The sequence below is a fragment of the Rutidosis leptorrhynchoides genome, chromosome 1 (assembly GCF_046630445.1).
Source record: "Rutidosis leptorrhynchoides isolate AG116_Rl617_1_P2 chromosome 1, CSIRO_AGI_Rlap_v1, whole genome shotgun sequence".
Lineage (NCBI taxonomy): Eukaryota > Viridiplantae > Streptophyta > Magnoliopsida > Asterales > Asteraceae > Rutidosis > Rutidosis leptorrhynchoides.
In genome coordinates, this window is record NC_092333.1 from 483,765,396 (window position 1) to 483,837,484 (window position 72,089).

Consider the following 72,089-nt stretch of genomic DNA (forward strand, 5'->3'; position numbering starts at 1 on the left):
ACAAATGTGCCAAAATAACGCACGGGCTACCCCGCAATTGGTCAAGCCAAGCCTCCCACAGTACCTAACATCGCGAGATGTCGGTAAGAAAATAATGTGCTTGGGAGGATACACATTACGTCCAGATATCATCGATAATCATGAGGTGATCATCTAATCCGTTAAGTCAACCATAAAGATTGAGGTTCATCAGGCTTAAAAGTTGATATCTCACCTTTTCAGAGGTTATCCACTGGGAATCTGATCAATCACTGACATTTTGTGTATCATGGTGCGCTTCCCATTTGACTATCAAATCTCCCTCATTGAGATAAGCTTCGACTACCAGTTTCCCTATTTGACGTTGAGGCCTGATAGATTTCCAGTCGATTTTAGCAATGACTTTTCAAGACTTTTCGTCACCCTACAACTGGTCTGGACTACATCTTCTGAAACAAATCAGCAAGTGTGTCGTTCGGGAGACTTGACTCCCTTAAGGATGGAATAGATACATCCTGTGTGGTTAAATAAGGTGGTCGGGTGCAACATTGTCCTTGTTAGGAGAAACAATGAGGATCGCCCTGTTTTAGTTTTCAATCTAGCGAATGGTCCGGTTTCGACCTCACGCCACTATCACCGTTCATACGGTTGACACCTGCCTTGGTACAGATGACCTACGTATGAACTTTCATGTTCATGTAGGATTTCACATTCAAAATAATGAACATGTTTTGAAAGTTCAAGACTTTCTCCTCTAACAGTACCTCATCGTGATATGATGGGTAATGAAATGGCACGCTTAAGAGGTATACGTACCAAGTGAAACGGTCGGAAGACTTTACTTCCTTAATGAGTGGATCTGAGTCACTCGAAAGTGCCAATCTATTTCAATTGACACCGGTTTGCCTACTTCCCACATGACAAGCTTTTCTGCTTGTTTTAAGAAAGGTAAGAAGTAGATACTACCCTTCCAATAAATCCCAAAAACCTTTGGGTGCCATAGCTTTTGGCTATGGGTTGTGTTGTCTAAGGAAACACAAGCACGTAGCTATTGCTCCTAAAAAGGACAGCACTGGTGAAACTCGAGGCTCCTCTTCCCACAGTATCACACCATTAAATGATGTAATAATAAAATGATATAGTTTCGGAAGTCTGCTATACCAAGTAACCAAAAGTTTTTTATCTGGCACGTGATTCGGTCACAATCACGCTATGCAATCACCGCTCTCTCACGGTTTACACCCGTTTTGGTACAGGCGACCTACTATTGAGTTCCCCGAACTCGTAGGATTTCATGTCCAATGGTAATGAACATGTGGAACACTTTTGGCTTCTTTGAAATCATGAAATTTAACATAAAACCAAGCCAATTTTCAAAATAAAGGTTTTGGCCAAATTTTCAATTGTTTTTCTATTTTTTTTCTTTTTCTACTAACTTTTCTCATTTTTTTTATTTTTACCCTAAATTTTTCAAAAAAAAATTTTACGACCAAAACCCGTGAAACGTCAAGTCTTTTAATATCAAAACTAGTATGATGATGATTTTATTAACAACCAACCCGAGAGATTTTACATCCCCACCCCACACTTGAGATCAAGTAATGTCCCCATTACTTGAGATAAAAAATAGATGAAAATCGAAAGGGTAAGAAAAATAAAAACTTATCGAGTTAACCACTGATCGTGGAATGACAGTGACAGATGGCGCTGAACTTACTGCCAGCATAAGAACATCGTCCATTCCCAATTCTCACACCAATATCATCACTCAAGTAGTTTTGCTGAACTTAATGCCATACTTGAAAAAGCTATTCACCAACAAACCTAAGAAAATAAAAACATACGAACTACATAAACGGGACAAGGTGGCACCACCCGGTACCGAAACGCCTTGTCCCCGAATAAATCCACAGTACATAAGCAAAATATAAAATTATCCAAGTACAAACCAACAAAATGGAAATAGTTTAAAACAAATTACAACATAATCACGGGCTCGCAGGCCCTCCTCACTGAAACTCATCATACGGCCAGTTGTCGTGCGGATACTGCCACTGAAACCTCTGATGAGCATCCTCAAACCTTTCCTCCTCACTGTAAATCGGGGCCTGAACTCGGGGCCGAACTGGACTGCGATAATAAACCGGTGTCTGAGCTTGTGTACCATAATAATTCTCCGGGTTGTAGTAGAAAAGACGAGCATTATGCCTTTGCCAATCTCCTCCATATGCCATCCATTGCTGGTCATGAAAAGACTCAGTCGACCTCTCATCTACCCTCTGCTGACTTTCCCACATACGGTCATTATGCGACCGTTGTTCTCCCCGAAACTCATCAAAACTGTTTGACACACCAATTTGCACGTTATCAACCCGCGAGACTAAGTTATCCCAAATTTCTTGGGAAATACCCCAAGGCTGACCCCCCGCTGGCACATTCGGAGCAACCGGATCTGCCTCTTCACCTCCTTGAACATTACCACCGGCCTCGTGCTCTTGTGGCTCAACATATGCAACCAAGCCAACTCGATTCGCATCCCACATCACAAATCGCACATTAAGATAAAACCTTAAATTAAAAGGTTTCATTACTTGCAATGGGTCGGTTAATCTTGTACACTTGCTAAAATTGATGTCAAAAAATCGTGCAATTTTTGTAACAAAATGACCACCCAGCAGTGGCCTCGAGGAGCGTGTCTCCCTCGACTGATTAGATAAATATGTAGCAATCAACATACACAAATCAACATGCGCATTAGCCCGAAATCGATGCATTATCCACAACTCAGTAGAATTAACCTTATCGTTTCCATTTCTTCGTCCATAAAAAGTACACGACAACAGTTTACGGAGTAACCGTAGATCTCTGCTTCGAATGTCGGACCCTTTCGACTCATTAGACACAAATGGAGTCAAACCTGAAATTTCAAAACAAAAGTCTCGCTCGTTATAATCATCCTGATTCCCCATGAACTCAGTTTCTTTTCTCAAATAGCGTGTTAAAGACTTTTCATCCAATTCTTCATACAAATTTAGTGCTCGAGACAAATCAATTCGACTCATGGGTCGACTTTCTCCTCCTAAATGAAATGTCAAAAAGGCTTGATCCGTCCCATCCCTTCGAGAACGGAAACTTAAAGAGGAGAAAAACTCAAAAATTAACTCACGGTAAAGATCGTCTCTCAAAGAAAAAGCACGTTCCCAAGTGCCAAGATCAACCCCCTGTCTCGACATCACCAGCATATAAGCAATATTGAAAGGACCCGTTCATATACATTATAAACGATTCACAATAGTTGATTACATCGCGAGGTATTTGACCTCTATATGATACGTTTTACAAACATTGCATTCATTTTTAAAAGACAAACTTTCTTTACATCAAAAATTGATGGCATGCATACCATTTCATATTACATCCAACTATAATTAACTTAATATTAATCTTGATGAACTCAACAATTCGAATGCAACGTCTTTCAAAGTATGTCATGAATGACTCCAGGTAATATCCTTAAAATGAGCTAATGCACAGCGGAAGATTTCTTTAATACCTGAGAATAAACATGCTTTAAAGTGTCAACCAAAAGGTTGGTGAGTTCATTAGTTTATCATAATCAATCATTTCCGTAATAGTAATAGACCACAAGATTTCAGTTTCCATAAATATCCGTACACTCGCAAGTGTTTAAAAGTATTCTATAAGTTGTAGGCACCCGGTAACAAGCCTTAACGTTCATGTTTTACCCTCTGAAGTACACCAGATCAGGTGTGTTTAAAATAATCTCGAAGTACTAAAGCATTCCATAGTCAGGATGGGGTTTGTCAGGCTCAATAGATCTATCTTTAGGATTCGCGCCTACCGTACATAGACAAGTAGTTTAATGTTACCAAGCTAAGGGTATATTTCTGGTTTAAACCCACATAGAATTAGTTTTAGTACTTGTGCCTATTTCGTAAAACATTTATAAAACAGCGCATGTATTCTCAGCCCAAAAATATATATATAAATGGAGTAATGAAACTCACAATACTGTATTTCGTAGCAATTATGTATATGACAGCACTGAACAAGTGCAGGATTTGTCTCGGATTCACGAACGTATCAATATTGTGATTCAATATTGCAGGAAAGTACGTAGACGCAACGAAAATGATAAACGTTAGGTTGACCTCACGAGCAATACCCTCGATCAATACCCATAACCTCCATAGCTATAACCCATAATTTCCTTAGCTCTATCCCGTTTGAAAACTTATTTTGAAATCGTCTGAGTATAACTCCGTCGTAGTATTTTATGTATACTAATAATATCTTGAAATAATACAAAGAAAATATATATATGTAATTCGATTGAGAGAGTTTAGAGAAATATATTTTCAAGTTTCTATAAAATTATGAAACCTATTCAATTCTATTTATAATAGATTTTTGAATTATTAAAATGAATTATAAAAGTATGAATTATTAAAGTGAATTATTAAAGTATGAATTATTAAAGTGAATTATTAAAATATGAATTATTAAAGTGAATTATTAAAGTGAATTATTAAAGTATGAATTATTAAAGTGAATTATTAAAGTATGAATTATTAAAGTGAATTATTAAAGTATGAATTATTAAAGTTAAAGTAAAGTAAAAGTAAAGTAAAGGTAAAGTTAAAGAATAGTAAAAGTATACAACTATATACGTATAATATACGTATAAATATATATAATATTAATTTAAATTGTTATATATATTTAATAAAATAAAATATAAATATCGTTATCTTTATCATACTGGTTAAGTAATGAGTTGTCAAAAGTGGTTTTAGATATTTATAAAAGATATATACGTTTTAATAATAAAGTTCTTTTTAAACTGAAAACATTTTTTTTGTACTTTTGAAACTAAATCAAATAAATATGATAATTTTGTTTTCCAAAACTAAATATATTTAAGAATCATTTTGTTAAAAGGTTAAAATAAGGGAAATCGTTATATCATAAAACATTTTAGAAAAGTAAAATTATATATATTCATAATAGGTTTCAAGTTTTTAAATTACAGTCTATTGATGAAGCATGGGATAAAGTCCAAAGGTTAAATAAACGTATGAAATCATCTTAATGAAAAATGTCGAGTTACTTAACTTGTCGATATTCAACATCTAAGTTATTTACACTCCACGTTCTTATTTTCATATTAAATAAAATGAAAGTTAACATAGTTATCTTATCAAGGTCACGAGGAAAATATTATAAAACATGCCTTGGAAATTAAACAGGAATTTCCACTAACCCTTGTCTAGTTCCCGTTAATTGACACATTTGTTCTTATTTATAAATCACTTTACCATTTTCCGAATGTTGTCAAAAAGAATAGATTTCTTAAATCACAGTGGACCTCATAACATAGGCCCGTAATCATATCATAATGTATCTGATAATTCAATCATTTGATATTATCTCTTAATTCTGTCGATAAATATATCGAAACAAATACGTTCATGTAAAGTATCATATATCTAATACTTTGTTAATGTTTTCAGTTAATATTATATATTATATATACATATCTATATACTCATAATTGTTCGTGAATCGTCGAACACGGTCAAAGGGTAATTGATTACATGAATGTAGTTCCAAACTTTTTGAGATTCAACATTACAAATTCTGCTTATCGTGTCGGAAACATATAAAGGTTAAGTTTAAATTTGGTCGGAAATTTCCGGGTCGTCACAGTACCTACCCGTTAAAGAAATTTCGTCCTGAAATTTGATCGAGGTCGTCATGGCTAACAATAAGAATGTTATTATGACGAATATAAGTTGACTCATAGGGTTTTATCATGATTGAGAAATATTTATAAAATAATTCGATTACTCGAAACGTATGAGTGAAGCTTTCGTAAAAGAGTGAAATGAGAAAATAGGGATTCATCTTATCTTTTGACGTCATCACGGTTGATCTCCGGATTAAAGAAAATCTTTGTAATCTATATAGGATTTGATTCTTCGGTGATTAAGGAAATTATGATCCTCTTCGATTTAATGCGATGATTCATCTCGATTTTTCTATCAGATATTTCACTATAAATCCACCTCCTTCGTTTCCTTTTAATTCACACCTTCTATTCTTTCTCCCTCAATTCTTACTTTAAAATTATTCGTCAATATGCTTCATCCAGTGCTGATTCTCGATATACTCCTCACTTTCATATCTGTCGTTCTTCTTTTTCATCTACCTCCAGAAGAATCTATTTACTTCTACTATACTCTTGGTTTTATAGTGTTTTTAGTTCTCCCGTGTCTTTATATTGCTATATGCATCGATATATACGGTTTATAGTTTCTGGGTTGTTGTTGGGTTTTATATCTTCCCTTATATTTCGATGTCCCTGCTTCTATCTTCTATAATCATTGTCATCCGAAATTAATGCTCTCTTTTATTTGCTGCGATTTATACCCCAATTTCTATTTCGGAGTTTTGTCCTTTCGTTTCTTCTTCTTGCGATTAACCACCGCTTGTAATGGTCCAGAATTCGCATATATGAATTTCGGAATGAACATTGCTAATGTTCTAAGAAGGAAATTGTAATGGCACGATCTTGACTTGTCAAATTACTAGAATACCTCGGAAAAGACCGAATCATCAAGAAATATTTTCTTGATATTTTAGAGGTTAAAGAGAATACAAGAGTCGTGTAACATAGCACATGATGACGTTATGATCTGTGAATCATCACGTTCTATTTAGAAACTCAGCATGAATTACTGTAATATAATCACGTTGATTAAGTGTCATTATATTATAGTAGTTCATGCTTCAGTTCCCAACACTACTTCAAAAATATTCCTATTTTAAATTCGAAAGTTTTAGAATTTAGAAACTAAAATAGTTTCTTTTATGATGTAATACAGACAGCACGAAGAGGTAAATGATTTCAGATAAGAATAATTATGGAAATATCTTCAGAAATATGGAGGATATTTATAATGAAAGATACGATGATATCTTAAAATTTCTAATATCAGAGGATGATGAAGAATATTGTCCGTAAGGGTTTAGAGTCAGGAGCAAGGTATTCGATAATGACTTCAGCAGACACGGAATCATTTGGATTCTTTGAAGGTAGATTTCGTCCTTGTGATTTATCCACAGCCTTCTTCATGATTTGCTCAATCCGTATTTTTCAGTACCAAATCTTCTCTTTTTCTGAGCTTTGCCAACACACTACTCTTTATCATCAAACTTTTTACTGTTAAGGTCGTTTATAGTTTTTGCTGCTTCATCAGTATTTCGAGAACTAGTTCGCAGTTTAGGGTGTTTTTCAGAAACTTCACATTCAAAGTATATAAGTCCAGAAGATAGACATATATAATTGTTGGCGTAGACATGCTGCGAGATTTCAAAATACTGATTGCTAATTTCTGATGATTCGTATGGCAATTCTCGTTACAAGATGCAGATGAGTAAATAATGGGGTTTTGATAAATATAAAGATTTTTCGGAAAGTCAAAGATCAATGAAGTTGTTAATAAGTTTACTGCTAATGTGGCGAGATATGAAAGGTTCTCCGGTAATAATGATGAAGGGGTAATCATTATAATAAGGCTTATTCGAATGAACAATTGAAGTTGGTTTGCTGGAGCTGTGACAAAACCGTCTATTTTTAGAAGAGATTGAAAAGTTATTTTAGCTAGTAAATGCCAAAAGGTCTGACATGGATACATGTTAAATTATGACTTTGGTTTCAAGAGTTTTTCTGGTACGTAACTGTGGATAATATGTGGTTGGATCATCATCTCGATTGTTCATTATTTGAAGTGTCTTCAGGTATTTCGAAGGGCTTGAACACAGATTATAATCGTTAATATACATACGATGTTCTAACACAGTTTTGAAGTTAAATTATAGCTTTGAAAGATGTAAGAATCTAAGAGTGATGATACCGGTTATAACTTGAATTGAATTCGGCGATTTCAAAATCAGAATATGTAATTAGATTTTTAAATGAGTATGGTTGTTTTGATTTCTATAAAAGAATGTATATTGTTGTGAAAGTAGGGAATATAATGGATGATTTGCTGAATCGGATTCGAAGAATGTAACATATTAATTGTGAATTTATATATCTCTCGGGTATTACCTACCCGTTAAAAAAAATGTCACAATTAATATTTTGTACAAAAGAATTTTATTACAGTCTTTATGGAAATATATGTGTATATTTCTTCAGATGTAATATAGATTTAATGAGTTAATATTAAATTAAACTCACTTGATTTATGGTTAAGGCTAGGATAGATAATTTCTAAACTTTAGAAATTACATAATCGTCGTAGAATATTTTCCCAATGAAGTTATGAATCAATACTTCATCGTTGTGGTATTCCTTAGTATCTACAGGGCGTATGACGTCGATGCTCATGGGACAGATTGTGAAGTTGAGGTTTGCGATGCGGTTGTTGTTGGTGGTGGTAATGGTACTGTTGATGTTGTTGGTGGTGGTAATGGTACTGTTGATGTTGTTGATGGTGGTACTGGTTATGTTGCTGGTGCTGCTGCTGGTGTTTGTAACCTTTGCACCATATTCTCCAAAGCTACTACCCGAGCGCGAAGCTCGTTGACTTCTTCTATTACACCGGGGTGATTGTCGGTTCGGACGAGTGGATAAATAAGATCTAGAATTTAGTGTAGTATATAATTATGACGAGATACTCTGGAAATGAGAGAGAAAATGGTGTTTCGGACAGGTTCGCCGGTAAGTGCTTCAGGTTCATTGCCAAGAGGGCAATGTGGTGGATGGAAAGGATCGCCTTCTTCTTGTCTCCAATGATTAAGGAGGCTACGAACCCATCCCCAATTCATCCAGAATAGATGATGGCTGATTGGTTGATCCATTCCAGTCACACTGCTTTCGGAGCTTGAGTGGGATTTCATTTCGGAATCCGAGGAACTTGAACTGATGACGAATTCCATTTCGTACGATTTGATAAAGGATTTTTCGATACGAAATGATTTTCCGGCTATCAGGTGGTATTCTAACTACATAGAATATCTATATATATAGATCAAAAGATTTCATAGATTACGGAGGAATTTACGGAATATGGCAGGCAAAGTTTACGGTAATAGATACGATAAGATATGATTTAGCAGATACGCTAAGATATGAATTTTGTCTATACACTATTCATGCAATCAATGCAGCAAGACGTGTCTAGACTAAGAATGATAAGCAGGTAATTTCCTAAGGATGGTAAGTAGATGATTTCCGACTAAAAATGATAAACAAAACTTTTGACATGCAGACACGGTCGAAGTCCAGACTCACTAATGCATCTTAACAACTATCAGTTAGACACACTAATGCAAGACCTGGTTCGCTAAGACCACCGCTCTGATACCAACTGAAAGGACCCGTTCATATACATTATAAACGATTCACAATAGTTGATTACATAGCGAGGTATTTGACCTCTATATGATACGTTTTACAAACATTGCATTCATTTTTAAAAGACAAACTTTCTTTACATCAAAAATTGACGACATGCATACCATTTCATATTACATCCAACTATAATTGACTTAATATTAATCTTGATGAACTCAACGACTCGAATGCAACGTCTTTCAAAGTATGTCATGAATGACTCCAGGTAATATCCTTAAAATGAGCTAATGCACAGCGGAAGATTTCTTTAATACCTGAGAATAAACATGCTTTAAAGTGTCAACCAAAAGGTTGGTGAGTTCATTAGTTTATCATAATCAATCATTTCCGTAATAGTAATAGACCACAAGATTTCAGTTTCCATAAATATCCGTACACTCGCAAGTGTTTAAAAGTATTCTATAAGTTGTAGGCACCCGGTAACAAGCCTTAACGTTCATGTTTTACCCTCTGAAGTACACCAGATCAAGTGTGTTTAAAATAACCTCGAACTACTAAAGCATCCCATAGTCAGGATGGGGTTTGTCAGGCCCAATAGATCTATCTTTAGGATTCGCGCCTACCGTACATAGACAAGTAGTTTAATGTTACCAAGCTAAGGGTATATTTCTGGTTTAAACCCACATAAAATTAGTTTTAGTACTTGTGCCTATTTCGTAAAACATTTATAAAACAGCACATGTATTCTCAGCCCAAAAATATATATAAAAAGGGAGTAATGAAACTCACAATACTGTATTTCATAGCAATTATGTATATGACAGCACTGAACAAGTGCAGGGTTTGTCTCGGATTCATGAACGTATCAATATTGTGATTCAATATTGCAGGAAAGTACGTAGATGCAACGAAAATGATAAACGTTAGGTTGACCTCACGAGCAATACCCTCGATCAATACCCATAACCTCCATAGCTATAACCCATAATTTCCTTAGCTCTATCCCGTTTGAAAACTTATTTTGAAATCGTCTGAGTATAACTCCATCGTAGTATTTTATGTATACTAATAATATCTTGAAATAATACAAAGAAAATATATATATGTAATTCGATTGAGAGAGTTTAGATAAATATATTTTCAAGTTTCTATGAAATAATGAAACCTATTCAATTCTATTTATAATAGATTTTTGAATTATTAAAGTGAATTATTAAAGTATAAATTATTAAAGTGAATTATTAAAGTATGAATTATTAAAGTATGAATTATTAAAGTGAATTATTAAAGTGAATTATTAAAGTGAATTATTAAAGTATAAATTATTAAAGTGAATTATTAAAGTGAATTATTAAAGTATGAATTATTAAAGTAAATTATTAAAGTATGATTTATTAAAGTTAAAGTAAAGTAAAAGTAAAGTAAAGGTAAAGTTAAAGTATAGTAAAAGTGTACAACTATATACGTATAATACGCGTATAAATATATATAATATTAATTTAAATCGTTATATATATTTAATAAAATAAAATATAAATATTGTTATCTTTATCATACTGGTTAAGTAATGAGTTGTCAAAAGTGGTTTTAGATATTTATAAAAGATATATACGTTTTAATAATAAAGTTCTTTTTAAACTGAAAACGTTTTTTTTGTACTTTTGAAACTAAATCAAATAAATATGATAATTTTATTTTCCAAAACTAAATATATTTAAGAATCATTTTGTTAAAAGGTTAAAATAATGGAAATCGTTATATCATAAAACATTTTAGAAAAGTAGAATTATATATATTCATAATAGGTTTCAAGTTTTTAAATTACAGTCTATTGGTGAAGCATGGGATAAAGTCCAAAGGTTAAATAAACGTATGAAATCATCTTAATGAAAAATGTCGAGTTACTTAACTTGTCGATATTCAACATATAAGTTATTTACACTCCACGTTCTTATTTTCATATTAAATAAAATGAAAGTTAACATAGTTATCTTATCAAGGTCACGAGGAAAATATTATAAAACATGCCTTGGAAATTAAACAGGAATTTCCACTAACCCTTGTCTAGTTCCCGTTAATTGACACATTTGTTCTTATTTATAAATCACTTTACCATTTTCCGAATGTTGTCAAAAAGAATAGATTTCTTAAATCACAGTGGATCTCATAACATAGGCCCGTAATCATATCATAATGTATCTGATAATTCAATCATTTGATATTATCTCTTAATTCTGTCGATAAATATATCGAAACAAATACGTTCATGTAAAGTATCATATATCTAATACTTTGTTAATGTTTTCAGTTAATATTATATATTATATATACATATTTATATACTCATAATTGTTCGTGAATCGTCGAACACGGTCAAAGGGTAATTGATTACATGAATGTAGTTCCAAACTTTTTGAGATTCAACATTACAAATTCTGCTTATCTTGTCGGAAACATATAAAAGTTAAGTTTAAATTTGGTCGGAAATTTCCGGGTCGTCACAAATATCCTCCCTTACCTCACTAGATGCACTATTCAACTCATCCCAACTAAAATACCAAGTCGCTTGAATATTCCGAGCTAAAATGTATCCAAAATACTCCGAGAATTGCTCCTCAACTTTTTGCAACCCAACCTCCGGATTAGTTCTTCGCTCTTCATCCCTTCGGGATTGAGCCGTGGAGGATGATGGAGCATCAAATCTGCTTCTCTACACACATGAAACAAAAACCAAACCAAACACAAAACATTGAAAAGTTAGCGTTAGAAAAATCAACATATTCCACATACTTGCACCAAATTCCATTAATACTCGTCTCAACTTCAATTAGGCATTTAGACAACAAGTATTCACAACATATGTTCGTGTTCCATGGTATCAAATTCAAACCAATTCTCAAAACACTATATCATGTAAATTTCCCCATTAAAACAACCTCCATTTAACTCAATTTCACAAACTCATCTAGTTAGTTATCCTATTCCAAGAAAAATAAACCATTCCAACAACCAAATAATCATCTCACAAATCACATAAATCATCATGTTTTACCAATTTTCAAAATCACATATGACCCGCCCGAATCACCCCACACTATCTTAAAACATGTATGTATTAGTAAACATCTCCCTCACAAACAAAATCCCCAAACATTCAATATTAAATTCGGATTTAACACTACCCTAATCTCAAGAACCAATATTATGCATAATCTACACAAGAATTCATGAAGAAAACACAATTATATCATATTCATCAACAATTCATCACATATTAAAGCATAAAAGTTTCAATCAAACAAAACCCTTAAAATTTCAAATATGAACCCTAGAATTAATACAATTAATCAAGAAACATGAGAGAAAAAAAGCAAGAGATTAGTCAAAATCGGACCTTAACCAGCATGATTGACAAAGGAATTGAAGTAATTAGGTAGCAATTAGTGTTAATTGAAACTAGGGTTTAAGAGCTCTAACTTTGTTTGAGAGGTAAGTGTGAGAATGGTGGGTGCAAACAGATCCAAAAACCCCTAAAAAGGGTGAAATCCCGTCGGGTTATGTAGTGGGTCGGGTTGACCCAATTTACTTAAAACCTTGACCCGTCGGTTTGGAACCTGTGTGACAGGATTGTCGCGCCGCGACATAAGTCGCCACGCCGCGGCGATACGCCGCACCTGATACTAATTTTTAAAAACTCGTGACCCGCAAAACCTTTGAAAACTCGCGCCGCGACCTCAAATGTCGCGCCGCGGAGATGCACGTGTTTAAAACCCATTTTTAAATGGCTTTCTGTTACCAAAACCTTTGTTAGATCGCGCCGCGACCCCAATTGTCGCGCCGCGGCAATGTACTGGACCTAGGGATGGCAATGGATCGGATATGGATGGAGTGAGGCCGTATCCATATCCATATCCATTTATTTTTTTTAGTTTTCATCCATCCATATCCATATCCGTCGGGTGAAGCGGGTTAATGGATAATTATCCATATCCATTTAAATTTATCTTATTTTTAACAATTATAAGCGGTGGTTCATTATATACGTTCAAAAGTAATATTTTTTAATAGTTTATGCGACTGAAAGTCACATTTTTACTAATCTATATAACAAATATTCAATAAATAGCCTATTAAATGTGTAAAGATATCGACATGTAAGTTGCTTACTTTTAGTTACATGGAATCACATTTAAACCACCAAAGTACGATAAATACATTTAAATTAAACAAAACAAAATATAAGAATAAAGTTATACTTTTAGAGAAAATATAACGAAAGATGAATATGAATATAATTAATGAAATATCACTACATAAATGATACTAATTTGAGTGATAAATTTATATATTTAGTTATTTCGGGTGGAAGCGGGTTCATCCATGGATGAAATTTTTTCATCCACATCCATATCCATATCCATTTAAATCGTCCATATCCACGAATAATCGGGTGAATCGGATGGATATCCACTGGATCGGGTATCCATTGCCATCCCTAACTGGACCTGGTACCTCGACTTTTTAAGCTATGCAGCAAACTCCAATACCTTTAAACACCCAACAATCAACAAAATAACAAGTAATCTACCATAATTAATCATTTAGCATTTTTAACGCCGCAAACCCGTGATTACCTACATATTAATACAAACTATACAACAATGTGAACCATGTTTAACGAGTTGTTCACAAAACTCATTTCCAACTTCAAGTAACCCTAGGATCAGGTTCAACGTGAACCCCGTCATCAATCTCCAACGGACCATCAAAATACTTCTTCACACGATGTCTGTTAACCTTAAAGGTAGTACCACTAGCATTTTTCAACTCAATCGCACCGTAAGGGTACACCTTAACAACCTCAAATGGTCCCGTCCACCGGGACTTAAGTTTTCCCGGTAAAAACTTCAATCTAGAGTTAAACAAAAGCACTCGATCGCCTTCATTTAACTCTTTTGGACCCTTTAACTTCCTATCATGCCATTGCTTGGTTTTCTCCTTATAAATCAACGAATTCTCATACACATCAAGGCATAATTCACCAAGCTCATTCAATTGCCCCGTCCTTAGGCGTCCGGCTTCCTTCAAATCTAAATTGCACTTTTTAAGTGCCCACATAGCCTTATGCTCAATCTCCAACGGGAGATGGCATGCTTTCCCATAAACCAACCGATAAGGAGTGGTACCAATTGGCGTTTTGTAGGCGGTTCGAAATGCCCACAAAGCTTCATCGAGCTTATTCGCCCACTCCTTCGGATTCGACCCCACTGTTTTCTCAAGAATCCCTTTAAGAGCTCGATTGGTGTTCTCAACTTGTCTGCTCATTTGGGGATGGTATGAAGTAGAAACTTTATGGAGAACTCCATATCGCTTCAATACCTTCTCCATTTGGGCGTTACAAAAATGAGTACCCCTATCTCTAATTAAAGCTTTAGGAGTTCCAAATCGAGAGAATAAACGCTTAAGAAAGGAAATCACAACTCGTGCATTGTTTGTGGGCAAAGCTTGAGCTTCGACCCATTTAGACACGTAGTCAATAGCAACGAGTATGTAACTATAATTCTGAGATTTCGAAAATGGCCCCATAAAGTCAATCCCCCAAACATCAAATACTTCACAAACTTGGATGCGTTGTTGAGGCATCTCATCCCGTTTGGTGACTTTACCGGCCCTTTGACAAGAATCGCACGACTTGCAAATCCAGTGGGCATCCTTGAAAATTTTCGGCTAAAAGAAGCCGGCATCATAGACTTTACGCCCCGTGATTTGGGGTCCAAAATGCCCACCGGTAGGCCCACTATGGCACTCGGTCAAAATACGCATACACTCCTCACCGGAAACGCACCGGCAGATAACCCCATCGGGATAACAACGAAAAAGATAGGGAGCCTCCCAGAAATAGTACTTAAGGTCACTGAAGAATTTCTTCCTCTTTTGATGCGACCACCCTTTTTCCAAGAATCCCCCAACGAGATAATTAGCAATGTCCACATACCACGGCTCATCCACCTTGTCCATCGCCATGAGATATTCATCGGGAAAATCATCATGGATGCTCGATTCGTGAAGGACTTCGAGATTTGGGTTCTCGAGGCTAGACAAGTGGTCAGCCGCTAGATTTTCAGCACCCTTCTTATCCCAGATCTCGATGTCGAATTCTTGCAAAAGCAAGATCCATCTAAGCAGTCGAGGTTTGGCATCCGGTTTCAAAAATAGGTACTTCAGAGCAGAATGGTCCGTAAAAACAATAGTCTTAGACAAGACCAAGTACGACCTGAACTTATCAAACGAAAAGATCACCGCAAGGAGCTCCTTTTTAGTGGTAGTATAATTCAATTATGCTCCCTACAAGGTCTTGCTTGCATAGTAAATGGGTCGGAAATGTTTCTCGACCCTTTAACCCAAAACAGAGCCAACAGCAAAGTCAGAAGCATCGCACATAAGCTCAAATGGAAAGGACCAATTCGGAGCAATTATGATTGGCGCATTGATCAGTTTCTCCTTAAGAAGATCGAATGCCTTTTGGCACTCGTCGGAGAAATTCCAAGGCGTGTCCTTTTCGAGGAGTTTGTTCATCGGGTTAGCAATTTTAGAAAAATCCTTAATAAACCGCCGGTAAAAACCGGCGTGCCCGAGAAAACTCCGAACACCCTTAACATCGGTGGGAGGTAGAAGGTTCTTAATAGTCGTTACCTTCGCTGGATCCACCTCGATACCATCCCTAGAAATCTTGTGCCCGAGAACTATGCCCCCTTGTACCATAAAATGGCACTTTTCCCAATTGAGCACAAGATTAGACTTCTCACACCGTTCCAACATCCGTTCTAAATTAAGAAGGCATGAATCAAAAGTGTCACCGAAGACCAAAAAGTCATCCATGAACACCTCCATGCAATCCTCTATCATATCGTGGAATATGGCCATCATGCACCTTTGAAAAGTGGCCGGAGCATTGCAAAGGCCAAAGGGCATGCGTCGGTATGAAAATGTGCCATACGGGCACGTGAAAGTAGTTTTCTCCTGGTCCTCGGGCGAGATAGGAATTTGAAAATAGCCCGAAAAACCATCAAGAAAACAATAAAAGCTGTTTCCCGCTAACCTCTCTAGCATTTGATCCATGAAAGGTAACGGAAAGTGGTCTTTACGTGTGGTGTCGTTCAACTTTCGATAGTCAATACAAACACGCCACCCCGTGACAGTCCGAGTGGAAATTAACTCGTTTTTATCATTGGTGGTAATAGTCATACCACCTTTCTTAGGTACACAGTGTACCGGGCTAATCCATGGACTATCAGAGATCGGGTAAATCAGACCTGCATCGAGGAGCTTAATGATCTCTTTCTTCACGACATCTTGCATGTGCGGGTTCAACCTCCTTTTATGTTGCACCACAGGTTTGGAGCTATCCTCCATCAGGATTTTGTAGGTGCAATAGGAGGGACTAATACCCTTAATGTCGTGAATTTTCCATGCAATGGCCGGTTTATGGGCCTACAGCATGGTTACAAGCTCAGTTTTCTGACCTGTAGTAAGAGAAGAAGAAATAATTACCGGAAGCTTAGACTCCTCCTGCAAATAAGCGTATTCCAAATGATCTGGAAGTGGCTTCAATTCTAACTCGGGAGGTTCTTCAATTGAAGACTTGCTCCTGTAATCCGCATCACGCTCGAGTTCTTTGAACTCCTCCTCAGTCGGCTCATAGCCGTTTTCCATCAAGGTGGTTAAAATATCCACCTCCTCAACCTGCAACTCTTCATCAATTTCAACCAATGAACACTCTCCTGAACCCTGTAACTCTGGGAATTCCTGCAACAACTAAGAGTGGACATTCACAGTGTTAAGAAAATAGCATACATCATCGGTGTACGCAGGGTATTTTAAAGTATGGTCGATTGAGAAAGTTGCATGCAAATTATCTATCCGAAGGGTCAACTATTGGCCATATACATCAATGATACACCTAGCAGTATTTAAAAATGGCCGACCCAAAATTAGTGGAATCCTATCATCCACTTCCATATCTAACACCACGAAATCGGCAGGGAAAACCAACGACCCGGTCTTAACTAGCATATTCTCGATAATTCTACGAGGGAATTTAATAGAGCGGTCTGCTAGCTGAATAGCCATACGTGTGGGTTTCAACTCCCCGGGGTCCAGCTTCAAATAAATAGAATAGGGCATTAAATTTATGCTAGCCCCCAAATCTGCCAACGCCCTCATACAATCCAAGTTACCCAGTAAACAAGGGATGGTGAAACTCCCAGGATCCTCAAGCTTCTCGGGAAGCTTGTTTGCAACTACTGCTGAGCATGTGACATTCAACCTGACTGAAGACACGTTCTCCAGCTTCTTCCTGTTAATTAGCAAGTCCTTAAGAAACCTTGCATACTTGGGCATACCTGCAATCACATCAATAAAAGGCAAATTAATGTTAACTTTTTTAATCAAGTCTATGAACTTGGACTTTTCTGCCTCCAACTTCTCCAGTCTCTGCTTCCTCGGGAATGGGAGCGGTGGTTGATACTCTTTAACTACCGGTTTAGCAGCAACAGTTTCCGGTACCCTCACAACCTTCTCAATCACCTGTTCCGGCTCCTTATCCCCCTCCGGTTCACTAACAACAACCGGCTCACTATCCTTAACCAACGGCACTCGTAAATCATACTCATCGGGCTTACTCGGTGAATCATATGCTAAACCACTGCGTGTAGTGATAGCATTAACGTGCCCATTCTTCGGGTTATTATCGGTTTTACTTTGTAACTCCCCCGGTTTCCTCACATTATTCTGGCTAGCAAGCTGACCAATTTGTTTCTCTAGATTCTGAATCGCTGCTTGTTGATTTCAAAACATTTGATCATTCTTCTCATTATTCTGAGTAACAGTAGTAACAAGCTGAGTTTGAGAAATCACAAGCTTCTCGATCATAGCTTCAAGATTGGACTTTTTCTCTTCGGCTTGGGGTTTCTGAAAATACCCGGGAGCTTGCTGTTGATATCCTCCACTAGAACCTGGCTGGAACCTCGAACCTTGATTACCTTGAGGATTATAGGGATTGTTGAAATTCCTATTAAACTGCGCACGTCCCTGAAACTGATTGTTGTTCTGTTGACTAATATAAGCAATCTCTTCCTTCTGATTCAAAGTCAAACCTGCATCACAATCTTTTGCCAGATGTAATCCCCCACAATACTTATAACCAACCTTCATACCATGAATATCCTTATTTATCTTCTCCAAATTCCTACCAAAGGAATCCAACTTAGCACTTATAGACCCAAAATCGTCATATGCACCATGGGTTTCGGTTCTCTTAACTGAAGCTGAATGGAATGACTCGTGATCTTGATGCCATTCGTGAGAATAAGCAGCTTGCTTTTCAATTATCTCTAGCGCCTCTTCTTCGGTCTTATCCATTAACGTACCACCTGGTGCTTGATCAATAGTCTGACGAGTTGGGATATCACAACCCTTGTAGAAAATCTGAACCTTCTGTAAATCATTCAACCCGTGTTGCGGACACGAGCGTAGCATATTAGAATAACGGTCCCCAAGCATCAAATAGTGTCTCGCTGCTCTTTTGTCTGAATTGAGAAATTTCTGCTTGAAGTCTAGCAGCTCGAGAAGCAGGGAAAAACTTCGATAAAAACTTATCCATCAAAATCTCCCAAGAGGTAATCGTACCCTCTAGTTGCTTATCTAACCATCTCTTTGCTTCTCCCTTAAGAGTCCAAGGAAAAAGCCTTGTCTTGATCGACGTATCGGCAACCTCATACAACTTAAACAAATTGCAAACATCATTGAAAACACGAAGATGCTCGTTAGCATCCTCACTATCCTTGCCATGAAATTGGCAGTCAGAAGAAATCAAACTCAGGATCGGCCTTGTAATTTGAAAAGGCTGAGTGATGTTCGGTTGAGTAATCGAATTGCCTTGGCCCCCTCGTGTGGCCTTCAACTTTTCTGCCATAGTCTGAGGACGAGGTGGTTGTTCTTGGTCAGCTATATCTTCAGTCTCAAAAAGATCTAATGAAATGTAAGATTCTTCTTCTTCTCTGATTTCAGGTGGTGTATCGGGCACCACAGTCTCAGAACTACTTCCCAAATTAATTATATTAGCACTTGAAGAAAAGGATGAATCCACTGTAGACTGTTGCTCTTGACTTAACGCTCTGAATAACTCTCTTTCGGGTTCTGCAAATGGTTGAAGAATCGGAGAATTAGAAGAACGCGTATGTGGCATGCACTACCTGTTATCTGCAAAATCACAACTAACAACTGATTAAACGCACCGATTCAACTGAGAATAACGAAAAGAAATAATAAACTATAACTAAACTAAACTAAGAACAATTAGATAACAATCTTAATTTTTGACACAACTGTCCCCGGCAACGGCGCCAAAAACTTGATGTGTAATATCGTGTCTATAATTTATATTGGAGAAATGCCGGTTAAAAGATTACTACACACTAACGGGCAGTGTACCCGATCGTGTAATAGTATAAAATTGGTAATTTTGAAATTGTTCCAAGGACAGTTTTAACGTGAGAATTAAGATTGCAACTAATAAAGTAAACTAAGTTAATCTATGAAAATCGAAAGTACGAGATAGTTTGTTTTGTGGCTATTTAACGATTAGCCAAATCAAAGATAGATCAAAAGTAAAAGACAATATTTTTGGGTTTTTAAGCTTAAGTAAATCAAAAAGCAGACTCAACGGAAAATAAAGATATTAGAATTCAATAGATAAAAGAATGATCGCCTAGATCTCTTATTCGCATTGTTGGATGATTTGTTATTAAGCACTAGTTCTATTTATCAATGCACGCAACTACAGAGCCAGTTTACCCAGAGTTCTCTTTTAGCAAACACGTCAAACTAGGATTTATTGGCTTAGGGTTCCCTTTCACCAAAGACCTCTTTCGTTTGTGACTTAGTAATTAACTAACTACAAGATTAAGATTCAATTGGTTACGCGTTCGCTCCACACAATTCACCCCTGTTTTATTCAATCAATGTTACCCGGTTTACCCCCTTTGTCCAGTAAGCACCCAATCGGTTAAGACAAATCAATTGAAAATTAGATCACTAAATTGAAACAGGGTTCCCTTTGTTCAAACAAGATTCACTAATCAATCTAGTAACAATAATCAACACCTACAAGAATGGTTCTTAATCAAAACTCATAATTATCATGCATTAATCAATAAAACTACAAAGTATCATCCAAACACATGCAAATATTCAATCTAGACAAACATTAAAGACTTAGCCAAAAATCATAGCTAAAACCAAAATAACAATCAAAGTAATAGAAGAATTCATTGTTTTAAACAAAGAGATTAACCTAATTAATGATTGACTCTTGAACGATAAACGAATCGAAACTTGTTTTCAGAATGATTGATGCCTTAGAATGACCTTGGAGTTCTCCAAATATCACCAAAAATAGTCCAAAAGCTGCCACAATTCGTCTGGATGGAAGAATGAATAATTAGGGTATTTTTCGAGCCTTTTATACTTGCCAAAATTACCTGAACCGACAGACGGTTGCGCCGCGACCCAAATCCTCGTGCCGCGACATAACACTGAATCTGAAACCCCTTTTAAACCAACTTCTGATCTGGAAAATAGGCAAACGTCGCGCCGCGGACACATTTGTCGCGCCGCGACAAACAACTGAAACTGAATCCCACGTTTATTTTTCTCTTTTTACTTGCTTTAATTATCTCAACACCTCATTAATCAATAAAACATTAACGTTTTAATCCTCGATGCACTAATAATAACAACCAATCTACAAAATGCCTCAAAAGCTTCAAAAACCGCATCTCTTCTACAAGAAGCTCTTCAAACTCGAACATTCCCAATATTATCAAAATAAACACCAAATCGTATCCGAACGGACTAAATTATGATCGATATCGCTAAGGAAAACGTGTATAAAATATACGATATCAAAGACCTGGTTCGCTAGGACCAACGCTCTGATACCAACTGTGATGATCGCTCCAAATCCACTTTGGACGAATACATCATTCATTGATTTCATAGTGAGGTTTTGACCTCTATATGATACGTTTTATAAACATTGCATTCTTTTAAAAAGGCACACCATAAATGAATATATAAATCCAAGGTTTTCGACTTCTGATGATTTCTACGTATAGACAATTACCGTATATAATAGTTTACAATACTACATCCGTTGACAATGCAGTCAAAATAAGATACACGGTGATGATTTTGTGAATGCAAAGTTTTCTTGAATAAAGCATGTATGACTCCATGCACATAGCTTGTATAACGTATAAGCGAACAGTGGAAGACTTCTAGAAACCTGAGAATAAACATGCTTAAAAGTGTCAACACAAAGGTTGGTGAGTTCATAGTTTTAATGTTGCACATAAATCGTATGTAAAGGTGGATCACAAGATTTCAGTTGTTTCTTCCAGAAACGTTTATCAAATGATTCTACGTAACAGAGCACCCTGGTAACTAAACTTAACGTATATATAATTTGTACCCTTTGTATAATCATCTTAATAATACACGCAAACCAACGTGTACGCTTCTCAAATAGCATACGTCCGTTAAAAGGCTAATGCTCTAGCTCGGACGGGGATATCAAGCCCTATGGATCCATATACTACTACTCGCGCCCACCAGTTCTTATAACCGGCAGTTACTAGTTACCAAAGCTAAGGGATTTTCGGTTCAAACTCAGTATAAAATTAAGTATGTACTTGTATCCATTGCGTTTAAAATAAATTGCATGTATTCTCAGCCCAAAAATATAGATTGCAAAAGCAATTAAAAAGGGAGCAAATGAAACTCACCTTAGCAGCACATAAGGTCATTTACCAAAAAGTGACCGAAACTCGGAATGAAAAATTAATCGTAGATCTTAACCTATAGAACATATGTTGATCAATACATGTCTAATAAGATAGGTTGGGTCATAGTGTATCACAATCCTAATGCTCGAGATTGACATACAAAAGTTATCAAAAGTCATTTCAAAAAGTCAACCTGACCCAATATGATCTTTTAAAATCTATACTATAGTTTGAATGATCATGGTAATCGAAAATAGTTTAACATTTCACATGGTTTCCCAATTCTTGAATAATTAGACTATAGTTTTATAAAGCTTTAAAATATGATAAAACAGTCAATTTTGACAATTGTTCAACAAATCGAGACGTGCCTTATATAGAAATTCATTTACTCGATTAGTAATATTTGAAAATCTAAATTATCAATCTTATAAACAAGTTGTTTAAATATCAATTACAGATTCAAAAGCAATTTGCCAATTTCAATTAATGTTAATCATAATTCAGTTGTCCATATCTTTTAATTCGTTCATCGAAATTACGCGATCTCTAAATGAAAAGTTATTGATTTTTCCCAGCTTTCCAAAAACATGCATATCATATACCTTATATCAGTAATATATGTATTAAATTCGTGATCTATTATAAACTATTTAAAGACAAAATTAATCGTACTAGCATGCATAATCCTATATACTCGAGCACTAGTCAGGGATACACTATTAATATATAATAGATAAGATATAAATGCTTACGTGTCAATGTTGTGATTCAATATTGTAGGAAAGTACGTAGACGCAACAGAGATGATAAATACTAGTTTGACTCACGAGCAAAACCCTTGAACAATGCCCAAAACCTCTTTAGTAATAACCCGTAGTTTCCTTAGCTCTATCCCGCTTGAAAACCCATTTTGAAAGTGACACGCTCATGACCTCGTCGTAGTATTTTAAGTGATATAATTAGTAATAATAATAATACTACTAATAATAATAAAATAAATAATAATAATAATCTTAATAATAATAATAATAATAATAATAATAATAATAATAATGTTAATAATATTAATATAAATAATAAATAATAATAATATTACATAGGGAGTAGTATAAGTGTAAACAAAACTCGAGCAGAAACTGGCCTTTTATAGGCAACTTTTTGGAATCTGATGCCCATGCAATCGCATGAGTTTTTAGTGTATTTTCCATGCGATCGCATGGCCTCCTGATCCAGCTCAAAATGTTTTTGTTTTCTTGTTTGTCGACATATTATTATATAATATATATAATATATATAATTTAAATAATTAATTATATATTATATTAAATTCATGTGCATAGTTGACTTGTAATTTTCGTTCCGATGACTCATACGTTGTCACTCGACTTATGTCCCAGTTTCGGTTTCCCGAACGCATTTTCGTACGCTTAGAAAACTCGCAATTTACGTTTTGTGACTCGTACCTTTGTCAAAATATAGTCTTAAATTATCAATAAACTATATCATTCAAAGTGTATCTTAAACTTTTGAGTGTTTTGGTCATTTACTTCTATAAATCATTGTCTCGCTATTTGTTAATATATATATATATATATATATAATAACAAATCGTTTTATGACCAAGTTAATATATATTTTCAACATTCATAAACATGTTTTAAATATACGTCGCAAGTTATTCACATAATTAATATTCCAACTTATCATATATATTCAAATAAATATTTAAACCAATAAGTTTAATGTACGGTATCAAACAATTAATACATTGTTACGTTTTCAAGTTATAGTATATATATATATATATATATATATATATATATATATATATATATATATATATATATATATATATATATATATATATATATATATATATATATATATATGTATCTATATACATATAATTGTTCGTGAATCGTCAAGAACAACCGAAAGGTATTTGAATATATGAAAGTAGTTCAAAAATTTTGAGATTCAGTTTTACAGACTTTGCTTATCGTGTCAGAAATGTTAATCATACAAAGATTAAGTTTAAATTTGGTCAGAAATTTCCGGATCATCACAGGAATGATGATGAACGATAATGAGTGGGATGAAGACCCCACTTGTTGTTTTCCTGTCGATGCTACTAACCAAATTTCTAATTCCTGAAAACAATTAACTGAACCCGATTTATTACTTGGACTTTCATGGGCCTATTGGACTTCTATCTAATGGCCTACTTAAATTATTAGAATGGGTGATGTATTAATTCGATGGGCTTAGTGGCCCAATTAACAAAGATGATGGTAACGAATAAAGATGATTATGAGTATGATTATGATTATGATGGTGTTATGATTATATTATGATGAGGGTTTCATAATGATGATGATAATGGTCGTGATAATGTTTTGATAACATGATAGTTCCATGATGATGTTAAAATGATAATGATTTGGATGAATGATAATCGATGATGATATTGTTAAATGAAAGGATGATAATGATGAACGCGTAGGACGGGGTTAAAAGAAATTAAAATCCTAGTTCTAACAGAAAATATTAGACAGAGGAATGGTTGGCGTTGTTTGTGTTTAACTGAGAGGTCTCGGTTTCGAGCCCGGCTCATGGCAATTTTTTTTAGAAAAGCTTGTTGAAGGTAGTTTTCATTTCTAATATTAATATTATTATTATTATGATTATGATTATTATTATTATTATTATTATTATTATTATTATTATTATTATTATTATTATTATTATTATTATTATTATTATTATTGTTATTATTATTATTATTATTATTATTATTATTATTATTTATCAAAAGAATCAGTATTATCAAAACTATCATTTTTTTACAGATAAATATTTTGTATATAAAAAAATATATTTATTACATATACTATAATCATATTAATATTTCATGTAAATAAACTAATGATTTTTAAATATAATACTAATCATATATATATATATATAGATATATTAATATAACTAAATGTATAGATACTAATTATTTTAAATATATTTACAAAATAAAAAAATAAAAAAAATATATATATATATATATAATATAAAATAAGATATAATATAAGTATACGTCTTAAATGGAATTTAGTATAAATTCTATATAACTAAAAATATATAAATAATATATATATAAATGAAATTATGTGATTTCCATTATATGTTTTAATAGATATACAAATGATATAGGTTCGTGAATCTGAGGCCAACCCTGCATTGTTCAGTTGTTCAATGCCGTCATATGTATTTTTACTACAAAATACAGTATTGTGAGTTTCATTTGCTCCCTTTTTAAATGCTTTTGCAATATATATTTTTCAGACTGAGAATACATGCGCTGCTTTTATAAATGTTTTACGAAATAGACACAAGTTATCGAAATTATATTCTATGGCTGGATTATTGAAATCGAATACCGCCCTTCAAGTCTGGTAACCTAAGAATTAGGGAAATGGCCCCTAATTGACGCGAATCCTAAAGATAGATCTATTGGGCCTAGCAACCCTCATTCATGTATATGGATGGCTTTAGTACTTCGAGATTATTATTATACAGACGATGATGTCTGTGGGGATATTCTATGCATTAAGGTTAATGTCGGTTACTAGGTGTTCAATCCATATGAATGATTTTTATGCAGATGGCTATATGCATGCATGATGTTTATGAGAAATGGAAATATGAAAATCTTGTGGTCTATTAAAAATGATGAAAATGAATATTGTTGATAAACTAATGAACTCACCAACCTTTTGGTTGACACTTTTAAGCATGTTTATTCTCAGGTATTAAAGGAATCTTCCGCCGTGCATTTGCTCATTTTAGAGATATTACTTGGAGTCATTCATGACATATTTCAAAAGACGTTGCATTCGAGTCGTTGAGTTCAACAAGATTATATTTAAGTTATTGATAGTTTGGATATATTATGAAATGGTATGCATGCCGTCAACTTTCGATGTAATGAAAGTTTGTCTTTTAAAAACGAATGCAATGTTTGTAAAATGTATAATATAGAGGTCAAGTACCTCACGATGTAACCAGATGTAATGTATTCGTCCAGATGGATTAGGACGGGTCATTAAATAACAATCGAGCTAGACATAATAGCTAATAATATTAGATAGACATTTAGTTACTTATTAGCTAAACTTTTTTTTTTAATACGGGTCGGTAAAACCTTCCCTGGGGCAATTCGGCTTTCAGGAAATAAATCCCACGAATATTTTTAAGGGGAGGGACTCGAACTTGAGACCTCCACACCCTCATCTCAATGCACAAGTGCAAAGAGGTGAACCACTGGACGACAAGGGTGGGTTCTAAACATGTTAGAACATGTTAGTTTCTAAACATATAGCAGTCATGTTCACATGGCAACGACCATCGAAATTTAGCTTGAGTGGTATGAGGTGGGATCCAACTTGGGGTACTGCCAACCCAGGTTCGATTCTTACTCCAAGCATGAAGTTTATAACCTTTGATGGTTCTGCCAACATCAATGCGATGTGGGAAGGTCTCTAGGGGTTTTCCCAATTTGCGATGGTACTGTCAACATCATCGAGATTTAGGTTTCTTCCTAACGCGTGTGTGAGTGACAAATGAGATCATTCGATGTCGATATCGCCGTTAAAAATAAGTTCACACAGAAACTAATCATGTTAATGTCTAAGCATGTAGCAACTAATCATATTAATCATTTAAGAACATAGTAGCTACTCATGTCAATGTCTAATAGTATATCATATAAGCATGACAATATCTAAACAGCTAATCATAGTAATATTTAAGCACATTGCACATATAATAGCCGAATACATACATTTATAAGTGTACAATGATATACTACTCATGTTTAGGAAGGAGCTTCACCTAATTGGGACTTAATGACCATTCTTAAGATGTCTAGGTAGATTTTAAGATTATGAAAGTCATCAAACACTTATGTGTATATGTGATGATTAGTCTTCGAGACATGTGACTATTTATGGAGATAATCATGTTCAAATATGAATTAGATTCAACCTTGTAAATTTTTATTTTGGAAAGTCATGTAACGTGAATTAGATGAAGATTCAACCATTAATATTGTCAAATTGTTTTAGATAAATTAGTTTGTAAAGCATAGTTTGACTAGCTAAAGTTACGCCCGATACGTGGCTGAGCCATGATGTTGACCGTACATTCTATTATCTATTTATACTTAGGAATGTGAGTATAGACCATGAAGGGTTATTCATATGGTCTAACTGTGGTATTGATCGTATACATGCTCTTTGATGAAACAACACATTTAGATATATATGTTATGTGTTTTTGTCATTTGCTAAATAAAAAGTAAGTTTATGAACTTTCATTTTTACCTCAACATTACTTTTCATTGCTTATGATTATTGTCATCATCAAAATATAGATTAACGTTTGAATATTAACGTTGGATCTTAAACCAACAGACTATAACTGCCACATCCACTATTTGACTTTGTCTTTTTCTTTTGATCCATAAAGATCACGTCTCCCCTTCCCTCTTCGGAGGAAACGAGCAACACTTGCTACTGATCTTAAAAGCGTACAAGAGGAAGTTGGTAACCAACTTCCTTATTAAACCTTTTTGTTGTTGCCTTTGGTCATTTTGCAAAATAAGTTGTAACTAGATTTGCATTTTTAGTACTCTTGCTTTTTTTTGACAATATATTTCTTGTCGCCTTTTTTCAATTGATATTGTTGTGCACAACGAAAGTTAATAGCATCTCGCGCCTAAAGATAAGGAACCCGAGAATCACTTGACAAACATCAAGTGATATCACATCGCACACGACTTCATCAATAAATTGATCGTTGATGGCAAACCTAAACTTACATTGTTAGTTGACTTTAGAAACAACATCCTTTTGAATCCACCCAAGTGAATAGGGATCAGGGTGTGGCGTAGTTTTCATACCCAACCGTTGAACGAGACTAGATGATATTAAATTCTTTTCACTTCAGGTGTCAATAATTGCAGTAATCACCTCTCACTTCTTTTAAATCTTTAAGTTGAACACTTCCACTTTTTCTTGGATTGTAATCTTCTCTTTTAGTTTCATCATACGTGTTAAACTCTTGTCCATTTCCTCAACTTGTCCAAGCTCAATTGCATCATTTCCGATTGTTGCAGCAACTTTATACTTTTCAAGATAATTTTTAACCCATAGCTCGAGATGAGCCTTCCAACGTTTATGTTCAAGATGATGTGCAAGTTTACAATAATTACAAAAATTATCATCATTAGTACCAACATTCTCGTTACTACTAAACCCATAAAGAGTGAAGTAAGTCTCGAGTTGGTCAATCTACGAGTTAACTTCTCGAGTTGACTAGTTAGGTGGCCAACTTTAGTCGCCAGTTTGTGTTACTTCCTTCTCATTTCATTGTTGTAGTTTCTTTGTGGGTTCTTGACTTCTGATGCTTTTGCAATTCTAACTACGATTCACCGGTTGCTTGATCTGTGGATTTAGTGTGCACCATACACGCGGTAGGAACACGGGTCTGATACCACTTAATTAGTTTACAATTCGAACACGATGTATATTGAATGAATGTTGTTAAAAGTAAACATAAAAATAGAATAAAAGAACAAGTAAAATGGAGGAACTTTGCTTATGTATACAATTTTCTAAAGTTATATGCTCACTGAAGTTTTGTGTTCCAATGAATTTTGAAACTTTAGGCTACATCCTTCTCTTCTATCTTATGCTATTTATAATTTAAATAAACAAAAGATAGAAGGCCAAATTAATTCCACCATGACCTACATAAATTTAAGAATCATGGGGTGAATAATGAGATTATGCTTCACCATTAATTATATCAACTCGTCATGTATTCCATAAAACTAGGAATAGTGGTCGTGATATTTTTGTTTTCCTATTCGTTTTTATCGTGGATAATGATCCTAACTGTCATATCCATTATTTGACTTTGTCTTTTTTTTTTTTGACTCGTATATCGTTACAGACCATGTCCAGGAGGATGGGGATTAGTTTATGCTTTTAAATTTATGATTTAACGTCTTTTATTTTTTGCATTTAAATTATATAATTTTTCTTTTTTAGAAAAATATTTTTTTATTGTAATGTTATTAATTAAATGTCTTTTTATTAAGTTAAAAATTATGTTACATATATTTATACCTCTTTAAATAAATAATATAAAACATATTACACTATATGTTATAGTACGTGTAATTCTTGTGGTTTTGTGGTGTTTTGGAGGTGATTTTTGCTGACATGATATTGTTGTGAGATGGAGGGGACGATGTGGCAAAATTTTTCTTGTGGTGTGAGACGCTGATGTGACACTTTTTTTTTTCATTTTTCTATTTAACAATATAAATATATATATATATATATATATATATATATATATATATATATATATATATATATATATATATATATATATATATATATAAAATTTAGGGGTGTGCATGATACGGGAAGAACCGAAGACCGTACCAGACCGAACCGATTTCGAACCGAACCGAGTTTTTTCGGTCCGGTCCTTGGTCCATAATTTTACGGATTTTCGGTCTTCGGTCCGGACCGAACCGGACCAAAATCGAAAAAACACTAAAAATACCCGAACCATACAGTACCGAACCGAACCGATAATATTTGATCCGGACCTCGGTCCATGTTTTTGGTTCAAATTGGGATTCCGGACGGAACCGAACAAGTTTGGTTCGGAACCGTACCACGCACACAATATATATGTGTGTGCGTAATTAAATACAGTACAAGACATTTGATTTAAATAAAAAATTACATAATACTTTTAACTAGTCCGGACCGTGAAATGCCCCGTTCATATCGATTATAAACGATTCATAATAGTTGATTACATCGCGAGGTACTTGACCTCTATATGATACAATTTTACAAACATTGCATTCGTTTTTAAAAGACAAACTTTCATTTCATCGAAAGTTGACGGCATGCATACCAATTCATAATATATCCAACTATAATTGACTTAATAAAAATCTTGATGAACTCAACGACTCGAATGCAACGTCTTTTGAAATATGTCATGATCGACTCCAAGTAATATCTCCAAAATGAGCAAATGCACAGCGGAAGATTTCTTTCATACCTGAGGATAAACATGCTTTCAAGTGTCAACCAAAAGGTTGGTGAGTTCATTAGTTTATCATAATCAATCATTTTCATCATTTTAATAGACCATAAGATTTTCATTTCCATTTCTCATAAATATACGTCCCATGCATAGATAAAAAAATAATCATTCATATGGTGAACACCTGGTAACCTACATTAACAAGATGCATATAAGAATATCCCCTATCATTCCGGGAAATCCTTCGGACATGATAAAAACGAATTCGAAGTACTAAAGCATCCGGTACTTTGAATGGGGTTCGTTAGGCCCAATAGATCTATCTTTAGGATTCACATCAATTAGTAGATCGGTTTACTAATTCTTAGGCTACCAAGGAAAAGGGGCATATTCGGCTTCGATCATTCACCCATATAATGTAGTTTCAATTACTTGTGTCTATTTCGTAAAACAGTTATAAAAATAGCGCATGTATTCTCAGTCTCAAAAATATATATTGCAAAAGCATTTAAAAAGGGAGCAAATGAAACTCAGAATACTGTATTTTGTAGTAAAAATACATATGATGTCATTTAACAATGCAAGGTTGGCCTTGGATTCACGAACCTATATCAAGTATGTATATTAACACATATAATAATATTCAAATAAATATATATACTTTGATATTAGTAATTTACTTGTGATATTAAATTTAATATTATTGATTACTTAAATATTTTTATTTTATATATATTTTATTAAATTATCATAATAATAATAATATATTATATACCTTATTAATATATTTTGAATATATACTTAATATTTACATTTTTAAATACTCATAATTTTTAATATGATAATATTTTTAATAAATTCAAGTTATATTAAAACGTAAATGAACAAAAAGTATTTTATTAGTAAAAGTAGTATACTTATTATATATACTTTTATATATATAAAGTTTGAATCTATCTTATGATATCTATCTTTTTAGTTTAAGATCATAAAAATATAGTTATATTTTATATACAAAATAAATTTAAAACTAAAGTTATAGTTAGTAATGTTAATAATAATAATAATAATAATAATAATAATAATAATAATAATAATAATAATAATAATAATAATAATAATGATATTAGTAGTAAAAATAATAATGATAATGATAATAATATTGATATTAGTAATAATAATTCTTATTTTAATAATAATAATAATAATAATAATAATAATAATAATAATAATAATAATAATAATAATAATAATAATAATAATAATAAGTATACTACCTTAAGGAAATAGAAAAAAAATAATAATAATGTCGCAGCCCGGACTCGAACCCACGACCTCCCGTTCAACACCCACACACTTAACCAATGCTCTACATCATATTTTTCTAAAATAATCCCTGATTAAAACCATATAAGCCTCCTATACGCCTGTTCTTCTTTTTCCTCTTATTCTAAAAAGGAATGCCACATTCCGGGCTCGAACCCAAGACCTCTCGCTAGTGAGCACACTCCTAACCACTGCTCCATTATTTCTTTTCTGATTTGTTTGATGCCTTAACTCTTTTAAGTAGATTTTGGCCCAGCAATCAATCACAACCTTGTCCCGGCCCAATAGCAGTTTCACTAGCCCAATTCTAATAGTCTAATAAGTCCACCAAGTCCAATACATGTTTTAAATAGATTAAACGATGGGTTTGTGGGTACTGTGGTTTGACAGGGAACACTAACAACAATTGTATCTTTATCTCTATCGCATCATCATCATACTAAACCTTATCATTATCATCTATACTTAATCATAATCCATGATCACCACTTTTCACCATCGTCATCAAATCATTTATACATATTATCTAACCCTAATCATATCCTAATCATAATCATAACCATGTTATCATCATTTACTAATCATGTTATCATAATCCTAAAATCCTTATCTCCTCAATATCATCTATATTTATAATCATATCATTATCATAATCATCCTACTTGTTAATTTACTAGAAACGAATAACGAGTTGCAGCAATCAATCGGTATCATCATCCAATTTATCACCATCTCCCTATCGTCATCTATCTTGTTATCATTATAAAACAAAAATCAGAAACAGGATCGACACCTTGTTTGTTTGCTGATGGGCTTGTGATCTTGTACATGGGCTTGTGTTGGCCCAACTTCATAAATCATACGGCCCAAGTTGTGAAATAAATAAGGAATCCGATCCAAATGAAAATCAAGGGTTTACGGGATTTTAACTTCTTCATCACTTAGTACCTTTATTAAATTAATTCAAGTGGGGTTTATATGTTGATGGTTTGTCGGCCATTAAAGCAAGGGAGGACACGCCTGCTGTTTAAAACTGACAAAAAAAAAAATACAATCATCGTTATTATCAAAACAACATACACAATCATCATTCACTGCTGTATTAGGAAACAGAAACAGGAATCTCCAAGGTGATTGAACATGGTGATAACTGATGGTTTTAAGTGGATAGTGGCGGTTTGAGTGGTGGTCCTCCGGTGATGGTAGCAGCCACACAGACGGTATACAGCAGGAAAATCGCAGTAGTGAACAAGCGAGTTTGATGAGTTTTGATGGGTGTTCATGGTGACGGTTGTACAAAGGTGGTGAGTTGTGGTTATGGGTTCGATGTGTTGGTGATGGATGGTGGTTAGTGGCGGATGGGAGGTAGTTATTGCACAGAAAATGTAGATATTCAAGTAGCAACAAGATCACATATACGTTTAAATGGTGTTTAGTTTGGGTTTGAATTCGACAACAAGGAACAGAAAACGTGTAGGTGTTTGAGTAGAATTGGGAGAGGGAAAGAGAGACGTTAGAGGGAGAATGAGAGGTGTGGTGGGTGCGGTTATGATGGTGGAGATGGCCACGATCAAGTGGTGATTGTGATGATGGTAACCCAACGGTGGTGGCAGCGGTGATGGGTTCAAGATCATAAGTTGAAACGAAATAAGGGTGATGGTTGTTTGTAATCGTTGTGGGTGTGAGAGGTGGTTGTGGAGTTGTTCTTGGTTGTCGGTGGTGATGAAAATAATCAAGGTGAAGATGGTTGTGGTTCACGATGGATTGGTTGTGGTGAACCAAGGTGGTGATCAAAAGAGTTTATACATATATATATATATATATATATATATATATATATATATATATATATATATATATATATATATATATATATATATATATATATATATATATATATATATATATATATACACACATATATTGTGTGCTTGTATAAATTGAAATGTTTAAATGGAAAAAGAGATGGTCGAATGGAAGCATAGAAACAGATGCACAATTGTTTCTATCATGTGGGTGTATGTAAGTGTATGCTTTAATAATTCAATCAAACACAGTAAATCTAAATCATTCAATTATTCATTCAATTATGCACACTATGTCTTTCACGGATCATTTGAAACAGAAATATATAATAATATAAATAATATAATATTAATAATAATAATAATAAACATGTGATTAATTTAGCTGTCACCTTTCTCGGACTGAATTTCGTACTCCGTCGTTAATCAGTGGCGGATAAAAGTCTTCGAAAAAATCCCATATTTTTAAATTAAATAGTTTTATTTATTTTGGTCATTATGGTATAAAATTTGATCATTAATTTATTAAATAAAAATTACATCAACCGTCCCTCTCATTTATGGGTGAAATATAAAAAGTGTTAAAACTTAACAAATAGTTCCTAAATACATTTTTAATAAGCCTAAAATTTATAGAACTCATTTTCGGATCACCGTTTATTTTAAAATCATATAAGTTCGAATTAAACTTGCTTAATATCAATCGGCACATTAAACGAGTATTACAATCATTTAATATTTATTTTTAATATATTTTTGTATATATAGATATGTTTTAAATAATAATTATTATAATATCATATTTTATAACAACAACATTAAATATTTCAAATTATACTTTCAATTATTATTTGTATATACACACATATCTATTTACAAATAGTTGTTCGTGAATCGTCGAGAATAGTCGAAAGTCAAATGAATACATGAACACAGTTCCAAAATTTTTGCGACTCAACATTACAGACTTTGCTTATCGTGTCGGAAACATATAAAGATTAAGTTTAAATTTGGTCGGAAATTTCCGGGTCGTCACAGACCGGCCCGCACGTTGCGGCGGGGGCTTTCGGATATTTAATGTAGCGTTGTGTATTTATAGAGGGGAAAACGGGCCGTCTGTTAAGAGCCGTTGTAGGTGTCGTCGTCTTCAGTGTTTTTTAAAAGTATCCGTTTCGAACGTAGTTAGTTTCGTTTTGTTGATAAAATTATTCCGAGTCTAACGGTGCTGTCGGAAAAATTTAACTCGCGTCGAGGAGGAAGAAACGGGTTGTCGTTGTGTTTAGCGTTTTTTAAAAAGTGTCCGTTTCGAACGTGATTAGTTTCGTTTTGTTCATAAAATTATTTCGAGTCTGACGTTGCCGTCGGAAAAATTTAACTCGTGCCGAGCGGGAAGATACAGGTTGTCGTTGTGTTTAGCGTTTTTTTGAGAAGTGTCCGTTTCGCGTGTAGTTAGTCCCGTTGGGTTCGAACGATTTTTTCGAGTTGAACGGTGGTCTCTGGAAATTTAACTCGCACACAGCGAGAAGATAGGGCCCGTTATAAATTCGGGTGGAATTAGTTTCTTATATTTTAATTAAATTATATATTTACACTTTTGACCCCTTAAAAAGTGTAAACTTGAGGGACTATTGTGGAAATATAGGCGAAGTTGAGGGACCGGTTGTAATGTGAACGCGAAGTCAAAACTAAAAAAAAAAAAAAAAAAACTAAAACTACACCATTTGCCACCACATTTAGAGGGTGTTTGGGAATGCGATTTGAAGGTGATTTTTTGATTATTGCGTTTTGAAGTTGCAAATAATTAAATAATAGTGTTTGGTAAAACAATAAAAATAATCACTTATTAGCGATTAGGGAGGATGAAATCGCAGTTTTGAAGAAGTATCACATTTGTTACTGCAGCAAAAACGTCGTATTGGATTTATGAGTATGCTCACCAAAATTACCAAAGTAACCTTAATTATGAAGCGTACGCTATCTCAAAATATGTATCCTCGCTATGATTAATGTATACATTGTTACAGTATACTGTTACTATTATGATAATTATAATATTATTATATTATTATATTATATTGTAGTATAATATTATAACATAGTATTAATTAATTATAATTATATATTACAAAATATTATTATATTTTACATGTTACAGAGTAAGTGATACTATCGATTAGAAATATAATAATTTAATTTTGAACTAGTGTAACAATCAAATGTTTATATATCAGTTCACTTTTAATTTAAACAATAATAGTATCTAAATCTAAATAAATAAAAATACAAGTGAAAGAAATAAAAGTCTCTACATGTTAACTTAATTTTAACATTATGTCTACTTTAGTCATTTTATCAAATAAGTGTTAAAAATTTTAATTTTTCCAAACACTCAAAATAGTGATTATCTGATTATCGCGATATCAAACTGCATAATCTAATCCAAACACTATTTCTCTACACCACGTTTTGTTACAGCTGATTATCTGATTATAATTATCTTAAACGCATAATCAATTTTCAAAACGCAAACAATCCAAACACTATTTCTCTACACCACGTTTTGTTACAGCTGATTATTTAATTATAATTATCTTAAACGCATAATCAATTTTCAAAACGCAAACCCAAACAACCCCTTAGTATCCCTATCCCTATCCCTATCCCTTCCCTATCCCTATCCCTATTCCCTATTCTTATTAAAGCAAATTCAAAAATAAGAAATAATTTTTTCAAATCTTGAATCTTGACCATTAATTCTAAAAGAAAACTTCAATCCAACCATTGATTTTAATCTCGAAACTCATATTACATAATCTATTTTTTATTTTCAATCACAAAGACATTAATACCCTCCTTTTAACTTGATATTATGAAATTTAATTAATTCAAATTCATCTTTGAATTCAAATCAACAGATTAATCGGGATGTATTTCATTTATTTATGGAATTCCATTCCATTAATTCCATTTAATCCATTTAATTCAGTTTATTCTATTTACTTCAGTTATTTTGGAAATAGGAATAGGAATTCCAGAGTCAAATTCGCCCCAATTCATATCAAATCTCTATCAACAAATCATCTTTTGAATCAGTTCACCAATTAGAAGAAATAACTTCGACGATCGTCACTTTGTTGCAGTGTATTTTCGAACACTAATCTCTATAAAAAGGATGTAATCAATTCTTATGCTAATTTAATCGATTATTGGGTTTTTCTATGGATTCATGTAATAAAAAATATGCGATTATTGGATCTGGTTTGCTTCATTTAGTTTTAATCTCTCCATCTAACATATTGGTTTAACATATTGCCGCTTAAGCGTTTATGATTAAATGTTTTTGGAAATCATTCTTGATCTTGGATTATCTGGATAATTTTGAATTAGCAGTTTCTTAAATTATTATGCAAGGTCATCATTGAGAAGTTGGGCTACTTCTCTATGAACAGATGATTATAATATTCAAAAGCATAATATTTAGTTTGATCACAATGTCTCGCGGTTAGATTGTTGATTCAAACAATATCGTCACATAAGTTTAGTACCTTGAAAGGAATTTGAATACGCCTGTAAATTGTATTGTGTGCGGGTGTTTGGCAATTTCTACTTACGGTTGCCATTCATAATACGTTCACCATGTGGATGAAATTCTACATGATGTGATTTTTTTATACTTATTTTATGTATTGCACAGTATTCGGTTTCTTCATAACTTGTGAAGGCAGTGTGCATTATAAGCGAATATTGGACGATGAATATGCAAAAACCTGGTAAAGAACAAATGCTTTCTTTTTCTGCTGTGTGGAATCAAGTGAACTTGCTCAAAAGTTTACAGCTACTTCTTCTGACTTCATTAAGTTTCAGTACGTTAATTCATTGGCACAAAATGTGTTTTGTGTAGTGACGGTAAGATGAAATTGGAAATCGGCTCGGTAGAGTGTAAAGTATGCAAGGGTGCAGGTAACAACGACGCCTTTTTGTCTAATCTAATTTAGTTTCAATTAGATGACACTCATTTGTTATAATTCATATTGTTTATGTTTATTACTCGCAATTTGTTGATGTAAATATTTTTATATATGGAACCTACGTATCTTTCACTTATGCGTTTTGATATTTACTTCTGCTTTTTGTAGGATTGATACTCTGCAAGAAGTGTGCAGGTTCAGGATACTCAAAACGCTTATGAGTTAGCTTTGGATTTTACATATTAATTATGCATAGACACTATATCAAAACTGTAAGAAGGGCTCATTCTCGGTTACTGACGTTCTACATCTTTTAAGCCAAGATAACAATGTAGCGGTTACGCCATGGTAAAGATATAGTTCTCAAGAAGGAATTTGAAAGAGTACATGATGCAGAATCTTTTAAGTTCTTTTTTTTTTTTTTTTTTTTTTTGCAACACAAAATAAAAGGTACCATGTGCTTAGACCCTTTATCCATTTTTCATATCAAGATATTATATTTGTTTAGTGTGATGAGAAGTAATACACTACTATCAGTTTTGACAGCCCATTTTCATTTTACAATTACTTAGCTTGAAAAAATTCGAAGAACAGCACATTAGAGTAATCAAAGAATGAAGGTTCTTGAATGTCTCATCGCGTAGACAACAGTTATCTTTTACTGAAGTAATTCTTTTTGACGCAACATATCAGGTACTTTCTTTGAGGAAATCAAGCCACAAAATGTAGATTCGATGTCAAATTGTAACAGTTATATTACCACCCCTTATCTTTCATATTGTACTTATTTACACTAAACCGTTATCATACGCTAACGAACTTTAGGTTTGGGTGACAATGAAATTTTACAGAAAGATGTTACAGCCGAAAAGGCATTGCAAAAGAGGAAGAAATAGTTATTTCGAGGGTTCTGTCAACTAACGTTTTTGTGAACGGAAAATGTGATCTGGGTTTGGAGGAGATTATAAAATTCTGCTAAATAGAAGATAGTATTCTGGAAAATTGGAGTTTAAGCTATTACAATTGGAATGTTGACTTCGTTTTTATCAGGTTTAAATTTGTCTTGGACCTCGATTACACCTGCATTGGCTCTCGTGGTTCTTGATTTTAAAGATGCTCAGCCGTGCTTAGAGAAGATATACATTTCATAACCACTAAATCTAGCAAGATTTACATATTGCGTAAAAGGTCAAAACGGATCATTTTTATTACAATTCAATGGGTTGGGTTAACCTGGTATTATTTGTATTTATAATGATAATTACTATCAATAATAATTATAATATATTTTGAAAAGAGTATTTTTATTTTTTGGATACTTGAGCCATTTCCCTCCTAACATTTAGACTCGACCCATTTGAGCCGCTTATTAGGTCGAGATACCTTACAGTGCAGATTGACCCGTTCATAAGTAGATGAGTCAAGATTGTCAACGTTATATATACCCATTTAAATTTAGGATGGTATGAGTTAGTTTAGATACATATGCAAACCATAAATTTAGATTTAAAGGAGGTAATATGATTAAGAACATTAGGTAATGGGTCATAATGAGTTTTGGGTCGAAGATTGTGATTTCTTTGTATAGGTCAACGAGGGGGCTGGGATAGGTTACCTTAGTTACATATGCAAACCACAAATATAAATGTAAGGGTGGCAAGATGGGGTAATGGGTCATAATGAGTTTTGGGTTTAGAATGCTTAGTACGGGTCAAAAAGGGGCTGAGATGGGTTAGCCCACAAACGCCTTCAGGGCCAGTTTTAAGCTTTTATATATAAACGTAAAAGAGAGTTACCACTCAATACTTAGGGCAATGAGACAAGAAAAGTACAATGAAAAGCGAAGATGGATAACTTTTTGGATATTATATCTTCATTAGAATTACTTCCTTTTTTGTATAAGTTTTGGATGTTTGCCATTTGGTCTATCAATTATTACTGTGTATAATATAACCTACACCAATTGCAAAACTTTAAATGCAGATCTTATGAATACTTATATGGATATGGATATTATATGTTAGTTTATCATTTTATAATTTGAGTTATATATTTGTTAGTTAAGTAGGGTTAATGGCAATCAGGAGAACTTGATTAGGAATCAAAACAGAAAAAGTCGAACATCAATATATACTGGGTCGGGGTGTAACTGCCGGACTCTCCCTGTTGGCAGAGGTATTATGAATTCTAACTGAAACTACCAACGAGCTTATAGCTCAGTGGTACCCGATGCCTTTGATCCCTGGGCCCACAGTGGGGGAAGCTTTGATCCGAAGAAAGGCGCAAGTTCGATTCTCAGTCTGGGCGCCCCGCATGGAATTATTTCTCCCTCCGGGGGGAAATTTGTGAAGTGTTTCGGGGGTCTAGCTAGCTGGGGTAAAAATCGCCTTGCCGTCACTGTGGTACCTGGGAGGAGGTACTTTGCCGGCACAGGTCTCTTTCGGGGTGGGATTGGTGGGTGCTACGGCACACAGGGTTAGCGTGTCCCTGCCAACTTACACGTTTTGATCCGAATTCTAACTGAAACTGTTTTTCTCCTATTGTGGGTAGCATGTTACTGTATAGGTCCTTTGCCATTAAGACTAATGCCCCCATCACTTTTTAGTTGTTTTAATATCAATTTACGTTAATAATCATTTTGTTTGTTTATATAACTTGAAAAAAAAAAAAACATGAAATACCTGTCTAAAATTTATTTTTGAATTCACTAAAGCTTAAGCTTAAGCTCATTCACATCTATACTCTTATCATGATTATAATTGCAGATGCACGATGATAAATGATAAAAAAAAAAAAAAAAAAAAACCCCCGGATATGAGGGTGTTAAACCTGTGTGCAAAGCACATGGCCCAAATCCAAATAGGGCCCAAGAAAACCCCAACAATACATATAGTGTATATTGGCCCATATCAATTATCAATTTAATTATGGGCTAATTCATAAAGTGTTTATTATGTCCTTTTGCTCGACTACCGTACATAACAAGCAATATTATATCCAAAGTTCTAACAATTATAGTATTTTTCAGATTACTTAATCACTGATAGAAAATTAGAAAGCTATATCTATATAACGTTTATTATTTTTTAGCGGATATTTTCTTTTTAATTGAATTTCTGTCTTCCAAGAGTGTACTATTTAGATTTCATTATTATTTCATGTTAAATCTATTTTAATATAACAAAATTTCTTAAAAAAACCCACGAATTCGCGGGTCTTTTACTAGTATAAGGTTAATAATAATAATATATTTAGTATATAAGGTTAATAATATTCAGAGCATAGTAAGATAAACAACAACGAATTCGCGGGTCTTTTACTAGGTTAATAATAATAATATATTTAGTATATAAGGTTAATAATATTCAGAGCATAGTAAGATAAACAACATTTAGCCCAGGCCGGCCCAAAGGGTGTACAAGATGATACACAAAAATTAACCAACGCAACCCAAGTCTGCAGGCCCACCTCAACTTATCCTTTGAGTGCCAAACCAGAGCTTTACAATATATAGGGTCATTTCTTTATAAAAACCAACGATGTGGGATGAAATAATAGTACTGAGTAGCGAGTTTTAAGTAGAGATAAAATGGAGAAATCCAGTACTCTGGATGACATTAACCAGATGTTTCCTACAGGTCAGTTTCTATAACTATGTATATTTATGTTTGTGATTATATGATCAGGTCAAACTGAATTTTGGTTGTATTTCATTCTTATGGTTGATTATGTCATTTGCACTTCTAGCGAATTGACAGAAGAATCGATAATTTAGATGGATGGATAATAATTAGCTATATTATAAAATGTTTATAGTGGGTGAAGGTATCTTATAGATCTTAGGTATACATTTAGTTTAAAATGAGGGTGTACTAGGTATGTGCTGGATCTTATAGATCTTGGGTATACATTCAGTTTAAATCGGAGTAATTTTTTTTAACTCTTGTTTTTTTTTAATAAAAATGACAACATTATTTAATTTTTGTGTATGCTAACTTCAATGGTCATGAACTTTGTATTATTCGTTTGAGTCGAAGGGCCTTTTTTTATTTCGTTCAAGGCACTTAAATTCTTAGGACCGGCTCTGATTTAGCCCCCATATGGTAAATGTTATACACATTCGTAACAAAATTGAGCTTAAAATAGACCTTAAATTTAGCCCATTAATAAAAGTTTAGTATTTAGTTAAAATGAGCTTTAGTTGTAGTTATGGTTTTAATTTAGCTCGGAAGTTTTATCGTTTTGTAAATTCTAGGAATTTCATCTTTTTCATGGATACAAGTTTATATGTTTTTCCGGAAAAAATGGGAAAAGTGAGATGATATGTAGGTTGTCTGTGTATAAAAAGACAACAAATGACGAAATGAATAGTTGTTTCAACTTTCAGGTTTAGTATATAAGTATAATATAATATAATATAATGTAATATAATATATAGTTAAAATGAGCTTTAGTTGTAGTTATGGTCTTAATTTAGCTCGGAAGTTTTATCGTTTTGTAAATTCTAGAAATTTCGCCTTTTTCATGGATACAAGTTGATATGTTTTTCCGAAAAAAGGGAAAAGTGAGATGATATGTAGGTTGTCTTTGTATAAAAAGACAACAAATGGCGAAATGAATAGTTGTTTCAACTTTCAGGTTTAGTATATAAGTGTAATATAATATAATATAATAATATAATATAATATAATATAATATAATATAATATAATATAATATAATATAATTACATTATTATATGTCTCCTTTTTATTTATTTTTGTTGCAGCCACCATCAAGTATCTTTCATCATCATCGTCATCTATTTTCATAGTTTCATCAAACAAAAAATACTCCCCAAAATTTGTATGTTTCAGAGGGTGAAAGAGGTGGAACCAATCACATTTCCCAATTGGACCTCGCTATCGTTGTTTTTCGTGGTTTGCCCCTAGAACGGCACCACGATGCCTCCAACAACGACTGCACATGGGCCGTTGTGCTCGCTGAAATTCAACAAAAGTTCATCGTCGGTCCGCGTAAGGAGCGCTCTTAATTATAAAAAGATAAAAATTAAATGACACATCAACATTCCACCTTTAACCCACACCAAAACCTAGATCATTGTAACTACACATTAAAAATTCATACCGACTAGTCAACAAAAATTGAAACGAAAAAACACTCACACTATATAACCACGCACATCGCTATAATAAATGGTCTTATACTCTTATTGTTAATTACACGTGACTAACCATGAGTGTGGTGGTTGAATGGTTATGACCCTGGCCTTCTATAGTGGAGGTCATGAGTTCGATTCCAGGCACCCACAGTTATCCACTCATGGCCTCGGAGGTTCGCTTGCAATGACTCCGGGCTGCTCGCGTAGCGAGTAGTCGCCCTGGGATTAGTCAAGTTGACCGTTTGGATAACCAGGTTAAAAAAAAAAAAAAAATTTACACGTGACTAAATTTAAGAGTACTACTGTATAAATTTAAACCATTATTAAAGAGGTTAAAGAGATGGACGAACTATGTAATTAGTGAAACTAATGTAACAATTTTTTACATAAAAAAGAAATATTAGTTGCTCCCGTACAATGCAATTGATTTGATATATGTTATTCAAACGGAAAAAGTTAAAGCGGAAGAAAAAAGAAAAAAAATAAAATAAAGTAAAAGTGAGCATGTTTAGTCATTGTTCTGTCATGCTATTGCTAATGGTAATGCTAGTCGCAGCAGCAGTAGCAGTTGCCGTTCTGTACTCTACACTACTTTCCTTTCCTTTCACAGCAGACCACATCTATCTTTATCTCTATATCTTTTCCATTTTAATTCTAATAAAAAAAATAAATCACCTAAACCCTAACAAATTTATTTCATTCATCTCTTTAACATTTACTAGCACTATCTCCTCAAATCTATGGTCCAGTTCTTCATTTCCTTCTTATTTTGCTGTTAATCGAAGGTAATAAATTGATTATTGATTTATATTTAAGTACTCCGTTACTTTTTGTGCTTGACTGCTTGTCGTTTACTTTACTTAATTTTAGTTTGCCTTTTTTTTGTTCCTTTGCTTTTTCAGTATTAGATATCAAAATGCTTTAAATATATAATAAATTATAGTATGAAATGTGAATGAAGTTTGTCTTACTTGATTGTAAATGAAGTTAGGGATCCAACAGAATTACTTTTTTCTCGTATTATTTTAATTTTTATTGCTGTATCGTTTGTTTAGTTTTATGCAAATACTCTTCTAGTTTATTTTGATCAAGTGTTTATCAGTTGAAGTTTGTTGTTAATTGTTGTTATTTTTTTGTATTTCAGAGTTGTTTCAGTTAGTTTACTTCAATAGTACTATATCATGATATAATGTACTTTGAACAAAAAATGAAAAGGATACATGAATCAACGAAGTTTCCTGTTCACAACCAAATTTTCGATATGGAGAAGTTATCGAACACACATTTTAGTTTGGTTCCAGATGATATGAATCGAGCCAAAGCGTACGAATTTCGTAATTCGGCTCCACCTGTCTCCGTGAGAAAATGGAAAGGGAAAAACTCGTTAAATGATATCGATGAGATTATGTTAGATGTGATTACATTTAAAGAAAGCGATGATTCTTTAGATGAAATCGGTTCGACGTCGTTTTCAGGAGCCAGTCACCCACCTGAACCTATTGATATCGATCTTATGATGAGCCCGGTGTGTGTGCCCATTGACCAAACAAAAGTCAAACCACCCGACGACAAATTGTTAGTAAAAAGCTCGATCGAAAGTTCTCCCCTGCATCGAGATTCAGAAAAGGAGTGTATTTGGGATATTTCTTTACCTCCTAGTGGTAATGTAAGCCCGCTTAGTATGAGTATTGGTAACAGTTGTTGCACGAGCGTACATCCTAGTGATGGGATCGTAAGTACAAAAGGAAGCATTCGAGGAGATTCATTAGAAAGTGGGAAATCGAGTATTAGTAGAGCAAGTGATAGTAGCGGGCCAAGTGACGATAGTAACTGGAGTAGTTTTACGAGCAGTGGTAATAAGCCTCACAAAGGGAATGATCCTAGGTGGATGGCTATTCTTGCTATACGGGCTCGAGATGGGCTTTTGGGTATGAATCAATTTAGGTTGTTGAGACGACTTGGTTGTGGTGACATTGGTAGCGTGTATTTATCCGAGTTGAGTGGGACCCGTTGTTACTTTGCAATGAAGGTTATGGATAAGGCGTCGCTTGCTAGCAGAAAGAAGTTGGCACGAGCCCAGACCGAGCGAGAGATTTTACAACTGCTTGATCACCCGTTTTTACCTACCTTGTATACCCATTTTGAAACAGATCGGTTTACTTGTTTCGTTATGGAATATTGTCCTGGAGGTGATTTGCATACTTTAAGACAACGTCAACCCGGAAGACATTTCTCAGAACTTGCAGCAAGGTATGATTCTGAACGCTTGTTATAGGTTTTATACTGTTGTAAAAAACCCCGATTACTCCTGATTATAATCCCTAGTTACTCCTTTTTAAGAACAGTCTGTTACGATTTTTCAAAACCCGTTTAATTAACTGGTCAACGTCAGTTAATATGTCAAGATCGGATTTGTGGGTCAAAGTTGGTTAAATTGATAATTGGTCGGCATTTCAACATTAATTTAAACTAAAATTTTAAAGTTTTTGAACTAAATGAATGATTATATTTATGTTTTAGACAATTATGTTAAAGCTTTTCTATGTTATGGTTCTTTTCCTCTATATGTACACACTTAAATTTGAACTTTATTATTTAAATATATATAAAAAGTCCAATCCGATTAATCCTTGAATTGCCAAATACTCTTTCCAAAGTCCCAACCGATTCTCCCGAGTAGCAAGTTTTGCAACCTTGGGTTTTATATGTTTCTTTTTTGATGCAGGTTTTATGCTGCTGAAGTTTTATTAGGGCTCGAGTATCTTCATATGCTGGGAGTGGTGTATCGCGACCTGAAACCTGAAAATGTTTTGGTACGTGATGACGGGCACATAATGCTGTCTGACTTTGACCTTTCCTTAAGATGTGCAGTATCGCCTACTCTTGTGAGATCGTCTTTAGATTCTGATCTCTCCAAACGAAAACCGTCCTGTATCGAGCCCACATCAGCATGCATCCAACCCTCATGTTTCCTCCCACGCATTTTTCCTCAAAAAAGCAAAAAGAAAACCAGTCGGAACTCACGAGCTGACCCGACCCCACTTTTTGGATCACTGCCTGAACTCGTTGCAGAGCCAACTGCAGCCAGGTCCATGTCTTTTGTCGGGACTCACGAATATCTAGCTCCCGAAATCATCAAAGGAGAAGGACATGGAAGCGCTGTTGATTGGTGGACGTTCGGGATATTTTTACACGAATTATTATACGGCAAAACACCTTTCAAGGGTGCAGGAAATCGAGCCACTTTGTTCAATGTGGTTGGTCAGCAGTTAAAGTTTCCAGAAGCACCGGCTACTAGTAATGCAAGCCGGGATCTTATTAAGGGTTTGCTCGCAAAAGAGCCTCAAAACAGGCTTGGAGTCAAAAGAGGAGCCACTGAGATTAAACAGCACCCGTTTTTTGAAGGCGTGAACTGGGCCCTGATTCGTTGCAGCACGCCTCCTGAAGTGCCGAAGCCTGTGGAGGTGGAGCCACAACCTGTGAATTTTCAGGCAGGCGATACAGTTGAGGCAGGTAATAACAGTAGTAAAACAATGGTTGGAATGAATGATGTGAAGTCTGGGGGTACTTATTTGGATTTCGAGTTTTTTTAGCCCCCTTTATATTGTCTAATATAGTCTATATATCTAATATGTTGGTTGTTATTATTTATATATAATACTAATATATATCTAATATCTACTAGACTACTATATCTATGTTGTTACTTAGTGACTCTTATATTTGGTTTTTTTTTGTGTGCTAGAATTAGTGGTGTTTTTATGGACTTGAATTGAATGTATTATACACGTTTAGCTTAGCTAATTCATTTCTTTTTAGGAAGTGAACTTGCAAATGAAGTTTTACTGATTTAGAGTTCGAATCTTGCTATCAGTTGTGAGAAAGTATTTTTGTTAAACAAACTCTACTCTTTACCCTTTACCATGGTGATTTTAATCAAGGTTGAAGAACTCGATTGTGTAGATGGACTTATGTGATAGATTTATCCATGGGAAATTGATGAAAATACACTTTTTTTCTAAGGCTTCAAACAAAATACACTTTTTTTAAAAAATTGACTTTTTACATCATTCGGTAGACGGGATTTCTGTCTACCACCTTTATCTGTCGTCTACTACCATTTTTACAAAGCAGTAGACAGTAACAACAAGGTAGTAGACAGTGAGAACAAAGCAGTAGACAGCCAATTACAAGGTAGCTGACCGTCTACTGCCTTGTTGTTACTGTCTACCACTTTGTTGTAGGTGTCGACTGATATGTATTATTGGTGTCCACACCTACAACAAGGTAGTAGACAATAATAACAAGGCAGTAGACGGTCAGCTACCTTGTAATTGGTTGTTTACTGCTTTGTTCTCACTGTCTACTACCTTGTTGTTACTGTCTACTACTTTGTAAAAATGGTAGTAGACGACAGATAAAGGTGGTAGACAGAAATTCCGTCTACCGAATGGTGTAAAAAGACAATTTTTAAAAAAGTGTATTTTGTTTGAAGCCTAAAAAAAGTGTATTTTGAACAATTTCCCTTTATCCATGTATGCTTATTCATGAAAGCCCAACTTATAAGGGCCCATCTATGTTAGCCACTTACATTTAGGCTATGTTGATGGCTATATATGTGCTTGACTGATCTCATTATAATCGTCAATCAATACAAATCAACTATCATTATTATTTGCATATCATGTGTATATTTAATTAATGGTAACTAGTGAAATGACATGTGAAAACACGGGTTTGTTTAAACGAAACAGTTTAATGATATGTTTTAAGTATAAAGCGAATGTAAGTGTTAAAGTCATTTGGTTTATTGCCCCGTTGAACCACGGATTCCGACTAAGAAACTTGTCGTTGATTTTACAAACATAAAGTTCGCTCAAAGTTGAATATTTATATTTATATTTTTAATAATAATAATAATTATTAACAATAATAAATGACTTTTGAATTTTTTTTAGAAAAAATAAAATTACAATTTATGAGAGATTAATGTTTCCTTTTATAACAGATTTTATATTATTTTTTTAATTAAATTAATATATAATTATGACATCATCATTATGAAAAGTAAATGGTAATTTAGTTTAATGACGATGTCATCATTTTAGAGGTTTATTAGACTATATAGATAGATAGATCAGAGCCTTTCCTTTTTCCCTACAACCCTATTTTTTTTTCTTACGCCCAAACAAAGCCATCATCTGCTCTTATTTTTTTTTTCTTCTTCACACAAACATCAAACAATGGCCACATACGATAAAGTCTACACAGTCACTTCGATCTCACACCTCATCCCTATCAAACTCGATATTACAAAGTTAAACTACCCTCACTGGAGTAAGCTGTTCACGATTCATTGTGAGGGTTTTGAAGTTAGAAAATTCATTAAAGCAGCCCCAACCATCGAAGAACAAGCCTCGGAAACATGGCGAAAAGCTGATGCGGTTGTTCAAGCATGGATATTCTCCACTATATCCGAATCGCTCCTAGAACGAGTTCTCAATGCTAAACCAACAAATGCATTCGAGGCGTGGTCTTTTCTTCAAAAGATCTTCCAAGATAACAAACGATCTCGAACTGTTGAATTGACTGCTGAGTTACGGGCCATCTCCATAGGTGATCAAACCATTGAAGAGTATTTTCGGAAGATCGAAAAGATTGCTACACAACTAAAAAATCTCGTGTCCAATGTTTCTGATTCCCGATCTTGTCACCTACACGATCAACAGACTTAATGGTAAATATCCGCACGCTGCTCATATTATTCTACATCGCGAAACGTTTCCAACTTTTGAAACCGTTAGGTCCATGTTATCAATGGAGGAACTCCAATTTAATCGGATGAACAACCCCAATAATAATCTTCAGTCGTCGGGAACTTCGTCTTCACCGGCGGTACTTCTTGCACAATCCAGTACACCCTCGAACAATGAAATGTCCCGTTCATATTGATTATAAACGTTCCATATTAATTGATTTCTTCGCGAGGTTTTGACCTCTATATGAGATGTTTTTCAAAGACTGCATTCATTTTTAAAACAACCATAACCTTTATTTTATCGATAAAGGTTTAAAAAGCATTACGTAGATTATCAAGTAATGATAATCTAAAATATACCGTTTACACACGACCATTACATAATGGTTTACAATAAGAATATATTACATCAAAAATAAGTTTCTTGAATGCAGTTTTTACACAATATCATACAAGCATGGACTCCAAATCTTGTCCTTATTTTAGTATGCAACAGCGGAATCTCTTAATAATCACCTGAGAATAAACATGCTTAAAACGTCAACAAAAATGTTGGTGAGTTATAGGTTTAACCTATATATTATCAAATCATAATAATAGACCACAAGATTTCATATTTCAATATACATCCCATACATAGAGATAAAATTCATTGATATGATGAACACCTGGTAACCGACATTAACAAGATGCATATAAGAATATCCCCTATCATTCCGGGAAATCCTTCGGATATGATAAAAACGAATTCGAAGTACTAAAGCATCCGGTACTTTGGATGGGGTTCGTTAGGCCCAATAGATCTATCTTTAGGATTCGCGTCAATTAGTAGATCGGTTTACTAATTCTTAGGTTACCAAGCAAAAGGGGCATATTCGGCTTCGATCATTCACCCATATAATGTAGTTTCATTTACTTGTGTCTATTTCGTAAAACATTTATAAAACTGCATGTATTCTCATCCCAAAATATTAGATTTTAAAAGTGGGACTATAACTCACTTTCACAGATTTTTTTACTTCGTCGGGAAGTAAGACTTGGCCACTGGTCGATTCACGAACCTATAACAAATATACATTTTGATGTTTTAAGTTTATTAAGTTAGCTGTCCTCGTTAGTAACCTACAACTAGTTGTCCACAGTTAGATGTACATAAATAAATCGATATATATATTATCTTGAATCAATCCACGACCCAGTGTATACACGTCTCAGGCTAGATCACAACTCAAAGCATATATATTTTTGAAATTAACCTCAACCCTGTATAGCTAACTCCAACATTACTGCATATAGAGTGTCTATGGTTGTTCCAAATGATATATATACATGGGTCGATATGATATGTCAAAACATTTGCATACGTGTCTATGGTATCCCAAGATTACATAATATATTAGAATACATGTATAATACATTATAAGTTAGCTAGGATATGATTAATATAGATTTGTTACCAATTTTCACGTAGCTACAACAAGCAAAAATATCCAATCTTGTTTTACCCATAACTTATTCGTTTTAAATCCGTTTTGAGTGAATCAAATTGCTATGGTTTCATATTGAACTCTACTTTATGAATCTAGACAGAAAAAGTATAGGTTTATAGTCGGAAATATAAGTTACAAGTCGTTTTTGTAAAGGTAGTCATTTCAGTCGAAAGAACGACGTCTAGATGACCATTTTGGAAAACATACTTCCACTTTGAGTTTAACCATAATTTTTGGATATAGTTTCATGTTCATAAGAAAAATCATTTTCCCAGAAGAATAACTTTTAAATCAAAGTTTATCATAGTTTTTAATTAACTAACCCAAAACAGCCCGCAGTGTTACTACGACGGCGTATATCCGGTTTTACGGTGTTTTTCGTGTTTTCAGGTTTTAAATCATTAAGTTAGCATATCATATAGATATATAACATGTGTTAAGTTGATTTTAAAAGTCAAGTTAGAAGGATTAACTTTTGTTTACGAACAAGTTTAGAATTAACTAAACTATGTTCTAGTGATTACATGTTCAAATCTCCGAATAAGATAGTTTTATATGTATGAATCGAATGATGTTATGAACATCATTACTACCTCAAGTTTAGTAGGTAAACCTACTGGAAGTGACAATAAATGATCTAGCTTCATAGGATCTTGGATGGCTTGAAAGTTCTTGAAGTAGAATCATGACACGAAAACAAGTTCAAGTAAGATTTCCACTCGAAATAAGATTGTTATTGTTATAGAAATTGAATCAAAGTTTGAATATGAGTATTACCTTGTATTAGAAAGATATCTTACTGTAAATAAGAAAGATTTATTGAGGTTGGATGATCACTCTACAAGATTGGAAGTAAGCTAGCAAACTTGGAAGTATTCTTGATTTTATGAAACTAGAATTTGTAGAATTTATGAAGAACACTTAGAACTTGAAGATAGAACTTGAGAGAGATCAATTAGATGAAGAAAATTGAAGAATGAAAGTGTTTGTAGGTGTTTTTGGTTGTTGGTATATGGATTAGATATAAAGGATGTGTAATTTTGTTTACATGTAAATAAGTCATAATGATTACTCATATTTTTGTAATTTTATGAGATATTTCATGCTAGTTGCCAAATTATGGTTCCCACATGTGTTAGGTGACTCACATGGGCTGCTAAGAGCTGATCATTGGAGTGTATATACCAATAGTATATACATCTAAAAGTTGTGTATTGTACGAGTACGAATACGGGTGCATACGAGTAGAATTGTTGATGAAACTGAACGAGGATGTAATGGTAAGCATTTTTGTTAAGTAGAAGTATTTTGATAAGTGTCTTGAAGTCTTTCAAAAGTGTATGAATACATATTAAAACACTACATGTATATACATTTTAACTGAGTCGTTAAGTCATCGTTAGTCGTTACATGTAAATGTTGATTTGAAACCTTTAAGTTAATGATCTTGTTAAATGTTGTTAACCCAATGTTTATTATATCTAATGAGATGTTAAATTATTATATTATCATGATATTATGATATATTAATATATCTTAATATGATATATATATACATTTAAATGTCGTTACAACGATAATCGTTACATATATGTCTCGTTTCGAAATCATTAAGTTAGTAGTCTTGTTTTCACATATGTAGTTCATTGTTAATACACTTAATGACATGTTTACTTATCATTTATCATGATTAAACATAGTGTATCAATATCTTAATATGATTCATATGTATTTAGTAAGACATTGTTATAACGATAATCGTTATATATATCGTTTCGAGTTTCTTAATTCAATAAACTCCATTTTATGTATATAACTCATTGTTAAAATACCTAATGAGATACTTACTTATCATAATATCATGTTAACTATATATATAATCATATATATGTCATCATATAGTTTTTTACAAGTTTTAACGTTCGTGAATCACCGGTCAACTTGGGTGGTCAAATGTCTATATGAAACCTATTTCAATTAATCAAGTCTTAACAAGTTTGATTGCTTAACATGTTGGAAACACTTAATCATGTAAATATCAATTTCATTTAATATATATAAACATGGAAAAGTTCGGGTCACTACAGTACCTACTTGTTAAATAAATTTTGTCTCGAAATTTTAAGCAGTTGGAGGTGTTGACGTATCTTCTGGAAATAAGTGCGGGTATTTCTTCTTCATCTGATCTTCTCGTTCCCAGGTGAACTCGGGTACTCTATGAGCATTCCATCGAACCTTAACAATTGGTATCTTGTTTTGTTTAAGTATTTTAACCTCACGATCCATTATTTCGACGGGTTCTTCGATGAATTGAAGTTTTTCGTTGATTTGGATTTCGTCTAACGAAATAGTGAGATCTTCTTTAGCTAAACATTTCTTCAAATTCGAGACGTGGAAAGTGTTATGTACAGCCGCGAGTTGTTGAGGTAACTTAAGTCGGTAAGATACTGGTCCGACACGATCAATAATCTTGAATGGTCCAATATACCTTGGATTTAATTTCCCTCGTTTACCAAATCGAACAATGCCTTTCCAAGGTGCAACCTTAAGCATGACCATCTCTCCAATTTCAAATTCTATATCTTTTCTTTTAATGTCGGCGTAGCTCTTTTGTCGACTTTGGTCGGTTTTCAACCGTTGTTGAATTTGGATGATCTTCTCGGTAGTTTCTTGTATTATTTCCGGACCCGTAATCTGTCTATCCCCCACTTCACTCTAACAAATCGGAGACCTGCACTTTCTACCATAAAGTGCTTCAAACGGCGCCATCTCAATGCTTGAATGGTAGCTGTTGTTGTAGGAAAATTCTGCTAACAGAAGGTGTCGATCCCAACTGTTTCCGAAATCAATAACACATGCTCGTAGCATGTCTTCAAGCGTTTGTATCATCCTTTCGCTCTGCCCATCAGTTTGTGGATGATAGGCAGTACTCATGTCTAGACGAGTTCCTAATGCTTGCTGTAATGTCTGCCAGAATCGTGAAATAAATCTTCCATCCCTATCAGAGATAATAGAGATTGGTATTCCATGTCTGGAGACGACTTCCTTCAAATACAGTCGTGCTAACTTCTCCATTTTGTCATCTTCTCTTATTGGCAGGAAGTGTGATGATTTGGAAAGAACAACTATTACCCAAATAGTATCAAAACCACTTGCAGTCCTTGGAAATTTAGTGATGAAATCCATGGTAATGTTTTCCCATTTCCATTCCGGGATTTCGGGTTGTTGAAGTAGACCTGATGGTTTCTGATGCTCAGCTTTGACCTTAGAACACGTCAAACATTCTCCTACGTATTTAGCAACATCGGCTTTCATACCCGGCCACCAAAAATGTTTCTTGAGATCCTTGTACATCTTTCCCGTTCCAAGATGTATTGAGTATCTGGTTTTATGAGCTTCTCTAAGTACCATTTCTCTCATATCTCCAAATTTTGGTACCCAAATCCTTTCAGCCCTATACCGGGTTCCGTCTTCCCGAATATTAAGATGCTTCTCCGATCCTTTGGGTATTTCATCCTTTAAATTTCCCTATTTTAAAACTCCTTGTTGCGCCTCCTTTATTTGAGTAGTAAGGTTATTGTGAATCATTATATTCATAGATTTTACTCGAATGTGTTCTCTGTCCTTCCTGCTCAAGGCGTCGGCTGCCAAATTTGCCTTCCCCGGGTGGTAACGAATCTCAAAGTCATAATCATTCAACAATTCAATCCACCTACGCTGCCTCATGTTCAGTTGTTTCTGATTAAATATGTGTTGAAGACTTTTGTGGTCGGTATATATAATACTTTTGACCCCATATAAGTAGTGCCTCCAAGTCTTTAATGCAAAAACAACTGCGCCTAATTTCAAGTCATGCGTCGTATAATTCTGCTCGTGAATCTTCAATTGTCTAGACGCATAAGCAATTACCTTCGTTCGTTGCATTAATACACAACCGAGACCTTGCTTTGAGGCGTCACAATATATCACAAAATCATCATTCCCTTCAGGTAATGACAATATAGGTGTCGTAGTTAACTTTTTCTTCAACAATTGAAACGCTTTTTCTTGTTCATCCTTCCATTCAAATTTCCTCCCTTTATGCGTTAATGCAGTTAAGGGTTTTGCTATTTTGGAAAAATCTTGGATGAATCTCCTGTAATAACCAGCTAGCCCTAAAAATTGGCGTATGTGTTTCGGAGTTTTTGGGGTTTCCCACTTTTCAACGGTTTCAATCTTTGCTGGATCCACCTGAATACCTTCTTTGTTCACTATGTGACCGAGGAATTGAACTTCTTCCAACCAAAATGCACACTTTGAAAACTTAGCGTACAGTTTTTATTTCCTTAACAACTCTAGTACTTTTCTCAAGTGTTCTTCGTGCTCTTGATCATTCTTCGAGTAAATAAGTATGTCATCGATGAAAACAATGACAAACTTGTCATGATATGGCCCACACACTCGGTTCATGAGGTCCATGAACACAGCTGGTGCGTTAGTCAATCCAAATGGCATAACCATACACTCGTAATGACCGTAACACGTCCTAAAAGCAGTCTTTGGAATATCATCCACCTTCACCTGCATTTGATGATATCCAGAACGTAAATCGATCTTCGAATAAACAGACGAGCCTTGTAGTTGATCAAATAAGTCGTCGATTCTCGGTAGTGAGTAGCAGTTCTTGATGGTAAGTTTGTTCAACTCTCGGTAGTCGATACACAACCTGAATGTACCATCTTTCTTCTTGACAAACAAAACAGGAGCTCCCCACGGTGATGTGCTTGGTCGAATGAAACTGTAACGACCCGGAAATTTCCGACCAAATTTAAACCTTAAACTCTATATGTTTCCGACACGATAAGCAAAATCTGTAATATTGAGTTTAGAAAGTTTGAAATCTATATTCTGATAATCAGTTACCCCTTTGACCAAGCCTGACGATTCACGAACTATTGTTTGAAATTAAACAAATAATTAAATAAAAATATATATATATATATATATATATATATAAATGTAGGTGTATATAATAAATAATAACTAATTAAACTAAAATATACAAAATTAGTAAGGTTGTTAAAATAAGTATACATATGAATATGATTTATATATAAATGATGATTATGTGTACATTGTAATATATATTAAAATGTATAAATATTAAATATATGTTATTATGAGTATATATCATATAATTGTTAAATATTACATAATTAACAAATTGAAATATTAATATATGTAATTACAATTTAAAATATAATTATATTATTATTATTATTATTATTATTATTATTATTATTATTATTACTTATATCATTGTTATCATTATTAAAATCATTATTATTATAAAATAATACAATTAATTTTATTATTGTTAATAATATTAATAAAATTTCTATCATCAATATATTTATTACTTTTATAATTATTATTTTTTTCTGTTATTATTAATTATTTATCATTAATATTATTATCATTTATGTTATTATTATTAGTATTTTATTATTAGTATTATTATTATATAATTACCAATATTTATTAATTAAATATATAACGATATTGTTATATAACAAGAATCCGATTATTTTTACATCAACTGTTATATTTTTTGATTCTATCTGATAATTGGTACGACTTTTGTACAGCTTTCACTATCTATCTTTATTTGTACATGGATTTTTCTGGTTGCCCGTGATGTTTTGTTCACCTTCCCACAATTCGTTTATATAAACATCGATATTTCACAAATCTCTCTCCTAATCTCCATAACCGCTGCCATGATTCTGTTTTCTTGACTTATTCCATCGAACACCAACACCCCCATCATCAAAAACTACCACTGTTACACTTTTGTTGATATTCGAATCTACCCCAAACCAATAAACTGTCACCCTAGTTACAACCTCCACCTCCATCGAAATCTAAACTATCAAACCCATCTAAACTGATCAGTCCTCTATCTATTTCCATTGTTTTCGAACAGACCCAAACAACCCACTGTTTATATCTTGCTGTTTAAATCGAAACCCACTACAAATCCACTTTAAAACCGCCACCTTCCAAACCTTTAAAACCACAACAACTCGCAAAGCGTTACCTGCTGTCCATCTGTTTTTGCAGCTACTACTACAGCTGCTACGTCTATATCTGTTTCAAATCGAAACCCACTATTTAACTTCATGTTCTTGATCTATGTCAATCAACCAACACCACTCGTATACTACTGATTACGCTACTGCAGTTGCAGTTCCGATTTTGTTTCTGAAACAGTGAACGCAAGATGATGATGATGATTAAAAGAATAATGATGATCGAGTAGGAACGATGATAGTATTTTTTCGGTTTTAAATAGCCTGCGTGTTCTCCCTTTTCTTTTTCTATGGCCGACATTCACAAACCCTACCACTTCACTTGTGGTTTAAAATAAATGATGATGACACGTTGATAAGCAGCTGTAAAGGGGGATTGATAGTGTTTATAAAATTCCAAACCTAGTAAACTTGGGCCGTGAGTTTTATTTAAATACCATATGGATCGAGACTAGATTAGAAAAAGAAAAGAACCGTAAATATTTTTGTTATTTGACACAACTTGGGCCGAAATGATTATTGGGTCGAAACTAATGATTGGGCCAGATTATTGATAATTATACGGGTTAAAACATATTAGATCAGTAGTTTAATCAGAAGTGTAAGCAGCAGCGTAGTGGCTAAGTGTTGATTTGGGTTTATGAGTGGTTGCGGGTTCAATTCTTGCTTGGGACAATTTATTTTTATAAGCCTAATTTGAGGTAGTTACTTATTATTATTATTACTATTATTATTATCATCATTATTCATATAAATATTAGTATTAATATTCATTAATGTTTAAGATTTACATTTTTATTTAAAAGTATCCATTTTATTAAAGTTATTTTTTTTATCAAAAGTATCTTATTTTTAAATTTACCATTTTTATTACTATTATTATTTTTTTAAAGAATTTCTATATAAAAATATACTTATGATATAAAACATAACTATTTTTTTTATTTATAACAAAAATTAATTATTTATTTAAAGTATAAAAATGAATATACCTACTTTAGTTATTAATGAGATATATAATTTATTAAAATAACAATCATGTAACTAATAATACGTAAATTCGTTCGATTATAATTATATGTGTTAATATATATATAATTGATATAGGTTCGTGAATCCGAGGCCAACCTTATACTTGATCAATGATGTTATATGTATTTTTACTACAAAATACATTAGGTGAGTATATAGTCCCACTTTTAAACTCTAAATATTTCGGGATGAGAATACATGTATTTTATGTTTTACGTTATGGACACAAGTAACTGAAAAATATATTCTACGTTGAGTTGTACCACTGGCATACTTCCCTGTAGCTTGGTAACTGTTATTTACAGCGGTATTGTAAACGCGAATCCTGTTGATAGATCTATCGGGCCTGACAACCCCAACCGGACTGGACGACCAGTATTCAACGGTTGCACAGTACTTCGTTTTGCGACTACACCTTGGTACGGTGTAGTAAGATTTCATATTAAAGGGAATATGCGACGTGATTAAATGTTAAGTATGGTTACCAAGTGCTCAACCACTTAGAATATTTTTATTGAAATGATTATATACGAAATCTTGTGGTCCATTGTTATAACGCTGCTAGCATCAAACCTATATATCTCACCAACTTTATGTTGACGTTTTAAAGCATGTTATTCTCAGGTACGAATTAAGTCTTCCGCTGTGCATTAGCTCATGTTAAGGATACTACTTGGGACCATTTAAGCTATGATACAAGGACGTTGCATTCGAGTCATTGAAGTTCATTAAAGACTATTGTTATGAAAATGGCAGATTAGATCATTTGGTTGTTATAAAATGTTAGGCTAATATGTCAACTCTCGATGTAATAATAGATTGCCTTTAAGAAATAAATGCAACGTTTGTAAAATGTATCATATAGAGGTCAAGTACCTCGCGATGTTATCAACTATTGTAATTCGTTTTTAATCTATATGGACGATGTCCGGATGATTAGTTTCGGATCCTTTCAGTTGGTATCAGAGCGTTGGTCTTAGCGAACCAGGCCTTGCATTAGTGTGTCTAACTAGTAGTTGTTAGGATACATTAAGTGAGTCTGGACTTTGACCGTGTCTGCCTGTCAAAAGTTTTGCTTATCAATCCTAGTCGGAAATCATCTGCTTATCATCCTTAGGGAACTGCCTGCTTATCATTCTTAAGTCTAGACACGTCTTACTGCATTTAGTGCATCGATAGTGTATAGACAAAATTCATATCTTAGCGTATCTGTTACTATAGACATTGCCTGACGTATTTCAAAGATTCTCCGTAATTCATGGGATTTTGATATTATATATACATATGTAAATTATGTATTGAAGAGTACCAAACCCAACTCCTATAATCTATTCCAAACCAAAAATTCACTTCTCCGACTATACAAGATGGATTCTTCATCCAGTTCGAATTCCTCCGACTTCGATAGCTACGCCGATATGGATTTCCATTCGAGCTCCGAGAACAGCGTCACCGGAATGGATCAACCAATTTCCCATCATCTATTTTGGATGAATTGGGGATGGGTTCGTAATATACTAAATCTCTGGAGGCAAGAAGAAGGTGATCCATTCCATCCACCAAATTGTCCTCTTAACGATGAACCTGAAGCACTTACCGGTGAACCTATTCGAAACACCATTTTCTCGCTCATTTCTAGAGTATCTCGTCATGATTACATACTATCCCATATTTCGAATCTTGTTCATTCGCTCGTTCCAACCGTCAATCATCCCGGTATAATAGAAGAAGTCAACGAGCTTCGCGCTCGGGTAGTGGCTTTAGAAAATACGGTGCGAAGGTTACAAACACCAGCAGCAGCACCAGCAGCATAATCTATACCACCATCATCAACGCCGACAGTACTCTTGTCACCCCCAAAATCTCAACATCACAATCTGTATCTCGAATATCAACATCACACGACTCAATATCTGTACTTCGAGTATGATCTTCGTTCTATATATCGTTCTACATCGATTATCTTCGCTTTACGTATCGTATGACGATTATGTAATTTCTAAAGTCTTAGAGATTATGTAATCTAGAATTAACGATAAATCAAATGAGTCTAATATTCGATTGACTCATTAAATTCATAATTACATCCGAAGAAAATATATATGCAAGTATATTTTCATAAAGATTGTAATTAAAAATTCTTTCGTACAAACTGTTGATGATGAAAATATTTTAACGGGTGGGTAGTACCCGAGGTATATTTAGAATTCACATTAATAAGTTACACTGTACATTTTTCGAATCTGATTCAACGATCATTTACTATCCTACTTACAACTATCGATATACGTATCCGTTCACCACGAAATAACTATTTCTATTCAAATTTCATATTTGGATTTTGACCTATCAAAATTCAACAAGTGGCATAACGAAGAAAACATTGGACAAAATAAAATTTGTTAGAAACAAACGGATTAACTAATTGAAATTTGGTTAGGATTTCCACGCTAACTGTTCCGGCTAACTGTTCCCAGCTAACTGATTAACATTTAATTTATCGCAATTTACATTCACGCAATTTTATTTATTGTTATTTAATCTCTGCACTTTACATACCGTCGGGACACGTATACAAGGTTTCGACCTATCATATCGACCCATCTATATATATATTTCGGAACGACCATAGACACTCTATAGTTGACTATACAGGGTTGAGGTGGATTCCAAAATATATATATACTTTGAGTTGTGATCGACACTGAGACCGGTACACGGGGCACGATACATATTAATTATGTATATTAAATTATATATTGAACTGTTGAATTATTGGATCATTGGACAATCGGACTAATAGACTGCTAACTATGTACAAGTAAAAAGAATTAAAATATTGATTATAACATATGAAACTAAATTAATCTTCAAGTTTGCCACTTGATTTTATCATAAACCTCATTTGTACCTCGACAATTACAATTCATAATCAAACCGATCATGATGCTTGAAAACACCTCGATCAAGAAGTTGAACCCGCCGCACCTTGTCTACGGAAGAAAGATTTATGCATACAGTTATGCACCTGAAAAACTCTCGAACCCAAATTTATAGTACCCGTGTTGAATCCTTTGCCATTCATTAACAAAAACAACCTTAAGACTCCTTTTCAAAGTCGCCAATTTTGTCACAGCTCCAGCAAGTTAACCTCGATTTCTCAGCAAAAATAGTCTTATTATAACCTCGATATATATACGTTGTCCTTTCGCTGTCGTTACCAGAAAACCTTTTATATTCCATGACATCATTAGCTGATGTACCAGCAGCTCGTTATCTCTTCGGCGGAATCCGCAATCATTATTTTGAAAATTTCGTAGAACTTCTCCAGTTATACCTATAACGTCTATCCCTAAGAATTTCATAATTCGAATGTGAAGTTTTTGAAAAACATCCTGAACTGCGAAGTAGTTCTTGAAATGCTGATGAAGCAGCAAAAACTTTAAACGACTTTAACAGTCAAAAGTTTGATGATAAAGTACAGTGTGTTGAAAAAACTCAGAAAATAGAAGGGGTTGGAATTAAGAAACGGATTGAGCAAAGTATGAAGGAAGGTGTGGATAAATCACAAGAACTGAATTTATTTTCAAAGAATCCAAACGATTCAGTGCCCACTGAAACCGTTAGTAAGAACCCTACACTTTATTCTAAACCTTTCCCGGATGATATTCTTCATCATCATCTTATCTTAGATATTCTAATATATCTTCATACATATTCTCCATATTTCTGGAGATATTTTCACAACAATCTTTATCTGAAAACATTTACCACTCCGTAACATCTGCGATACAACATAAAAGAAACTGTGTTAGTTACTAAGTTCTAAAATCTTCGAGTTTAAATATGAATGTTTTGAAGTAGTGTTGGGAACTGATGCATGAATTAGTATAATATAATGAAACTTGATCAACTTCATTATATTACAGTAAGTCATGTTAAGTTTCTAATGAAATGTGATGATTCACAGTACCGTCATCATGTGCCATGTTACACGGCTCTTACATTCTATCCAATCTCCAAAAGTATTAGGAACATATCGTCTTGATAGTTCTATCTTTTCTAGAGTATTCTAGTAATTTAACAAATCAAAATCGTGCCAATACCCTTTCTTTCTTAGAACATTAGCTATGTTCCTTCCAAATCTTATACCTACGAATTTCGGACCATTTCTCGCTTGACTTAAGGACGGGAAGAAGAAACAAAGGGACAAAGCCCCGCAATAGAAATTGGGGTAAAAATCACAGCAAATAGGAAGGGAAGGAGGTGGGTTTATAGTAAAATATCCGACAAAGAAATTGAAACAGATTACCGCATTAAATCAAAGGAGATTCTGTTTCCTAAATCGTCGAAGAACCAAATCTTATTACATAAGATTTTCTTTAAATCCCTTAAAATCCGGAAATCAATCATGACTATGACATTGGTCAAACGATTCCATATTATTACTCATTTCATCTTTTTGTGATAGTTTCACTCGTGCGCACCACATGATCGAATCGTTTTATCCATATCCTCCAATAATGATAAAACTATATTATTACCTCATATTTGTCATGAAAACATTCCTAATGTTATTTATGACAACCTCTACCAAATTTCGGGGACGAAATTTCTTTAACAGGTGGGTACTGTAACGACCCGGAAATTTCCGACCAAATTTAAACCTTAAACTCTATATGTTTCCGACACGATAAGCAAAATCTGTAATATTGAGTTTAGAAAGTTTGAAATCTATATTCTGATAATCAGTTACCCCTTTGACCAAGCCTGACGATTCACGAACTATTGTTTGAAATTAAACAAATAATTAAATAAAAATATATATATATATATATATATATATATATATATAAATGTAGGTGTATATAATAAATAATAACTAATTAAACTAAAATATACAAAATTAGTAAGGTTGTTAAAATAAGTATACATATGAATATGATTTATATATAAATGATGATTATGTGTACATTGTAATATATATTAAAATGTATAAATATTAAATATATGTTATTATGAGTATATATCATATAATTGTTAAATATTACATAATTAACAAATTGAAATATTAATATATGTAATTACAATTTAAAATATAATTATATTATTATTATTATTATTATTATTATTATTATTATTATTATTATTATTACTTATATCATTGTTATCATTATTAAAATCATTATTATTATAAAATAATACAATTAATTTTATTATTGTTAATAATATTAATAAAATTTCTATCATCAATATATTTATTACTTTTATAATTATTATTTTTTTCTGTTATTATTAATTATTTATCATTAATATTATTATCATTTATGTTATTATTATTAGTATTTTATTATTAGTATTATTATTATATAATTACCAATATTTATTAATTAAATATATAACGATATTGTTATATAACAAGAATCCGATTATTTTTACATCAACTGTTATATTTTTTGATTCTATCTGATAATTGGTACGACTTTTGTACAGCTTTCACTATCTATCTTTATTTGTACATGGATTTTTCTGGTTGCCCGTGATGTTTTGTTCACCTTCCCACAATTCGTTTATATAAACATCGATATTTCACAAATCTCTCTCCTAATCTCCATAACCGCTGCCATGATTCTGTTTTCTTGACTTATTCCATCGAACACCAACACCCCCATCATCAAAAACTACCACTGTTACACTTTTGTTGATATTCGAATCTACCCCAAACCAATAAACTGTCACCCTAGTTACAACCTCCACCTCCATCGAAATCTAAACTATCAAACCCATCTAAACTGATCAGTCCTCTATCTATTTCCATTGTTTTCGAACAGACCCAAACAACCCACTGTTTATATCTTGCTGTTTAAATCGAAACCCACTACAAATCCACTTTAAAACCGCCACCTTCCAAACCTTTAAAACCACAACAACTCGCAAAGCGTTACCTGCTGTCCATCTGTTTTTGCAGCTACTACTACAGCTGCTACGTCTATATCTGTTTCAAATCGAAACCCACTATTTAACTTCATGTTCTTGATCTATGTCAATCAACCAACACCACTCGTATACTACTGATTACGCTACTGCAGTTGCAGTTCCGATTTTGTTTCTGAAACAGTGAACGCAAGATGATGATGATGATTAAAAGAATAATGATGATCGAGTAGGAACGATGATAGTATTTTTTCGGTTTTAAATAGCCTGCGTGTTCTCCCTTTTCTTTTTCTATGGCCGACATTCACAAACCCTACCACTTCACTTGTGGTTTAAAATAAATGATGATGACACGTTGATAAGCAGCTGTAAAGGGGGATTGATAGTGTTTATAAAATTCCAAACCTAGTAAACTTGGGCCGTGAGTTTTATTTAAATACCATATGGATCGAGACTAGATTAGAAAAAGAAAAGAACCGTAAATATTTTTGTTATTTGACACAACTTGGGCCGAAATGATTATTGGGTCGAAACTAATGATTGGGCCAGATTATTGATAATTATACGGGTTAAAACATATTAGATCAGTAGTTTAATCAGAAGTGTAAGCAGCAGCGTAGTGGCTAAGTGTTGATTTGGGTTTATGAGTGGTTGCGGGTTCAATTCTTGCTTGGGACAATTTATTTTTATAAGCCTAATTTGAGGTAGTTACTTATTATTATTATTACTATTATTATTATCATCATTATTCATATAAATATTAGTATTAATATTCATTAATGTTTAAGATTTACATTTTTATTTAAAAGTATCCATTTTATTAAAGTTATTTTTTTTATCAAAAGTATCTTATTTTTAAATTTACCATTTTTATTACTATTATTATTTTTTTAAAGAATTTCTATATAAAAATATACTTATGATATAAAACATAACTATTTTTTTTATTTATAACAAAAATTAATTATTTATTTAAAGTATAAAAATGAATATACCTACTTTAGTTATTAATGAGATATATAATTTATTAAAATAACAATCATGTAACTAATAATACGTAAATTCGTTCGATTATAATTATATGTGTTAATATATATATAATTGATATAGGTTCGTGAATCCGAGGCCAACCTTATACTTGATCAATGATGTTATATGTATTTTTACTACAAAATACATTAGGTGAGTATATAGTCCCACTTTTAAACTCTAAATATTTCGGGATGAGAATACATGTATTTTATGTTTTACGTTATGGACACAAGTAACTGAAAAATATATTCTACGTTGAGTTGTACCACTGGCATACTTCCCTGTAGCTTGGTAACTGTTATTTACAGCGGTATTGTAAACGCGAATCCTGTTGATAGATCTATCGGGCCTGACAACCCCAACCGGACTGGACGACCAGTATTCAACGGTTGCACAGTACTTCGTTTTGCGACTACACCTTGGTACGGTGTAGTAAGATTTCATATTAAAGGGAATATGCGACGTGATTAAATGTTAAGTATGGTTACCAAGTGCTCAACCACTTAGAATATTTTTATTGAAATGATTATATACGAAATCTTGTGGTCCATTGTTATAACGCTGCTAGCATCAAACCTATATATCTCACCAACTTTATGTTGACGTTTTAAAGCATGTTATTCTCAGGTACGAATTAAGTCTTCCGCTGTGCATTAGCTCATGTTAAGGATACTACTTGGGACCATTTAAGCTATGATACAAGGACGTTGCATTCGAGTCATTGAAGTTCATTAAAGACTATTGTTATGAAAATGGCAGATTAGATCATTTGGTTGTTATAAAATGTTAGGCTAATATGTCAACTCTCGATGTAATAATAGATTGCCTTTAAGAAATAAATGCAACGTTTGTAAAATGTATCATATAGAGGTCAAGTACCTCGCGATGTTATCAACTATTGTAATTCGTTTTTAATCTATATGGACGATGTCCGGATGATTAGTTTCGGATCCTTTCAGAAACCACGCTCTAAAAGTTCTTGTAATTGACTTTGAAGTTCCTTCATTTCGCTAGGTGCGAGTCTGTATAGAGCACGAGCTATTGGTTCAGCTCCCGGTACAAGGTCTATTTGAAATTCAACGGATCGGTGTGGAGGTAGTCCCGGTAATTCTTTCGGAAATACATCGGGAAATTCTTTTGCGACGGGAATATCATTGATGTTCTTTTCTTCGGAATTGACTTTATCGACGTGTGCTAGCACAGCATAGCAACCTTTTCTTATTAGTTTTTGTGCCTTCAGGTTACTAATAAGATTTAACTTCGCGTTGCTCTTTTCTCCGTACACCATTAAGGGTTTTCCTTTTTCTCGTATAATGCGAATTGCATTTTTGTAACAAACGATCTCTGCTTTCACTTCTTTCAACCAGTCCATACCGATTATCACATCAAAACTCCCTAACTCTACTGGTATCAAATCAATCTTAAATGTTTCGCTAACCAGTTTAATTTCTCGATTCTGACATATATTATCTGCTGAAATTAATTTACCATTTGCTAATTCGAGTAAAAATTTACTATCCAAAGGCATCAATGGGCAACTTAATTTAGCACAAAATTCTCTACTCATATAGCTTCTATCCGCACCCGAATCAAATAAAACATAAGCAGATTTATCGTCAATAAGAAACGTACCCGTAACAAGCTCCGGGTCTTCCTGCACTTCTGCCGCATTAATATTGAAAACTCTTCCACGGCCCTGCCCATTAGTATTCCCCTGATTCGGGCAATTTCTAATAATGTGGCCCGGTTTTCCACATTTATAACAAACAACGTTGGTATTACTTGCTCCGACACTATTCGTTTCGGCATTACTTGTTCCGGCATTATTTGCTCCCTTAGTTCTGTTAAACTTTGGTCCGTAGACCTCACACTTTTTCGAGCTATGACCATTTCTTTTACACCTGTTGCAAAATGTCGTGCAAAACCCCTGGTGATTTTCTTCACACCTATGACATGGCTGTTTTTGGTTTTTGTTGCCGTTGTTGTTATTGAGGTTGTTGTTAGGATTGTTATTATTGTTGAAACGGTTGTTGTAGTTGTTGTTGTTGTTGGGATGTTTGTTTTAGTTATTGTTAGGATTGCGGTTATTGTTGCGATTGTTGTTGCGGTTGTTGGGATAGTTGTTGCTATTGTGGTTGTAATTGTTATTGTTGTTGTACTGGTGACTCTTGTCGCCATTTTCCTCCCACTTCCTCTTGAGTTGTTTCGTGTTGGCTTCTTCGGCCGCCTGCTCTTTAATTCTTCCCTCAATCTGATTTATGAGTTTATGAGCCATTCGACTTGCCTTCTGTATAGAAGCGGGCTCGTGTGAACTTACATCTTCTTGAATCCTTACTGGTAACCCTTTTACAAACGCGTCGATCTTCTCTTCTTCATCTTCGAATGCTCCCATACACAATAGGCACAACTCTGTGAATCGTCGTTCATATGTGGTAATGTCGAACCCTTGTGTTCGTAACTCTCTAAGTTCTTCCTTGAGTTTATTGACTTCGTTTCTAGGACGGTACTGCTCGTTCATCAATTGCTTGAATGCCGACCACGGTAGTGCGTAAGCAGCATTTTGTCCTACCTGTTCAAGATAGGTGTTCCACCACGTTAACGCAGTACCTGTGAAGGTATGCGTAGCATACTTAACTTTGTCCTCTTCAGTACACTTACTTATGGCAAACACCGATTCGACTTTCTCAGTCCACCGTTTCAATCCAATTGGTCCTTCGGTTCCATCAAATTCCAAAGGTTTACAGGCAGTGAATTCTTTGTAGGTGCATCCTACACGATTTCTTGCGCCGTTAGCTGCATTGCTAGATTCAGCGTTATTGTTGGTATGTAGCGCAGCCTGTACTGCGGCTATGTTTGCAGCAATAAAGGTACGAAATTCCTCTTCGTTCATATTCATGGTGTGTCGAGTAGTCGGTGCCATTTCCTTCAAAATAGACAACTGAATTGAGTTAATCATACAGAATATTAAGAGTAGTCAATAGTATTTCGTAGCATAATATGAACTCATTTATAAAAGCTTTTTCTTCATATTAGCGTTTTATAAGTTTAAATTCGGGTACTACCTACCCGTTAAGTTCATACTTAGTAGCTAATATACAATTCAACTACTACAATTCCATATGAAAAACTGATTATAATAATATATCACATACAAATATTCTTCAAACTTACAACTTCGCTATATTACATATAACATGAAATATAGTACACTTTGATACATGACAGTTTTGAAGATAAACCTAGCTAATACGAAAGTTGTTCAGCAAAGGAAATAAAGACACGTAACTCATAAGTCCATAAACAAGTCATGCATTCTGGTTTTACTAAAACGACTTCCCATCCTTGGTCTTGTGGAAAATAACCGTTATGACCATTGGCTAGGCAGCATGTTGTAACGTCGTCAAAAGGACGAGGGTTTCGTAATGTCCAACAGCCCCGTAATAATCTAAAAACCTTGTTTCTCACCCCAACTACTGAATCCGTCACTTGTGGGAAGGTTTTATTTAAAAGTTGCAATCCGATGTTCTTTTCTCACTTTGGTAAGAAGCGAACATCACTAATCCATAAGCATAACATGCTTCTTTATGTTGCATGTTAGAAGCTCTTTCTAATTCATGAAATCCTATGTTGGGATATGTTGAGTCAAAATAGGTTCTTAACCCGTAGCGTAAAATTGCATTTGGGTTCCCCACATTTAATGCTTTAAAGAAAACACGGCGTAACTTACGGTCTCCCCAATGTGATATACCCCACCTATCAAAGGAAAGCCTTTTATAAACTAAGGTATTTCCGGAAATTCTTTCAAATGTTTGACAAGTTAATTTCGCCATAACTAAATGTGCTGATGAATTCTGACCGACTCTAGACAAGATTTCCTCAATCATATCCTCTGGTAGGTCTTCTAAAATATTCGGTTGTCTACCCTTAACGTCCATTTTGTTTTTATACTGTAAAATAGACAAGGATTAGATTCGTAAAAGATAATTAACAAACAATACAAGCAATTTTTACATAGAACATAAAAGTACAAGCACAATACAATACATATAATACATAACATGATTACAACCCTCTAATCTGAATCACTGGTTTCTTCTTCTTCGGACTTGGTTCGTTTTCCTAATTTTCTAGGAATATAAGATGTTCCTCTAATACGAGCCGTCGTTTTCCATAATGGTTTAGAAAAACCTGGTGGTTTAGAGGTTCCCGGGTCATTGTTACATTTTAGGAAATACGGATGTTGCCGATACATATAAAGTTCATCGGGGTTGGAATCAGGTTTCTCTATTTTTATACCTTTTCCCTTATTATTTTCTTTCGCTTTATTAAATTGGGTCGAGGTAATTTCTATAACATCATCGGAATCCTCATCGGGATCCGATTCATCGAAAAATTGGTAATCTTCCCAATATTTTGCTTCCTTGGCGGAAACACCATTGACCATTATTAAATTTGGTCCGTTGGTTGAGGATTTTCTTTTATTTAATCGATTTACTATAGGTATCAATATTTCTTCCTCCGGAACCTCTTCTTCTTCTGGTTCCTCCTCTTCCGATTCCTCCTCTTCTGGTTCCTCTTCTTCCGGTTCTTCCTCTTCCGGTTCCTCCTCTTTCGGTTTCTCTTCGGGAATTTGTGAATCTTCCCAAAATATATTTGACTCTTCATTATTATTAGGTGAATCAATGGGATTTGTACTAGAGGTAGACATCTATCACACAATATCAAACACGTTAAGAGATTAATATATCACATAATCTTTACATGTTAATAATATATAGTTTCCAACAAAAAAAATCTTAAGCAATCGTTTTTGAAGAAAAACACAGTCGAAGTCCAGACTCACTAATGCATCCTAACAAACTCGGTAAGACCAACGCCCGGATACCAACTGAAATGTCCCGTTCATATCGATTATAAACGTTCCATATTAATTGATTTCGTCGCGAGGTTTTGACCTCTATATGAGACGTTTTTCAAAGACTGCATTCATTTTTAAAACAACCATAACCTTTATTTTATCGATAAAGATTTAAAAAGCATTACGTAGATTATCAAGTAATTATAATCTAAAATATACCGTTTACACACGACCATTACATAATAGTTTACAATAAGAATATATTACATCAAAATTAAGTTTCTTGAATGCAGTTTTTACACAATATCATACAAGCATGGACTCCAAATCGTGTCCTTATTTTAGTATGCAACAGCGGAAGCTCTTAATAATCACCTGAGAAAAAACATGCTTAAAACGTCAACAAAAATGTTGGTGAGTTATAGGTTTAACCTATATATTATCAAATCATAATAATAGACCACAAGATTTCATATTTCAATATACATCCCATACATAGAGATAAAATTCATTCATATGGTGAACACCTGGTAACCGACATTAACAAGATGCATATAAGAATATCCCCTATCATTATGGGAAATCCTTCGGATATGATAAAAATGAATTCGAAGTACTAAAGCATCCGGTACTTTGGATGGGGTTCGTTAGGCCCAATAGATCTATCTTTAGGATTCGCGTCAATTAGTAGATCGGTTTACTAATTCTTAGGTTACCAAACAAAAGGGGCATATTCTGTGACGACCCGGAAATTTCCGACTAAATTTAAACTTTATCTTTATATTATTCTGACACGATAAGCAATGTTTGTTAAGTTAAATCTCAAGGATTTTAAACTATGTTTATACATTCATTTAAACCTCGACCAAATTCCAATGATTCACGAACCATTAAATGAACATATATGAATATGTATGTATATGTGTATATGTTATAAATTGAAAATGTCAACAAAGTATTTAAACGTATAATGCTTTATATGAACGTATTTGTTTCAATATGATTATCGACGAAATTAAAAAAAAAATATATTAAATGATTGAATTATCAGAAAAATTGAATTATGATTACAAGTCTCTGTTGAGAGGTCCACTATGATTTGAGAAAATCTATTCCTCTTAACGATATTCGGAATAATTTGTAAATCTATTTATAAATAAAAATAAAAAGTGTCATTTACGAAAGTTAGACAAAAGCTAGTGGAGAATTGGTTTTCATAATATTCTATTAATCTATTTTTAAACGTACAAAAACGTTTTCAGTTTAAAAAAAACTTTATTATTAAAACGTATATAACTTTTATAAATATCTAGAATCACTTTTTACAACTCATTACTTAACCAGTATAATAAATATAATGATATTTATATTTTATTTCATTAAATATATATAACGATTTAAATTAATATTATATATATTTATACGCGTATTATACATACATAGTTTTTATACTTTTACTATACTTTAACTTTACCTTACTTTACTTTTATTTTACTTTAACTTTAATAATTTACTTTACTAATTCATACTTTAATAATTCACTTTAATAATTCATACTTTAATAATTCATACTTTAATAATTTACTTTAATAATTCATACTTTAATAATTCACTTTAATAATTCATACTTTAATAATTCACTTTAATAATTCAAAAATCTATTATAAATAGAATTCAATGATTTTCATTATTTCATAGAAACTTGAAAATATATTTCTCTAAACTCTCTCAATCGATTTATATATATATATATACATATATATATATATATATATATATATATATATATATATATATATATATATATATATATATATATATATATTTGCTCTGTATTATTTCAAGATATTATTAGTATACATAAAATATTATGACGGAGTGATGTCCGAGTGATTTCAAAATAGTTTTTTGAATGAGTCGAAGCTAAGGAAATTATGGATTATAGCTATGGAGGTGATGGGTATGGTTCATGGGTATGCTCGTGAGGTCAATCTAGTGTTTATCATCTCCGTTGCGTCTACGTACTTTCCTGCAATATTGAATCTCAATATTGATACGTGAGCACTCATAACTTAACTTTTATATATCAATAGTGTATCCCTGACTAGTGCTCGAATATATAGGATTATGCATGCTTGTATATTCGATATTGTCCTTAGATAGGTTTGTTGAATCCTGAATTAGATACATATGCTACTGAGATAGGGTATATGATATGCATGTCATTGGAAAGCTAGCGAAAAATTAAGAACTTTTCATTTAGATATCGAATGGTTTCGATGAACGGATTAGAAGTTATAGTCAACTGAATTTTAGTATTATTGTTAAAATGATTATTATTACTATCGACGTTATTATTTTAATAGAAATATCATTGTTATTATAAAATATCATTATTACTATTATGTTAGTATTATCATTTTATCATAATAACATTTTTAGTAAATATAAATATTGTTTTTTTATAGAATAATAATAATTATTATTACAAAATAATACAACTTTTACTTATTATTATTATGATCAATATTATTTTATCAAATAAATAGGGGATACAAAGATATTTTTCACCACGCGTAATATTATTACATTAATAATACTTACCACTATAGTTTTACGATATTAAGTGAACTTTATAAATTTTACTACTTAAGATATATAAAAGTATATTTTATCATATATAAACGTTAATATAAATGTTTATTAATAAATGACTTTTATTATTATAAAATCTAATAAATATATTTAAATATATAAAACGACTATAGTTAAGTTATATAATAAACACGTATAAATTTTAGAAGTCATTTTGGGTCAAGTTGACTTTTATTGACTTTTGCATATTAGTCTCGAGCATTAGGATTGTGGTACACTATGACTTGACCAAAAATTGTTAGACAAATATTGACCAACATATAAATATATATAATTAATATAGGTTCGTGAATCCGAGGCCAACCTTGCACTTGTTAAATGACGTTATATGTATTTTTACTACGAAATACAGTATGGTGAGTTTCATTTGCTCCCTTTTATATATATTTTTGGGACTGAGAATACATGCGCTGTTTTTATAAATGTTTTATGAAATAGGCACAAGTACTAAAACTAATTCTATGTGGGTTTAAACCAGAAATATACCCTTAGCTTGGTAACATTAAACTACTTGTCTATGTACGGTAGGCGCGAATCCTAAAGATAGATCTATTGGGCCTGACAAACCCCATCTTGACTATGGGATGCTTTAGTACTTCGAGGTTATTTTAAACACACCTGATCTGGTGTACTTCAGAGGGTAAAACATGAACGT

At 33.4% G+C, this 72,089-nt stretch overlaps 2 protein-coding genes across 2 annotated transcripts; both read left to right on the top strand.

Annotated features, from left to right (window-relative positions):
* Nucleotides 1-26,592: 26,592 nt before the first annotated feature.
* LOC139840279 (uncharacterized) lies at nt 26,593-38,693 on the top strand. Its single transcript, XM_071830543.1, has 7 exons — nt 26,593-26,743; nt 32,836-32,891; nt 36,503-36,617; nt 37,171-37,246; nt 37,378-37,436; nt 37,613-38,137; nt 38,296-38,693. Exons 1-6 carry the CDS (start codon nt 26,593-26,595, stop codon nt 37,663-37,665), a joined length of 510 nt encoding a protein of 169 aa, XP_071686644.1. The 3' UTR covers nt 37,666-38,137; nt 38,296-38,693.
* Nucleotides 38,694-43,291: 4,598 nt separating this feature from the next.
* LOC139875113 (serine/threonine-protein kinase D6PK-like) lies at nt 43,292-46,365 on the top strand. The gene is made up of 3 exons (XM_071862478.1): nt 43,292-43,389; nt 43,749-44,854; nt 45,330-46,365. The coding sequence occupies exons 2-3, from the start codon at nt 43,794-43,796 to the stop codon at nt 46,195-46,197; spliced, it is 1,929 nt and encodes a 642-aa protein (XP_071718579.1). The 5' UTR covers nt 43,292-43,389; nt 43,749-43,793; the 3' UTR covers nt 46,198-46,365.
* Nucleotides 46,366-72,089: the final 25,724 nt, after the last annotated feature.

Bases quoted from the DNA above. Each gene is read 5' to 3' on its own strand.
- LOC139840279 (XM_071830543.1), top strand. From the start codon at position 26,593: ATGTTCACATGGCAACGACCATCGAAATTTAGCTTGAGTGGTATGAGG. The intron at 32,892-36,502 runs GTATACAGCAGG...AAATAGGAATAG, and splicing joins TGGTAGCAGCCACACAGACG to GAATTCCAGAGTCAAATTCG. The intron at 36,618-37,170 runs GTATTTTCGAAC...TGTATTGCACAG, and splicing joins GATCGTCACTTTGTTGCAGT to TATTCGGTTTCTTCATAACT.
- LOC139875113 (XM_071862478.1), top strand. From the start codon at position 43,794: ATGTACTTTGAACAAAAAATGAAAAGGATACATGAATCAACGAAGTTT. The intron at 44,855-45,329 runs GTATGATTCTGA...TTTTTGATGCAG, and splicing joins TTCTCAGAACTTGCAGCAAG to GTTTTATGCTGCTGAAGTTT.